The sequence below is a fragment of the Triticum aestivum genome, chromosome 6A (assembly GCF_018294505.1).
Source record: "Triticum aestivum cultivar Chinese Spring chromosome 6A, IWGSC CS RefSeq v2.1, whole genome shotgun sequence".
NCBI lineage: Eukaryota > Viridiplantae > Streptophyta > Magnoliopsida > Poales > Poaceae > Triticum > Triticum aestivum.
The window spans coordinates 41,248,053-41,318,602 of NC_057809.1; the positions used below are offsets into that span (position 1 = coordinate 41,248,053).

At 44.3% G+C, this 70,550-nt stretch overlaps 5 protein-coding genes and 1 pseudogene across 20 annotated transcripts; 4 read left to right on the plus strand and 2 right to left on the minus strand.

The window, feature by feature from the left end:
* Positions 1 to 1,536: 1,536 nt before the first annotated feature.
* LOC123131899 (uncharacterized) lies at positions 1,537 to 4,112 on the plus strand. 16 transcript variants are annotated; one of them, XR_006464367.1, is made up of 4 exons: positions 1,537 to 1,928; positions 2,031 to 2,985; positions 3,071 to 3,212; positions 3,743 to 4,112. XR_006464367.1 is itself a non-coding variant. In XM_044551610.1 (4 exons), exons 1-4 carry the CDS (start codon positions 1,694 to 1,696, stop codon positions 3,116 to 3,118), a joined length of 309 nt encoding a protein of 102 aa, XP_044407545.1. In that variant the 5' UTR covers positions 1,537 to 1,693; the 3' UTR covers positions 3,119 to 4,112. The 16 variants fall into 16 exon arrangements, 3 of the variants coding, with proteins under 3 accessions (XP_044407545.1, XP_044407544.1, XP_044407543.1); XR_006464362.1 differs by having other exon boundaries at positions 2,031 to 2,345; positions 2,884 to 2,985; positions 3,071 to 4,112; XR_006464365.1 differs by lacking the exon at positions 3,071 to 3,212 and having other exon boundaries at positions 2,031 to 2,345; positions 2,884 to 2,985.
* A 5,981-nt stretch (positions 4,113 to 10,093) lies between these two features.
* LOC123131901 (uncharacterized) lies at positions 10,094 to 14,421 on the plus strand. The gene is made up of 3 exons (XM_044551612.1): positions 10,094 to 10,631; positions 11,475 to 11,559; positions 12,290 to 14,421. Exon 3 carries the CDS (start codon positions 12,322 to 12,324, stop codon positions 14,296 to 14,298), a length of 1,977 nt encoding a protein of 658 aa, XP_044407547.1. The 5' UTR covers positions 10,094 to 10,631; positions 11,475 to 11,559; positions 12,290 to 12,321; the 3' UTR covers positions 14,299 to 14,421.
* A 1,728-nt stretch (positions 14,422 to 16,149) lies between these two features.
* On the minus strand, positions 16,150 to 26,258 carry LOC123129399 (F-box/FBD/LRR-repeat protein At5g22660). The gene is made up of 7 exons (XM_044549581.1): positions 26,209 to 26,258; positions 25,580 to 25,705; positions 25,220 to 25,481; positions 17,826 to 18,488; positions 17,534 to 17,695; positions 17,293 to 17,446; positions 16,150 to 16,439 (listed from the first exon to the last, which is right to left on the minus strand). Exons 1-7 carry the CDS (start codon positions 26,256 to 26,258, stop codon positions 16,423 to 16,425), a joined length of 1,434 nt encoding a protein of 477 aa, XP_044405516.1. The 3' UTR covers positions 16,150 to 16,422.
* A 3,910-nt stretch (positions 26,259 to 30,168) lies between these two features.
* On the minus strand, positions 30,169 to 33,660 carry LOC123129400 (MEIOTIC F-BOX protein MOF-like; annotated as a pseudogene).
* Positions 33,661 to 37,728: 4,068 nt separating this feature from the next.
* On the plus strand, positions 37,729 to 41,868 carry LOC123131902 (glutamate--tRNA ligase, chloroplastic/mitochondrial). The gene is made up of 12 exons (XM_044551613.1): positions 37,729 to 38,137; positions 38,372 to 38,493; positions 38,847 to 39,029; positions 39,192 to 39,310; positions 39,390 to 39,438; positions 39,566 to 39,667; positions 39,875 to 39,977; positions 40,073 to 40,136; positions 40,254 to 40,368; positions 40,637 to 40,737; positions 40,876 to 41,032; positions 41,415 to 41,868. The coding sequence occupies exons 1-12, from the start codon at positions 37,807 to 37,809 to the stop codon at positions 41,646 to 41,648; spliced, it is 1,680 nt and encodes a 559-aa protein (XP_044407548.1). The 5' UTR covers positions 37,729 to 37,806; the 3' UTR covers positions 41,649 to 41,868.
* A 1,504-nt stretch (positions 41,869 to 43,372) lies between these two features.
* On the plus strand, positions 43,373 to 46,129 carry LOC123131903 (bifunctional protein FolD 4, chloroplastic). Its single transcript, XM_044551614.1, has 5 exons — positions 43,373 to 43,719; positions 43,990 to 44,315; positions 44,751 to 44,987; positions 45,065 to 45,232; positions 45,702 to 46,129. Exons 1-5 carry the CDS (start codon positions 43,500 to 43,502, stop codon positions 45,870 to 45,872), a joined length of 1,122 nt encoding a protein of 373 aa, XP_044407549.1. The 5' UTR covers positions 43,373 to 43,499; the 3' UTR covers positions 45,873 to 46,129.
* Positions 46,130 to 70,550: the final 24,421 nt, after the last annotated feature.

Consider the following 70,550-nt stretch of genomic DNA (forward strand, 5'->3'; position numbering starts at 1 on the left):
AACTGCTGCGACATTTGATACATCTGTTGTTGCTGCTGCCCCGGTGCTGGAGTCTGTTGGGGAAGGTTCGGCATGACACTTTGAGCGGAGGAAGAAGGGATCACCGGGGGAACACCCCAGGTGCGAAGCCAGGGGCACCACCAGACGAGGAGGCGTCCGAGGGCATCGGCGCGGCGGCTGCAGGTCGGACCTGCCCAGAGCCCGGCGGCGCGGACGCGTCGCGACCCATCCCCGAGCAGACGGCAGCCACGAAGGATCGAGGAAGGTTAGGGTTTCTGCGAGGAGTGTCCCTGTTCCACATATGAAACAACCAACGGTTGAGATTAACCATGCGTAAAGAACGGTTCGGATGTGACGCACCTGAGATCGGGTGAGGGCCCAGGCCTATCGACCGCCCCGACTCGTCCGGCGAAACTCCAGTCGCAGGAAACATCGGAGGCGCCGTCGGCGTGATCACCGCCGTCCTCGCCAAGCCGGCCGAGGGCATGGCATCTCCCAGAGTACGAGAGGGAGAGACTCTGGGGGCAGGGAAAGGTCCGATCCAGGGTCGTACCATAGGCCTAGATATAGCCGGAGACCTCACGTGCCGGCATGCAGCCGGCGGCGACCCCCGCGAATGAATTGCCGGCGAGGTCGGAGAACCGTTTACCTCTTGTGCACCATCCTTCTGAGCAGATCCTCGCCTAGAAGACGGTCTCTCCCATACTCGTGAGGCTGATGTAGGATACCCAATGTCGGCCCAAAACTCGGCGGCCAGCTCCTCGTCAGTCTTACGCCGGCGCGATGCCTCGGAGGTCTCGGCCGTCGAGGAGTCCTCACCTCCGTCATCTGCACGGAGGCAAGAAAATCGCGATCCAGATCCGGCCGGCACCGGAGCGGACCACCCCGGCGCTAAGGTCAGGCGCCGGCGGGTGGAGATCCGCATTGGCCGTGTGATACCCATTGAGTGTTGCATCTCTCACACTCACTCAGACAATCTTTCCCAAACTCCTTCATCTAGTGTTCATCATAGGGGCATGGCAAATCTGGAGGGGGAGTCAGTGGCGGGCCACTTGGGCGACTGCTACTGAATGTGCCACCACATGATGCCCTCTATTTTCAATTGTGGTTCATCGGGTTGGACCATTTTCAGTAACAGGCTGTGAGATGCCCGCTACTGAAGCACTTTTGTGTATTTGCCATTACAAATTGTTTTTGTCGTAGTACCAGGATGTTTTAAAAGACGCTTTAGCATTCTTTTGTCTTTTCCATTGGCCGCATGCCACTGAAGTACAGAAGTTTGTGATTACCATACAGTTATCCTTGTCCTGGCCCGTACAAATTCTGATTTTCCTTTTTTTTCCGAGGAGATGCAGAATCTGAAATTTGTTTCAGTGGAGAGGGACAATGTTGGGGGAACGACTTGTGTAGAATCGGAGCTTGTAGTGAAAAAATAGAAAAAACGGTGTTGGGCCATTGGATGAGAGATCAATGGCACGGGTCTGGATGGAGGGATCTTCGCACAAAATTTGCAAAGAGGTCCAACATACAAGCAAATTTGCACTCGGTGCCCTCCCTAGTCTGTACCAAATCCTTACACACCGACGACACAGGATCGAAAATTTCTCGGCGGCGGCGGCGACGGCGACGACCAAGATCCTGAGCCAAGCTAGGCGGGCTCGAGCAGCAAAGATGCTGATCCATCTCCTCTCCGATGGCTCCTAGGTCCTAGCCGTTTCGTCGCAGGTGGCGCAGTTTGAGGCAGATTAGATCGGATTCCTCACCTCCTCCCCACTCTCAGGCTCCCAGATCAGCTCGCGGCCGTCCTCCTCCACCCCCACCCCCTCTCGCGATTCAGCACTAGCTCAACGCTCGTGGATCCTCGCCTCCTTCCCAGCCGGCCGCTCTCTGGTTCTGCGAACAGGCCGCCACGGTTCTTCGTTCTGCAGGTAAATATAAATGTTAATTTTTTATTAGCTAGTAGATTGATACTACATCTCCATAGTTTTATATTCTTTCTACTTGTTAATGTCAAATCCTTTTCATTTCAGTTGCTGGAGTAGTAACAGCAGAAGAATGAACAGCAGCTTGAGTAGAATAGAAGCAGATCCATTCTGGTGATGCTTATGTTGGTTGGATTCTTATTTTATCCAGAAGCAGCATGTTGATTAGTGCTATGACTTAGTTATGGTATTGTGTATTGCTACCAGAAGCAGCACGTGTACCGACTGTACATAAACGCTAACCGATTTCTAGCATGAAGCAATACACTAGCAAATCTAGCTATTCCGGCGAGATGCACTAGTACAGGAAGTAGGCTGCTCTGGCTTCGTCGATTCTTCAGCGGCAAGCCGACACGCACACACGTGAGACACAATGGCTATTTTTTTCTCTCCATGCAAAGATACATATTCAGATGCATATATACAGTTGATGTTTTTCTTCTTTGATCTGTTCCTTATTTCGACAGTGGCACAAGGCATCACCATGTCCAATCACTCACACTTGTGACAGTTATTGTTCCCACTAGAGCTAATTATTGTTGTTTTTCTTTTGTCAATTGCATGCAATCCTTTTTCCTCCTATTGCGATGAATAGACACAAATATGCCATTGCATGTTCTGCTAGGGGATTCCTTGGGTTGGCAATTCCTTTTTAATGCTTACTGCTGATCTTTCATCCCCAAAATTTTGACATTTGTTATTGGCTGGGTGCTCACTCCAGTATTTCTATGCACATGAATATTTTCTTGTCCTTTTGTTTAGCTTTTTGTACCAGAGTAATTAATTACATTTCCCTATAATAGAATGCTTCCCATAAGCCATGCCTTTGATATGGCCCATGTGGCAGAAGTTTGACATGGAAAAGATGATCCCCAGTCTAAATTTGCAAGTCTCATCTCAGGATCCAGTAATGGAGGGTAGCAGTGCGATGTCTCCGCTAGGAGAGCCCTCAATTCCAATGATCGCAGCATGTGCACCAGCACTATCACGTGTGAGAATAGCGGTACGAGGAAGTCAAGATATCCTGATGTATCTAACATTATGTTAATCCCTTGTGTGATGTTGGTTGATAAAAAAATTGTTTGCAGCCATGGAATCGGTCAACAGTGTTCAAAATCAAGGATGTGTGTATGTGATTTAGTACTAATCCTTCATCCATGGCATGAGCCTATCTGGCATCTTGTTCATTTATATTTTCCCGTGCTGCTGTGGTTTTCTTATTATTACAAGGTATAATATAATGCATGCCATCAAGTTTTGTTTATAGCTATCAAATTTGAATAATAATTTGCATCTGCAGGGCATTCATAAAACTCCCTTTAAATTGTTCAATGCCACTTATTTGTCGTTCTCATTTGTGCTTTTAACTAACCTTGGAATTATAATCCATTTATTGTAGGTCTATAATGAAATAATGAATTATGCTGCAACAAAAAATTTGTACTCTCTCTGTTAGACATATCCAACTATCACATGCCATTTTATTTTATTTGGAAAATCCCCTGTAGAAGCTGGAAAGCCAGCTTGACCTACAAAGTTATCCTGATTGGTTACATATGTATTAATATGTTTGAGGTTCAACCTAAGTTTTGACATAGTATAAGTTATGTTTCCTAGGTTGGAGTGCTGAAAGAAGCTGGACATATATAATGATTATTTCTCTTCTCAAGATATGCTATTTAGTATATGTTTTTGACTGACCCCTATTTACTTGGTATATGGTTCTGACTGACCCCTATTTACTTGGTGTGTTTACCTAGGTAGATCGAACTGATCAAGTGTCCATGGAGGTTGTCATCTCTCTCCCAGCAGGAAGCTCGATTGCCAGGAAGCACTAACACGAGGCAAAATGATAGATATTTTCGTTCTTGTACCAGCAAGATGCTTGTTGGGCGATGATAATTTCAGTCTTTACCACTTGGTCTTGCCGGCCATATACTAAAAATAATCTGTATGCCACATGTACTCAAGTACTCAAATGCTTGCTAAGCACTGATAATTCCAGTCCTTAATTTGCTCTACTTCCAGTTCTACTAGCCTTTTGTGATGTGTTCTCATGTACTCGAGTACTGAAATGCTTGCCGAGCAGCTATCAATCCTTAAATTGCTATATTTCCAGTTTGACATGTACGTGTGGTTCTACTTGACCCGGGATCACTTATTATCTCATGTGCTAAAATATTTGTGATATATATTGTCGTTTCTCAGTGACCAAGATGTTCAACTCTCTTGAAAAATTAGTGGTGTCTGTGTCTGGATTCCACGCAGTAAATATTTGCTCAGATTTTATATGAGACCAGTTGTTTCAGACTAAGACGATATGGGCATTAGCACATTTCATATCTGAAAATAGTTGTATTTCACAAAGACTTGAGGTGCATAATGCAAATGTCCTATGTCATGTCTAACTGCCAGCAGGGGGTTTTCTGCAAAACCTACAGTAAGTGGGCTGAGATCCCTCCACCTAAATCTGCACCATTGATCTCCAATCTAGTGGTCCAGGATGTTTTTTTCTATTTTTGTACAGCAAGCTCAGATTCTACACAAGTCGTCCCCCAATGTTGTTCTATGCTTATGAGCACAGTGGAAAACAAATCCCTTGTCAGCGTGGAACCTATTTTCCGTTTATGATGGAGCCACTAGATTGATAGAACATGGCATATAAAATAACTAAAATGTTGAAAAGCTTATATCCATTGAGTGTTGCGTCTCTCACACTCACTCAGACAATCTTTCCCAAACAACTTTATCTAGTGTTCATCATAGGGGCATGGCAAATGTGGAAGCAAAGGAACAACTTCATTTTTGAAAGAAGTCAACCCAATTTCCAAATGTGGAACTGATGTCTCGACGCTCATCGGGCGTCGTCTTGGCCTGCGGGAGGGGTTTGTCGACGAAATGTGTTCGAGAAGCTAGGATTGATCCATGGTCTCCCGGGAGATCCCGTGCTCAGATAACCACTCCGCCCAAGTATTCTTCGCTATTAGAACAAGGGGTGAATCCTACTTGAGCTATTCAAGTTAGTTTTCTTTGGTTTTTATTTGTTTCTTTTCCTTTTTCTTCTCCATTTTTTGTTTGTTTTCTTTTTTCTTCTCCATTTTTTTTTCTTTTTCAGTTTTCATTTTTTATTTTTCTTTGTTTCTTTTTGTTTTTCATTCTACATTTTATATATATGATCAACATTCTTTTAAATACTTGTTCAAAAAAATTCAAATACTTGTTGAACATTTTATATACTTGTTCAATATTTTTTTAAATAATTGTTCAACATTTTTAAAATACTTATTCAACAGTTCTATATACACGATCAACATTTTTTTTCAAATACTTGTTCAACATTTTTGAAATACTTTTTCAACATTTTTCAAATGTCTTTTGAACAGTGTTTTTGTAATATATATTTAAAATATTTTAAAATATAAACAATAGTACAAAAATAAATTAATAAAGAAAGCATAAATCATAAAAAAAGAAACAGGAAAAAGAGGCTGTGGCCTCCCGCGCTCGTGGGCCGGCCCAGCTCGCTCGCCCCTTCAGCGAGTCCGAAGCCAGACTCGCTGAAGGCGAGATATAGGCGCGTCCGCCCGCATGTGTACACTACTAATGCAAGGTTATCAAGTTGTGTGCACCCTGCCAACAAACACCATTTGTGATTCTCAAAAAAAGAAAACATGGGCTCTTTGTAACTTCACAGACCACCAAACACAGGTGTAAAAAAAAAAGATTCTGTGTGACCTGGGAGGCAGGCAAAGGCTGCTGGGGTTATCTGGTGCTTTGGAAAAGATCAAAAGAGAGACAAAGTAAAGGAGGACCCGCTGGCCACCCACTTGCTACTAAATACTCCCTCCGTTCTGAATTACTTGTCTTGGATTTGTCTAGATACAGAGATATCTAGCACTAAAATGAGTCTAGATACATCCGTATCTAGACAAATCCAAAACAAGTAATTCGGAACGGAGGGAGTAATACTGAAGCAACACGCAAGGAATCGACCCGATCGACGACCGAAAGCTAGTACTATTACTGTATCAGCTCAAGAGCATGGTGCAGAGAATGCCGACACATGCATGCAGGAGTTGGGTGCGCCTGCCTTAGTTTTTTGTGTGCCGATGCGTCTTTAATTGGTGTTCTACGCCGTGTGGATCACAAAATGCGTCCAACGGTATACTACCTTTGAATAATTTTATATACGTACATTTGCATCATCATCAGGCGTGATGTACTTGGATCCGCCGACTGGAGTCTCTCTTCATCTAATCTTTACTAAACACCTCAAATCTAAAAGTGATTATACCTAATCTTTACTAAACACCTCAAATCTAAAAGTGAGCATACATAATGAGTTTTTCAATTGGTATTACCATAATCCATAATCCATAATTCATAAGCTGCAAAAACTAGTTTGTTACTCATTCTCCCTTCCCATCACTTGTAATTATTTCGGATAGGTTGTTTTGTCAAACTATTTTGACATAAGAAAATAGATTCTACAGATAAGGTGCTTTTGAAATTTCCATAATCCCTGTCACACAAACCATATATCTAGCAACTTTTTACCCTACGTTGATGCATATAATCATCATTTGCATAACTACACGGATCATGTACTTGATTATCATGAGTTTCACCTATATATCAAAGAGATTTGGCATCCCATTATTAGTAGAAAACGGGCCTTTAGTTCTGGTTTCACAGGGCCTTTAGTCCGGGACTAAAGGCCCTCCACGTGACCACTGTCTGGAGCTCCACCTTTAGTCCCGGTTCGTAGGGAAATTTTGAAAAAAAATTGAATTTTTTTCTCAATTTTCAATTTTCTGAATTATTTTATAATTTAATCTCTAATCACCCCTCATCATTTCAAATCGTCTAACTTTCCGGCCGGTCACCCATCCTGTCACTACTCCAGCCTGAGCATGCTTAACTTCCGAGTTCTATTCCCCCTAGTTTCCAAGTCTGCACTTGTTGTTTTCCTGACAATAGTAAGATGTCCTATTAAACCTCAGGAGTTTAGTTTGAGCATGAAGTCACACGTTTCACTGTTTTAGTTTGAAACTATTATTCTAAATAATAATTATTATTTAGTAACACTAATATTTCATGAATAAGTAGTTTGATCATAGTTTAACCACATTTGACCAAAATTTAAAAAAACTGAAATAATTATTTAGTAACACTAATATTCTTGAATAATTATTTAGTAACACTAATACTTCTTGAATAAGTAGTTTGACCATAGTTTGACCAGATTTAACCAAAATTCAAAAAAAACTGAAATTTGAGCATAACTTTCTTTCCTTTTAGAATTTGAGGACTCTAAAAAATTTCAAAACGGCCTACGGCAGTCAAAATCGGATGCGGATTTTTGTGCTGAACATTTTGATATATTATACGTTTTTTCGACATCGTATGCAAAAGTTATAGCCGTTTTACTTTTTCATAACACTTTTTTGCAAAACATGTCCAAATTTAAGTTTTTTAATTTTCCTAACTAGTAGATGTAGTAATATAACTACATCTCGAAGGATTTTATTTTTTGAAGTTTTTATCATTTTCTTTTGTTTTTTTAAACTAAAATGGTGATACACGGGAGGGGGAGTAGAGTTCGAGACACGAACCCCTTTAGTCCCGGTTTGAGACACGAACCAGGACTAAAGGGCATCGCACCCTTTAGTCCCGGTTCATGTCTCAAACCGGGACTAAAGGTCTAATCTTTAGTCCCGGATTGAGACACGAACTGGGACTAAAGGGTGCGATGTCCTTCTAGTCCCGGTTCGTGTCTCAAACCGGGACCAAAGGTCCGATTTGATCCGGGACTAATGTCTTCCCGACGCCCTAGCCGCACGAATCGGGACTAATGCTCACATTAGTCCCGGTTCGTAATGCAACCGGGACTATTGTGTACATTGAGCTGTGACCAAAGCTCTGTTTTCTACTAGTGTATCATAACATGCAAGATAACAAGTTTATGTATTTTTCTGCATTTCTAAAGCATCTCAGTCGATGAATCCAGGCGATGACACTCTGCCAGACCCACCGGCAGGAACTGGAGCTTCTCTGACAGTGACCACCAAGCAGGAGGTGACTCTAGCTTCTCCGGCGGCGACTCCAGAAGACACACTGAACTAGCAGGGGACTGAACCACCCAGCAAGAGTTGTCGATAACAAGTGGGTCTAATCAAATGATGGTTGCTTTAGGGTGTGTGTGGAAATGAACTGAAGTGCTACACATACATGCTCGTAGCATCTCGTGCCTGATGGGTTGCGTTTCCTGTGGTAGATATCCGTCACCCTGTAAATTCTGGGAGATCGACCGTATGCTGCCTCCTTACCGTAATCGCTATAGTTTCGACATTCGGCCCCCGTTTGATCTCCTTGGTTTATGGTTGTGTCATGCCGTGGTAGGTTGTTATATCCTGTGGTTGTTGCTCTATATTGGTTGAACTGATGTGTGAACGAATTTAAAAGCCCTGGAGCTCTATTTGGTGCCGACTATCTCAGGTTTGGTGATTTCGTTCAGGATCTACCATCTACTATACAATGCAAACCTAGTTAGACATGAATTTTAGATCCAAATTCAAACTACACATAGAGAATAAAGCCAATCTAACTATTAATAATAGTGTTTGAAATTTCGTCTTTGTGTTTTTATCTTTTGTGACACTGTTCGCCTTTTGATTTGTTTTTACTTTGTCTTTTTCTAGGCTGGACTTAGATTCAAACTTTTACAGGATTGCAGACATAGCCACTTTCGGGGTTATGCACAAAAAAACCTTGCTGAGACATCTAAACTAGCAAATGAGTGGACTAATGAATCGGACAAGAATATACGTTTATAAATTCTAATGCAACATCATGATCTGATCATAAGCTAATTGTTCATCACATAGCAATAGGATTCACCATGGTAATTACATCATACCAATCACAATCACGTGGGGCGGCTCATGTGACCATTACATTGAAGCATATAAGAGAGGAAGAGAGAGAGCATGTGAATTTGAATTGAAAACGGGAACTTGAGGAACATGTTTCGACAAATGTGAGACCTTGCGAGAAAACAGAGACACATGGAAAGGAGAGGCAACCCTAACTACCCCTCATGTCGAGGAAAGAGATCACAACATTGGCATCACCCTGCGTCTTGTCGTTTAAGACTTTGCGAGAAAACAGACTTGTGAAATTTTGGCCCCCCACCACGACATATTTATACCGGGGGGGAGCGCAAGTTAGTGGCGGGCCACTTGCGAGCCTGCTACTGAATGTATCTCAAAGAGATTATACCAGAGGTTCTAATACAATGACTGCATGTATCTCAAAACTGAACTACAACTAATTCTGAACACTAGACAACTAAGCTTGTAACTGAATACTGCTCTTGGACATGTCTCCTCACCACAGTTTGCCCATCAAGTGTAAACATCATAAATTAGCCAACCAACAAGCAACAAGATACTGTGTAGTCTGGACTCTTGATACAAGCAACCCCGTTTCCGTTTGCATGAAGAAAATAAATGGCTATTCATCTACCTGATCTGCCTCTGGAGAAGAATGAAGCACTTCAAGGATATTCCACATCTAAGGAGATACTGAACCCAATGTATTTTAAATTGTCAGCAGATTGCGATTGCACTATAGAACCCGTCTAGGAAATTACTAAACAACACATTTAAAACAAAATACTGAAGGTCCATCTAATCAAACCGATCCATTTGCCATTATTGTATAATCAAACTAAAGAATGAAGTGCATCACAGATCCAAAAGTATTTCAGCAGTGTCACGTAGTTCTTTGAACTATTAAAAGTGTCATCCAGATCCTCGAAGGCCTTTCGAAGTGCAATAAGTATGTACTTACGTGACACCTCTGAAATAGTTCAAGGATATTTTTGAAATAGTTGAAAATATTAATGGCACACATTGCATTTTGAGGACTTATCTGACGATTTTCATAGTTCAAGGACCTATTTGACACATTTGAAATAGTTCCATGAGTTAGGATGTGCTCCACTCCAAGCTCAACAAGCTTCTCCTTTAGTGAGTCTTTAGGCTAAACAAGCCCAAGCTAAACAAGCTTCTCCTTCGGTGAGTCTTTGAGCTAAACAAGCTTCTCCTTCCATTAGTCTTTGAGCAACCTACAATCTGCAGTGTAGATCTAAACATAAACAATGTGCTTACTGTAGTACTCCCTCTGTAAAGAAATATAAGAGGGTTTACATCACTAATTTCTTTAGTGAGGGAGTACTTAATGATCTTGGAGTTTACATTGGGGAGCGCCGGTGGAGGAGCGTGGTGAGGAGCTGCCGGCGGAGGGGCGCGACCGGGGGCTGCCGGTGCCTGGTGGAGCGAGAGAGCGAGGGCAGAAGCAACGAGGAGCGGCGCCCCCTCCTTTCCTCGCGGCGGCCGCCGCTGCTCCCATCGCGAAGAGCCGCGTCGCCCTGTCCTCTTGCGGCGCCCCTCCATCGGCCTCCTGTAGATCCAAGCCGGCGCCCTTGCTTCCTCTAGTTTTTCTGCGCCGGCGCCCACCTTCCAGCCGTTTCCAGTCCTAGCGCCGTCGGTCGCCGTCCCGTGGTCTCCCTGCTGTCCGCGGCGCAGCGCTGCCATTTGGGCCCGGCGGCAGCGGCCTCCCTCTCCCAGCGGCCTCCAAGAAGAGGTAAATCTGTCCTGACCTTGTAGATGAGGTCCTGCCTGGTTAGGGATTTGCTGTTAGTGCCAAGATTCATATATTGTTAGTAGATTGATGGTACTGGTAGATGTAAATTTTCTTGCTATTGGTTCTCAATTTTGGTAGATGGTACTTGTAGATGTTTTAGTCCAATTTAGTGATCTTTTGGTAAATTTGGACTTTTATAAGTATGTACTAACATTATTGTAATATTTCTACTTAACAAACTCAGAAGATATTATATGTTCCAAAAAGAAACTCAGAAGATATTATAATTATTAACTTACCCTCGTTTTCAGAACAAAATGGAGCTATTATCAGACTCAGGGGCATTTAGGTCATTTTAACACTTGAGACAGACAATCGAATGAAAATAATCAGGATTGCCAAACACCCAGCTTATTCAGACAATGGATTCTATAGATAGCAGCTTATTCAGACAACAGATTCTTTAGATAGCGGCTTATCAGAAAAGCCTGCTTGCCAGATAAGCGAGGTCCAGAAAAGCTTATCCAAACAGGGTCATTGTTCCGCCGTTGTTGCCGTCAACGGCGGTGTCCCAGGCGCTTCCCCCAAGGCCCCAACTGGAACCGGTCACAGACATGTGGGTCCGGCCCTTGTACCCTGGGAATATTCTTTTCCATAGTTAAAGTAAATCCTTCTTTGTCCTAAAAATCATTTAGTCTTGCAAAATTCATATGTAGTTATCTGTAGCTCCCATTGACCTCATCCATCATCCACTTGCATTTTTTTCTTCTAAAAACAGTTTAGATCTACCTAATGGCAATATTAATTGTTCTAAATGGAATCTTTTTCTTGTTTTTTGTGTAGGTTTTTGATTGTTGTGTGTAGTTTCCGTCATCGAAATATTCTCTGGAAGCAGATATCTTGAATATTCGTGAAGACCTTGAGCAAGGCAAGTCACCACCTACCATATTATATTGTTTCTACACTTGTGAGTACAACTATTTTGTTATACTGTTATACACACATATAAATCAATAAGAAATCGTAAACATGAAAACCACGTCGGATTCACCAAAAAGCCAACAGAAACCGAGATCGCCTAGGACCCTGCCGGCCTTACCATCGTTCTAAGCGGTTTAACTAGAACCTACTCTGACTAGTACCTTCAACAAACCACTCGAGGCTACTCTTGGTCTAACCATGCCCCTTGTTATTCAGACTGGCGAAGCTGTCGGTCAGACTAGCCTTCAATGGTTGTCCAACTGCTGGTGCGAACGACATAACATAACAAATCAACATTTTTATCAATTACTCTCTGTCCCAAAATATAGTTACATTTAGCTACGAATCTGGATGAGAGGGGTGAGTATTTAGCACAACCTAATTTACACTATAGTTGTGCCTCTATCTTAAATGGTAATGACCATTTACAAAACCATACATAGCCATGCATGTGCCACACTTATAGAACCATGAGTAGTTGTAAGCACCTGTGTTGCAAAATATTGCCTCTAAAGCTATGCTTTCAACCTCAATGGTACCTCAGAACGCTTTTCATCTAGTGCAGAAGATATTCCATATGGATATAATTCCATACTAACATGTTTGGGAAAATATGTGTTTGATTGGTAAGTCATACATATTAAAATTAATTATATGTTCTTCTTTGGTATCTCCAGGTTCAGTGACATAGCAAATATTGAGATTAGCAATGGATAGCTTGTTGGAACTGTATAATCTGTGGCAAATCCAGTTGATTGTGCTTCTTAGCTTCGTTCTACAAGTGTTCCTCTTCTTCACTGGTAGCCTTCGACAGGGTAGCACCAATGGGTTGCTTAGGGGCACCATTTGGCTAGCATATCTGGGAGCAGACATGGTAGCAATTTATGCCCTAGGGTACCTCTCAAGACATCAGGATAATGGCACAATGGAAACCCACCCATTGGTTTTCTTTTGGACTCCTTTCCTCCTCATTCATCTCGGTGGGCAGGATACCATCACTGCTTTCTCCATGGAGGACAACAAATTGTGGTTGAGGCATTTGCTGAACTTGGTCCTAGAGGTTAGCCTGGCCTTGTATGTATTCTGGAAATCGACTAGCTTGCGCAATAATGTGCAGCTTCTTGTTCCTGCTCTTCTCTTGTTCATTGCCGGAATAATCAAGTATGGAGAGCGAACAATGGCTCTCATGTACGCGAGTCAGAATGACAATAGGAAACCTGGTTTTAAACTTAATGATCAAGAGAGGATTTTACAACGGGTCAAGAGTGATAAAGATCATGAGCTTGTTTATTATGCTTTAGTTTCAGACCAGAGCGTCCAGTATGAGTACTTCCAAAGGCGTACGGCGAGTTACAAAATAGGAGAAAAACCCAGTAATCTCGACCCAGCTGGACTTAATGACAGTGGCCTTGTGGCCAAGCTGTTGGATGTACAGCTCAGCCTCTTGTACAATGATATATACACCAAGGCTACTTTACTTCGAACAAGGAGTGGTATTTTAGTACGTTTAATCTCTCAGTTGTCCACTGTTGTTGCCCTTGTGATCTTTGGTGTCATGGGCAAGAAACAAGCAGCAAGCAGGTTGTATGGTAAGGCTGACATTGTCATCACCTACATCCTATTTATCGGAGGAATTCTTTTAGAAATTTGTGCTGTGTTTACTGTGTTGATGGCTTCACCTTGGACATGGTTGTGGCTGGAGGATCGAAGGTACGGTAGGCTGGCTAGGATTTCATGGTCTCTTACTAGATTATCAGTGACAAGGCCGAAATGGTCAGGAAAAATTGGGCAGTATAGCTGTGTAAACTACATGGGCATCAAAGATGAGTCAGCTACATTGTCCCAAAAGGTGATGAGTCTGATGAGGAAGGCGGCGACAGCAATCGGCGTTAAAGATGTAAGGAAGAAGCTGTTTTGGGTGAGCAAGCGGCTAGATTGCAGGTACGAGACTGTGGACAACAAGCTCATGGAGTGTGTCCTGAGGGAGATACGAACCATCATATCTGAGTATGATGAGGATGATGATGACCAACAGCCTCGGCAGTGGCCACATATGATGCCGTTTCTGAAGAAGCTAGGATCGACATTTGTCACGGCGTTTCTCTCTGCCGTATGTCAGCTGCACATTGTCACTGAGGTTATCTTGGCGTCGACTAGTGCAGATGACATGAAATCATACAGCGCCGACGCAATTGCGGCCGCCCAAATGTGCAAGAAGCTGTCCAACTACATGATGTACCTTATTACTGCCCACCCAGATGCTGCTTCTTTGCTGCAGGTCACCTCTATCATCAGTCTCGAGCTTGCTCTAGACATGCATTTAACAGCCACTGCTACTACATCGACTAGGAAGAAGAGCAAGGATGAAATTCTGCGTGCTACTGGAGATGATCTCAAGGCTAATTATGGCAATTATGATTGTTTTCCATGGTCAATGGCGCAGCGAGAGGAGGTGATCAAGGAGCTTGCCGGGATTTGGGTGAGGCTTCTCATCTACGCCGCCGGCAAGTCGAGGACGGAGCTTCACGCAGCGCAGCTGGCCAGAGGAGGGGAGCTACTCACCTTGGTCTGGCTGCTCATGGCGCAGCATGATCTTGGGGATGTCACGTTTAATCGTGTCGAGCTAAATGGCAGGCCTGATGATCCCGTCACAAATTTGCATGTGCTATATGCCTTCCATGTCTAGTCCAGAACTCCAGATCGTCAAGCATTGTTAGTTAGTTCCATGTATGAGCAAATCGGATGATTTATTGAACTACTTGTTGGTAATATATTTTGTGCAATGTTTGCAGTTGCAGCGGTAAGGAAATGGCTGTGAAAACTACACGACCCGAGTTTGTTGTGTGTGTGTGAATGATATGGATATATTTGCACAGGACTACTATATCATCCATTAAAATTATTATTTTGGTTCAATTAAGCTATACCTGTATATGCTGAAAGGAGGCTATTGTAATTTGACTGACACACGCAAAAAAAAAATTTGACTGACACTAAAAAATAAATGATTTTGTAAGAGTTGTCTTTTCCATAATGTTGCCTTAAGACAATTTGCAAATTTCAAACTACTATAGGACTAGTCATCTCCCTCCCGCCTCTTGCGCGCAGCGCAACGCCGTCATGCGCAAAACCAACCGAAGAAACGGGTTAAATTAAAAACCAAACAAACTGAAATTAAGAAAAAGTAAAATGCACGGAGGGCCATTAAAACTTGTTTATGTGTGTCACCGAGGTCTCTAACTTGTTTAAAAGTGACATATTGCAGGCACAAAATGCATTGAGCACCCATTTGGGGACATAACGTAAGGAGGTCGCTCATGTGGTTGTAATTTTTCTCTTTTATTCACCGATTGCTTGATCAACCCTTTCTTATCCTCTGCCTGCTAAGGGCAACTCTAACTGATCCCCTATAGCTATAACGGGTAGAGAAGTAAAACCCGGAACCTAGCCGATCCTCAATAACCGTTAGTGGAGGAAACATTATTCTCGCGCATGCCGTCCCTATTTCAACTTTCGACCCTTCTATGATCTCCTTGGTTTCTGGTTGTGGCATGGCATAGTGTGGTTGTTATATCCTGTGCTTGTTGCCTTTATATCCTGTGGTTTGGTGATTTCGGTACAGGGGTTGTTCTTGATCTACCATCTACTACCATGCAAACCTAGCTAGGCACGAATTTTTAGATCCAAATTCAAACTACACATAGAACATAAAGCCAATCCAATTATGAATAGTGTTTGAAATTTTGTCTTTGTATTTTTATCTTTTTGTGACACTATTCGCCTTTTGATTTGTTTTTACTTTTGTCTTTTTTGTAGATCAAATTTAGATTCAAACTTTTACAGGATGGCAGACATAGCCACTTCGGAGTTATGCAAAAAAATTAACCTTGGTGAGACATCTAAACTAGCAAATGGATGGACTGATGAATTGAACAGGAATATACATCTATAGACATTCTAATCAAACATCATGATCTGATCATAAAGTAATTGTTCATCACATAGCAATATGATTCACCATATGGATCACAATCACGTAGGGCAGCTCATGTGACCATTATACTGAAGCATATAAGAGAGGAAGAGAGAGAGCATGTGAATTTGTATTGAAAACGGCAACTTTGAGCAAGATGTTTCTACAAACGTGACAGACCTTGCGAAAGAACAGACACGTGGGAAGGAGAGGCGACCCTAACTACACCTCATGTCAGGGAAAGAGACCCAAGCATGGGCACCCTACGACTTGAGCAGCAGATGTCACTACCATAGGTCAGCGTTTTGTCGTCTAAGATGACGCCTTTCCCGTGCTCCCATAGGTGCCAGCAGCAGAGATGAATGAGAAAACGGGTGGCAGAGATCACTCAGAGTAGCAACTGCTGTGTATCCCTCCCATTGCTGGTAACATAAGTTCAGAGCTGTAGCTCATTTTTAGTTTTCTCTGCCTAGATATATAGCAACATCAGAAAAATGAATCAACAGCAGCTAGTCAAAGTGCAACATATGTGCGCAACTCTACACTCTACACCTCCTGTTTCACTTTTCCAAACATCCATGTCTTAGCTCAGGAGACAAAATATACAGATCCATCATAACAGAACATGCATGGGCACAAGCCAACAAAGAAACGCTTAGGTGCAACAGGATACCATAAAACCAAGTCCAGCAAGATGGTCTAAGGTCATAAGTTATATAGTGGGGATTCTACATCGTTCGTCTAAGTAGAGTTGGCATAAGATGCTTATATATGCTTAAGCCTTGAATTTCCTAATGGCCGAGACATGGAAGACCGACAACAACCAAGATCTTACCCTTACTCGAAACTGAATCCTGCACAGAAATGAAAAAACAATGTAAGAGTCTGGTGTTCTGCATTAGTGTTAAAAAAGCTCAGTTACTCGACAACAGAAATATGAATGTATGATGGAGATTCATTTAGCAGGTGTAGCTTATTTTAACATTAATTTGGGCACAAACTCTTTAGCTGATAATCTAACATGAGAACATCTAGTTAAACTGCTCCCAAATGAGAATGTAGAAAATGTTAAAATCAATTTCATCGAAAAGGAAATGTGAATAAGCAAATCATGGCATACACTGCTAGACATGTTATGTATAGACTTATTTTTGAAGAAAATATTTTCAAACTGTAAAGACTCCCCAGGAAAGTCTAATAAAACAGGGAATAATATAAGTGCCAGAATCACAAGCAATCCAAGTGCCAACTTTAGACCATAAAGTTTGCCATTGATTAGAACCAATCATCCAACAACACAATGAGTCAAAATATTGTATTACTATGCATTTGAGTTACTGTTCACTGCAAATCAACAAGTGAAACAAGTGAAGATATTGTACAACCACCCTGAACTAATAGAATCAGACATTTGTGCTAGTACCCACAAAACCACAACTAATCAACAAGTCCACAACTAACAGTTTTTACAACACAAATAGATTAAACATTATTTACAACAAAATGGATTATATTAGTTTTCATTTCTGCCCATCACCAGACGTGGTCCAGATTTTTCATGCCTCAAACAATAAGGAATCCCTACAAATTGTTCTTCATTCATAATTCAGAAGTTTCGTATTGACTGCATGCTTTCTACATTTTTCGCTTATATTAAAGCTAATTTCAGGATATAGAGAGCATGCCAAGTGTCATTAGTTAACTTACGTATGTTAAATGCACACAAGAACTTCAAAACTTTAAGAATTATCTCATCGATCACATCACACTTGACTTCAACTATGTCGAGGTGCTCTGATATTGCAGACGGTCTCTCCATGCAACAGTAGCTTCCTTTTATCTCCAGTTTAGGATTTTGCGCCTATGGTACACACAAACATTTAACAAAGATGGATAATCGATAATAACTTTAATAGTGCAGCAATTGCCCATTTTAGAAGATTTATACCTCGGGAGAAAGTTCAAGAGTGAGCTTCTCAAGAACTGGTGAGTTTGTCAGAATGCAAGATAGTGGATCCAAATCAGGAGCCTCGCACCAGTAATTGTTGAGTAATAAAGTCTTTAACTTGCTAAATGTAGGGCAATGTTTCAAATCTCTTGTGAAAATGAACTGGAAAGAAAATACAAAAGTAAACAATCAAGATGCATATGTGATCAGTTTATTGCCTATATCCAGCAATGATGTAGATAGTGCAACACAGAAAGGGATTGCATAAAGAAGTTAAAGACAAGTGGCATACCTTTCCAGTATCAGATATCAACTTGAGGTGTTTAGCACTTGAGATACCACCCAGAAGCACACAATCGCTGCTGCAATCGTCGCTAACAGGAACACAATTCTTACATGTATTATCATTAGCTCCGCAGAAAACACCAGAGTCATAATTCAAACAGACATCTTTGCATTCAACGCTAAGATTCACACATGCAGCTTCTAGTAATGCCATGTCTTCAAGCAAAGGGGTTATACCAATAAAGTCTTCTAGTTCCAGAGAGACAAGGCCGGGAGCAGAAACACGGACCGGGCAATCCAAATCAGATTGACAGCTAGTGATGCTCAAATGCTTCAGGGAACAGGACGATATCTCATTGAAATTGATGAAGCAATCATCTATTTTCAGATTTGCCAATGCTGTACAACTAGCAAAATCAACAAACGTCTTTCGTAGGGCTACACCATGAAGGTTCAGTGTTCTCAGATGCCGAGAGACAAGAGGCAGGTCCTCTAGGTCGAGGTACTCAAGCTCGTCATGGATATGAAGGGTGAGCACCTGAACTTTGCAAATCACAGCAAAACGGGTCCATAGGTTCACATAGGGCTCGTCGTCATGATTGAACAGATCGAATTTGATCTCAACGGTATCCAGGTCGGTGCGCTCACGCAGGACCAGGAGATGATTGTGGTGTCCCGATCTGGAGATCTAGGGATCAGAGGATAGCTTGGAGAAGGGGATGAGATATCAGACGAAAGGGGATGAGATTATCAGCTGAAAAGATGAGAAGGTTCACAGGATTCAATTACAACACACCCCGAGCACCATTGCTCATCTCCTAGTTATACCACTCTACACTTACAGGTGGGACACACCCACGCGACAGCTCACAGTAACTATTCATCGTCCACGTCATCGTCGTTCGCCGGTCCACTTGTCAGGGAGTCTGGAGCCGGCGACTCGCTGTCCGCCGAATTGGAGGAAGGCGTGACATTGCCCCCCGCTTGAGCTTGCTCATCGTCCCACAGAAGAGCTTCAGGAAATCTGCTTTTGACGACATAGTAATCCTACCAGGTAGCACACTCTGGAGGAACATGTGCCCATTGAATGAGAACTTGAGGTGCTGCTGCATTGCCCTTGCGTACCATCCGACGATCAAGGATTGCAACAGGTACCGGTGCTACTGTTGTCAAATCCGGCACGGCAGGAATATCCGTATACACAGGAGTGTAGTTTGGAGTAAATGGCTTCAATTGGGACACATGAAAGACTGGGTGTACCTGAGCTGAAACTGGTAATTGTAGTCTGTATGCGACAGCACCAATGTGCTCCAGAACAGTATAGGGACCGAAATACTTGTAGGATAATTTGGGATATGGACGATTGACCACTGTTTGTTGGGCATAAGGTTGGAGTTTCAGCAAAACTTGATCACCCGGTTGAAACTGATGTTCAGTCCTGTTCTTGTCAGCATAGCTCTTCATGCGTTGTTGGGCTCGTATCAGCTGAGCACGCAAAAGTTCAGTCTGTGCCTTATAGTCGATAACAACACTAGCAGCTGGCGAGTCATTGGACACGGTAAGGTTAGGCATTCCTCCAAAATTTGGGGCAATGTGATACAAAGCTTGGAATGGTGAGCATTGAAGAGCAGTATGAAAACTGGAATTGTACCAGAACTCTGCCATGGATAGCCAACGACGCCAATGACGAGGATTGTCTTGTACAGCACAACGAAGATACTGCTCCAAACATTGATTTACTCGTTGGCTCTGACCATCGGTTTGCAGATGGTAAGCGATGCTGTAGTGGAGCTCAATACCCATGGATTGCAGCAGGTTTCTCCAAAACTTACTAGTGAAGATCTTATCACGATCAGAGACCAGGGACCCCTCCCAGCCCCCGCGTCGCTCCCAGGGGCGACTCGGGAGGCGAAACCCTAGCCGCCGCCCAGGCTCCCCTCCTTCCCCTCCCTCTCCTCGCCGTCGCCGGAGGATGCCGGCGGGCAAAGCCCTCACCGGTGGACGGCGGCGGCGGGGCCCTCGTTCGTGTGCTCGCGCGCTGCTGCTGGGCGCGCTGGAGCGGCGGGAGCGCGCGGTGGCGCGGCGGGCGGCCGTTTGCTCGCGGGGAGGTCGAGATGGGGTGGACTGCGTGCGCGGTGGCGCTGCCATGGCGGCCGCCGGCCGCTGATGCGTGCGGCAGAGTTGAGGGCGCCCAGATCTGGGCCGCACGAGCCCGCCCAGGCTCTGCCCCCACTAACCCTTCTCCCTCCTCCCACCCCTCCCGGCCGCCGCCGGCGGTTGCCGCTGGGTTAGTAAGCACGCGTACGGCCACCCTGACGGTTGCTGCTCCGCTGTGCCCCGGCGGATCCTGGCGGCGGAGGCTGCGGGCCAGCGTGGCGGCGGCGCGGTGCAGGTGGCTGCTGCCGCCTGCTGGACGCGCTCCCGATGGTGGCCGGCCTGCTGGAGCTGCGCTGGTCGGTGCCCACTCCTGAGACGACAACGTTTCTAGGCTTCCCCCATGTGTGTTGGTCTTTTCCGACGATTCTGCGCCATGCCCGGTCTGCCACTGCATCTGAGGTCTTCGTTCTTGGGTCGGGGCGAAATCCCCGCGCGGCGACGACCTGCGCTGTCTACGGCGACGCCCGAGGGTGCTGTCACCTCCTTGGAGGCGTTGGCATGACCCTGACCGGACCTCCTCCTCGAGCACCGGGAGAAATCCTAGGTCCGGCCCCCCGGACCGGGCAGCGGCGGCGTCTCAACGCCGTTCCCCTCTTGATGGCGCTGCTTTGGCTGCAAGTGGAGTTCTTGATGCGACAGATGGTGGTTGGCGATGCATCGCTCTGGCGTAGACTGCTACACAAGGAGCAGGTCGCAACGTTTGCCTGCGCTGGCGCTCCCCAATGAATGCTACACCAGTTCCAATCAGGCCCTGCCTTCACCCGCCGACTCTCTAGGCACATGGGTGCGAGGTACGTCGGCCTGGGCAGTCCTGAAGCTGCATTCGTCCCTGGAAGTGTCTTGCAATGGCAGCGATGCTGCCCTGTTGCTCCGAGTCTCGGTGCTTCGCCATTTTGGCTGGAGGCAAGGCTGGGCGAGGCCTAATGTCGTTGAGTGTCTGTAGTTGAGGGCACCTCCTCACCTAGCTGTAGTCACTTGGTGAGGACGGTCGTGTGTGTGTGTGTGTGTGTGTCCCTCCTTTCTGGAGGTTGTACCCCCGATGTCTTCCTGTTCAATGCAATGAAACGCAACTCTTTTGTGTTTTCTCGAAAAAGAGATAATGGTTTTGGGAATACCATGTAGTTTCACCACATTATCCAGGAAAACTTTGGCCACTGAAGTTGCTGTGAAAGGATGATGCAAGGGCAGAAAGTGAGCATACTTTGTTAAGCGGTCAACGACCACCAATATTGAATTTGCACCCTCTGAATTGGGAAGACCCTCGATGAAATCCATTGTCAATTCAGTCCAAGGACTGTCGGGGGGTGGCAAGGGTTGCAGAAGGCCAGCTGGTTTTGTATTAGTGTGTTTTGCTTGTTGACACACTATACATTGATGGATATAATTTTCCATGGCAACCTTAAGACCTGGCCAATAATACAGCTGCTTCAATCTGTGGTATGTGGCTTGAATACCTGAATGGCCTCCCACTGCAGTATCATGGTGAGCTGCTATCAGCTTAGTTTGTAGGGCAAGATTTGCACCAATATACATTCTGCCTTTGTAAGTAATTAGGCCTTTCTTCAATGCATAACCTTTTGCATTAGGAGATTGAATTGCCAATTCTTGTAATAACTGAGTGGCCACTGTGTCAGTGACATAGGAATTGGAAACCTCCTGGACCCAATCAGGTTGCAAGGTGGAAATGGCATGTGCTTCCAATAAATGGCCCGCTCGAGACAAGGAATCGGCAGCACCGTTATAACTGCCCTTTCTGTACTTAATCTGAAACTGTAAACCCACGAGCTTGGCCATTGCCTTGCGTTGCAAATCAGTAGTCAAAATTTGATCCTCTAGGTTGCAGAGGCTCTTATGATCGATGACTATCTGAAATGGGCCGCGCTGTAAATAAGGACGCCACTTATCCACAGCCATAATCACAGCAAGGAATTCTTTTTCATAGATGGACATTTTACAGTTAAGTATCCCAAGAGCCTTGCTCATGTATGCAATTGGATGCCCTTTCTGCATTAACACTGCCCCCACTCCAGTGTCACAAGCGTCAGTTTCCACGGTGAAGGGCTCGGAAAAGTTGGGCAATGCCAGGACAGGTGCCTGTGCCATAGCTTGTTTCAGAGCAAGAAATGCTTGTGTTGCTTGTTCATTCCAGTAGAAACCCTTTTTGGTCAGAAGTTGAGACAGTGGTTTAGCAATCAGACTATAATGTTTAACAAATTTATGGTAATAACCTGTTAGGCCAAGGAATCCTCGTAGTTCAGTTGCTGTCTTAGGAATTGGCCACTGTTCCATCACCACTGTTTTCTCGGGATCGGTTGCAACACCGGAATCAGAGATAATATGGCCAAGATACTGAATACTGTTCTGCCCAAAAGAACACTTGGATAACTTAGCAAAGAATTGAGCCTGGCGAAGTGTTTCGAACACCAGACGCAGATGCTCTAAATGCTCTGCCCAAGATGAACTGTAGACCAAGATATCGTCTAGGAAGACTATCACAAACTTGCGGAGGTATTTAGCAAAAATGAGATTCATAATGCACTGAAATGTGGCTGGCGCATTCGTTAATCCAAATGGCATCACTCGGAATTGAAAGTGGTCGTGATGTGTTTTAAAGGCTGTCTTTTCTTCATCCTCTGGCCTCATGCGAATTTGATGGTATCCTGCGCGTAAATCTAACTTGGAGAAAAATTTAGTGCCAGCCAATTCGTCCAGCAACTCATCAACGACCGGTAGGGGAAACTTGTTCTTCAAAGTTATGGAATTCAAGTGACGATAATCAACACAAAATCGCCAAGTGTCGTCCTTCTTTTTAACTAACAGCACCGGAGACGCGAATGGACTCATGCTTGTCTGAATCACCCCTCTGTCAAGCATTTCCGAGACCTGACGTTCGATCTCGTCCTTTTGCAATGGAGAGTACTGGTAGGGGCGACTGTTTGTTGGATGAGCTCCTGGTTCTAACGAGATCGAATGATCCAAGGCACGATGTGGTGGCAAAGTAGTGGGCTGATCAAAAACATCATGGTATTCCTCGAGTAAAGACTGCATATCTGATTGCACTATGTTGGGTACAGATTCTGTTGTTTGATGTATAGGATCAATCATAGCCATGGCCCAGACCTCATTCCCCGAAATCCACTTATTTAACTGTTCCACAGACATTTCCCGGAGTGACTCTTGTGGTTTAGAAAGGACACCCTGCAGTGTAATAGATTTTCCCAAATAATCGAATGTTAATGTTTTCTGACGCCAATGGCAGATCATAGGACTGAACTGCTCTAGCCAGTCCATGCCTAATATGGCATCATAGGCCCCAAGCTCCAGGACCCTCATATCAGTTACAAATGTAGATCCTTGTGTCCACCACTGTAACCCTTGTACTTGAGCATCAGATGACAAAATTTGTCCATTTGCTACCTTAACTGAAACTGTTGGGACTGACTGAATAGTGCAACCAGCACGCTCTGCAAAGCTCTTATTTACAAACGTGTGTGTGCTGCCAGACTCAATAAGCAAGAGCATCACCTGATTTCCCACCAAAGCACGAATGCGAACTGTTTCCAAAGCTTCTGTTCCCGCGAGAGCATGCACAGAAAGATGATAGCAAGTAGCGGGTATTGTTGTTTCTTCCAAGAGATCCAGGGCAATCACTGCATCATCTGATAATACTTCACCAAATTCTCCAACTTCAATAGTGAGTAGCTGACCTGATCTTTTACACTGATGCTCTTTGGAATACTTATCCCCACATTTAAAACAAAGACCATTGGCGCGCCTAAAATCATGGATCTGTCGTTCCCTGTTAAAGTCATCATTGCCCTGACGGCGAGGCAATTCTGTTCGTCCCAGAGCTGGTGTATGCACCACACCTGCTACAGGTTGTGGTGGATGTTTTGTTGGAGCTGCGGGACGATTTCTGGGTCGTATGTGTTCCACTTCTTCTTCCTGAATTTTTGCCAAAGCTGCAGCGCGAGTAACACTAGTAGGAGCCTGCAATCTCACAGGTCCACGAAGCTCATCTCGTAATCCAAAGACAAACTGAGAGACAAACCAGCGAGTGCTCATGGTTTGCCGTAACTGCTGCAACTTAGTCATCTGAACATCATACTCGTCATGCCCAAATTCAGTCACCACAGCACCCGTGAATTCATCCCAAGTGAGACGTCTATGCAAACACTTATATGCCTGAAACCACATCGCAGCCAATCCATCCAAGTACAGAGTAGCAGTACTGACCCAGTGATGAACAGGCACTCGGTACATCTCGAAATAAGTCAAGCACTGGTCTATCCAAAGCAGGGGCATCTCACCATGGAAACGTGGAAAATCATGGCGTGGTTGACGCGGCCGGTACTCCTCCTGATCTGGTTGGGCGTGGAGGGTGGGCCGCACATCCTGCTCATGTGGTGATGACAGCGCGGTGTGAAATCCGGACGGCTGCTGTTGAGGAGTTTCAAGCAGCGGCGGATGATTATTGACGAGCAGCGGCACTCCATGGCCCTTGTCGGCAGGTGGCGGAGCGGTCTCCTGATGCAGCGCGGACGAGGACGATGGGGTTGACTTGCCGGTGTCGTGGACGCGGCGCTTGATGTGGTACATCTCGTCGCCAAACTCCTCTACCTGTTTGCGCAGGCTGGTGACCTCCTCGGAGACGGTCTTGACGTGGTATCCATGGCGGTGAAGCGGGTCAGGATCTCATCCAACGTCGCCTGCATCTTCTCCATTGTGCCCAACAAAATTTCCGTCTGCGCCGAGGGCTTCGTGATCTTGGACAGCGTCGTCGCGGCTCTCCTGAATCGAATCCAACCCCGCTAAGGATTTCGAGCCGATGAGCCGAAGCAAATCAAGGCACCTTTCGTAGTGGAATTTTACGGATTGATCTCGGATTGTGAGCGCGAGGGGAGCAATCACAGGCTCTGATTACCAATTGTGGTGTCCCGATCTGGAGATCTAGGGATCAGAGGATAGCTTGGAGAAGGGGATGAGATATCAGACGAAAGGGGATGAGATTATCAGCTGAAAAGATGAGAAGGTTCACAGGATTCAATTACAACACACCCCGAGCACCACTGCTCATCTCCTAGTTATACCACTCTACACTTACAGGTGGGACACACCCACGCGACAGCTCACAGTAACTATTCATCGTCCACGTCATCGTCGTTCGCCGGTCCATTTGTCAGGGAGTCTGGAGCCGGCGACTCGCTGTCCGCCGAATTGGAGGAAGGCGTGACAATGATCCATGAACTTCCGGAGGTCTTGAACTTGGACAGTCTCCTCATCGTCAAGGCCGACGATGCGCAGGCCTGTAGTGGACTTCCAAAGGTGGCGCCAGCGCCAGGCAAGCACGCACGTCCGCGCGGCTGCCTGCGCTGGGAGGTAAGAGAGCAGGTGGTGGAGAATATGGTCGGGGAGTGCACCGATGCGGTCGGTGGCGCTCAGGGGCGCACTCTCGTCCTCGCTACCAGGAGGCATTCCGTCGAACAGACGGTGGGCGTCGTCGGCGCTGCGTAGCAGAGAAACGATCAAACGACGAGAGGGTGGAGAGAGTGGGCATGCATGAGACGGAATAAAGTTTTGCGGCGCCGCCGCCGCCTCACGTACCTTGCCTGCCCGCCGGCAAATCCAGATTTCCACTCGCCGCCACAAGAATCGGAGGTCGGACTCCGGCTTTTCCTTTTCAAATTCGTCGGAGGTTTTTTTTTTGAGACAATCGTTGGAGGTGAGTGGCTGTCAAAGCCGTAGTACTAGTAAGATCATCTAGCCTCAAATGGGCCGGGCCATCCCGCGAGCACGCCGGCACGGCCCGCCATGGGCCAAGCACATCACCGGCTAAACGGGCCAACGTGCCGGCCCGTCTAAACTAGGCTGTGCCTGGGCCTGGAGGTGCAACACGTGGGCCGGCACCGCATGACCCGCTTACTAAACATGCCCCCGTGGACCGTGTCGTGCCTGCCACAATTAGCATGTGTCGGACTGAGCTTTGCCCAACACAACACTACCCCCTCCCTACGCCCGACGGATGGATTGTTCACTAATCGATAAAAAAAATCTCATATTGGTCCCATATGCCTGGATTGACCGACACTCTTCGTATCCAGCCCAAAATCTAAGGCGACATGAAGAGGTTCGAACGCGCATGGGTGTGTCCGGCAAGTCGGGTCCGATCCACGGTAGCCTACCTAAACCCCACATATATTTGTCCTCATCCGCATCCCAAACCAAACTCTAACCGTCCAACTCCACTCCGGCCCCCAAACTCTCTTCCGGCCATCTCCGGCATGGCGGACAGTGGACCCGATCCAGACACTCCCGATCCGTCGACTGGGACATCGTCCCATGCGGGGGCGAGGAGGATTTGGTCGACCGCAAGGCTCTCGCTGCTCGTGTGAGAAGTGCGCCCGACTAAGGTCAGATTTGATCTAGCGGAATCCATTGTGTCAGCCAATGGGCTCTCGGATTCGGTCTGATGAGAATCCATTATGTCAGCCAATGGATGCTTGGATCCGTCGGAGTTGGAGGCTTGAGGTTAAACTGCTGCCCCGTCATCGGTGTGGGAGGAGTATGTGTGTTGTGCACTGCCTTGGACGAGGAAGCAGCCCGCGCCAGCATCCTCCAGAAGTTTTAATAGCTTTTTAGTGGTCCTGAAAATAGTACGTACATGTTATGTTGAATAAAATACTTTGGTCTTTTTATAGCTCTTGATTGACATAATACTTTGGTCTTTTTATAGCTCTTGACTGATAGTCTTATTTTGCCAAGAATCTCTATCTAAGATGATTCCAACATGGGAGGAGATTCGATTGATGGCGAGGTGGAATCACTCGCGAGGAGGATCTGATATATGCCTAGAATTCCTTTCTTTCCCTCATTTTGGATCTCTCTAAAGATGTTAAGGCAGTTCCGATGCTTCACCATGTATCCTCAGTTCTAAAATATAAGATGCGTTAGTTTTTTGGTTGTGCTAATTCTCGATCCAATGAGAATTAGCTATGTCTCAGTCGACCAGATTTATTGTACAATTTGATTTATCTGTGTTTTGTTGAAAATCACTAATTAAGAATTACTCTTTCTAAATACCACTTCTATGTGCGTCACTTGTCCTAATCTGAGAGTTTTTTCTTTTTCTGTAGATTTGCTTATTTAAAATGTTTTATTTCTTAAACCATGAGTTCAAATCTTAAACCGTTTTCACCGTTGGATTTCTCACATCAAGATCTTCAAAATAGATCTCATGTTGATAGATGTTGACGAACTTTTTTTAACGAAAAAGCAGGACGAAAAAAACAAACTGGGAGCAAGTTTTTTCTTTCCTTTTCAAAAGAGGCATGAATGTGCCTCTCACCGAAGCAAATCCGTGTCTCCATGAGAAGTAAACCCGTGCCTCTCGCGGAAGGAGAAAAAGAAAACGTGTTTTTTTTGTGACTCTCATGAAAGCAAAATCGTGCCTCTTGCGAAAGAAAAAAAACACGTCCTTTCGCACATTTTTTTGGCAAAAAGCCGAAAACCCAAAAAGCACACGGAAAAAATAATCTAAAACAGCGAAAACGCGTGCGAAAAAATTAAAAAAAAATCCGGAGGAAACGCCCAGAGCGCGCCAAATGGCGCTCTCTCAGCCTACCACAAGTGACCGTTGGGGAGGCTCATGAAGGAGCGCTCCTTCATAGTTTTGCTTCCATGAGAGGCGCGGTTTCACTTCCGCGAGAGGCACGGATTTATTTTCGCGAGAGGCACGAAAACAAAAAACAACGTGTTTCCTTTTTTCCTTCTGTCAGAGGCACGGTTTTGCTTCTGCGAGAGGCACGGGCATGACTCTCGAAAACAGAAACAAACATGTCTTTTCTCTTCCGCGAAAGGGACGGTCATGCCTCATTTCTTATATGGGAAAAAAGCATGCTCCCGGTTTGATTATTTCATAAAAAAAAGGTTAATCAAAATCTATCAGCATGGAATTTGGTTTTGAAGATCTCGACGCGAGGAATTGAACGGTGAAATGGTTCGAGATTTGAATGCACAGTGTAAGAGATAAAATGTGTTTGAATAAAATGGATCTACGAAAAAAGATAAACTCCACTTCTCACAATCTGAGAAGATGGGAGTGATTTTTGGAAAGAGTACTCCTCAATAGCGATTTCGTAGGTCTTTCATGTAGACATTTTGTATTTTCTTAGTTTTTTGTTGGGCTTGTGTGTACAATAGGAAGCTCACTCGTGCACCTCACTCTGTGTATACGCGTACATTTTCATTTTTTATTTTAGATTGTTTTTTGCAGGGTAAATTTTTTTTGCGGGGTTTTTATTTTAGATTATTCTTTTCTCATTTTATCGTTATTAAGTTGTTGTCACTTGTATTTTTATTTTTACATTTTTACTTTCTTATAAGAAAATAGGAAGATCTATTTTTTTTGTAAGAATAGACATTTTGACACGCAATTTGCAAAAAAAAAAATAATTCGGTACTGTTAAATCTCAGTCCTGAGACACGCGTCTACTGTCTGCGTTACTTGCTTTAAGATTCACGCTAGAGAGTGGGTTTTCTTGTTTTGGCCTGTTAAGGCACGTGACCAGCTCGTTCGTTTTTTTCTTTTGTTTCTTTCAGGTTGGGCTCTTTCCTTTTATTCTGTTAGGGTTTTTTTTTTTTTTTTGCTGTCGGGCCTGTTGTTGGTTGGAGCATGTTGGACGGGCCTGAGGTTTTTCTTCTTTTCTTTTTGTTTCTTTTGTTGTTCACCCTTTGTTTCATTTTGTTGTTTACTGCCTTTTATATTAAAATGGGGATGTTTGACCGCAAGGCGTTAGGGGGCTGGGGGTAGAAAGTATGGATTTACAAAAAATCTCCAATGTCTTTAACATATATAGACTTTTTAAATGGACATTTTTTGTGCATAAATTTTTTTAAACTCATGATGACCATGTTTATTTCACACATATATGTGTATATATGAAATATATATTTTCCATTTTTTATATGTTTCCTTTATACACTTTTTTAGTTTGTTTGGTTCGTATCGTTTGACATCGTATTTCTCAAAATATAAGTTTTTTAGATTTTAAACTTTTTTCGTCTGTGTTACTTGCGATGTTTTTGTTTCATTTGTCTTATCACCTTTTCTTTTTTTATTGATATTTTTAGACCTTTTCCTTGCTAACAGTAAGATACTTGCTATCCATTTTGTTTTAAATATTTATTAAATAACAACTTTTATTTTGACATTTGAAAATATTTGTCATTTGATTGCACAATTTCCCTTGACTATAACTGCATATCTTCAACACAGTTGTAACTCAGTGATGTTTTGTCGGGGGAGGGTTGCATATCTGCAACCAACACGCAACTGCAAGTGTAGCCCGACTGCAATTGCATGTCTTGAACGCGACTGCAACTTGGTGTTATTTGTTGAGGGAGGGGCAATTGCATGTCTGCACTAACACCACTATTTATCAACATATTTACATACAAACTATTGGAAATGCTCTAAAAAGCCAACAAAATTATAGTTGTTGTCATGACGATTGAAGACAAGGAAATACCTTGTAATCCCTCTAATTGATTGATGAAGTTGTGATTCGCAAAAAGAAAAGTACATCTCGAATAACTGCTCCAATCGAGCCTGAACGTGAATGAGCGAAGGGACGCCAACTGAGGCCTAGAAACGCACGGAAAGGCGCCCAAACATGAGATGGTCCGCGGCTTTCAAGTGTGGCAGAGCAGAGGGGGAACCGGACCCTGACGCGCCGACGCCGAGGATGTGCTTGCGGGGGAGAACGCCGCGGGTCTACCGCTCCCCGGGACGAAAGGGTGCCATCTCCCCTTCGAAGCAGAAAAGCTTGTAGAGTCAGCCACGCACATGTTTGACAAGGAGGAGCAACGACGCACAGAACAGCATACTGTCCAGGCCGCGTCGAGGACAACAATTGCTCCATAGACTTGAGAAGAATAGGCGGCTGAGATCACCTCTCGGAGTAGCCCTTCCACCGCTGCTAACATTCCATAATGTTCAGAACTGCAGCTCATTTTCAGTTTCCCCTGCCCTATGTATGCAAAACATCCGACAAACAATCGACGGCGGCGAGTCGACGAGTCCAACATATGCAACTTAACACCTCTTGCTTCACTTTTCCAAATATCCAGATCATGACAAAGGAGACGGAATAAACTGATCACGTCATAGCAGAACAAGTTATGAGCGAAAACCAAAGAAAATGACCAGTCTGAGAGCTGGAAAGATTCAGCATGAACCACAAGTCCACAAGTGCATATAGAAACTACAAGATACGATAAACCAAGTCCAGCTAGACGGTATAGAGTTCATAGGTTATAAACTGCAGATTCTACACCGTTCCTCTGAGTAGCGTTGGCATATGACGAAGTCACAAAAGGAGATGGAAATACTGTAGACGTATATGCTTAAGCCTTGCATTTCTGAATAGTCCATAGATGACCAACGACCCAGATCTTCTCGCCCTTACTAGAAGCTGAATCCTGTACAGAAATGGAAACAGTAGTGTAAGAGTCCGCTGCATCCGCAGAAGTAAAAAATGCTTAGTTACTCGCAAAAAAATGTTTAGTTACTTGCCAGCTAAAATAAAGAAAACTGAAATGATGTTCTTTAAGTATAAAGGAGAATGCAACTTAGCTTAACATCAATATGGGGACAAACTTCGTTTATATTTGGTACGGCCATTTCTAGGCGATAATCTAACACGAAAACATCTAAGCTAAACTGCTCCCAGATTAGAATGCAGAAGAAGCCACAAGAAATTTTGCAGAAACAAGGAATCATGAAAGATATACTACTAGGCATGTTATGAACAGGCTTTTACAATAAGGAAAATGTTATGTAAACTGTAGAGACAGACATCGCAAAACAAAGTGAGGAACCACAAGCAAATCGACCGTTGAATAATTTAGCCCATGGTGTCAATAAAAGTTACTACTCATCAGCACCAACTATTCAAAAACACAATTGAGTCAAAATATTGTATTACTGCACACATTTGAGTTGCTGTCCAGAGCTAAGCAAGATGTGCAAATGTTGTATCACTACTCCTAACCAATCAATTCTAACATTTGTGCCAGTACCCACAAGATCAGAACCAACAACAAGTCCACATGGTGTGGTACGTGTTTCTGCACACAGTTAAATTAAACATCCTTTAACAACAAAATGAATTATGCTGGATTTACTTTTAGCCTCACTAGATGTGGTCAAGTTTTTTCATGCCTCGAACAATTTTGTATCCCTACAAACAGTTCCTACATAATTCAGGATTTACTTCACTGCTTGCTCTATTAGTTTCTTTCCCGCACATGAAAGCTAATTTGAGAATACAGGGAGCATGCAAAGTGTCATTAGTTAGCTTACGTATGTCAAATGCACACAGGAACTTCAAAACTTTGAGAATCCTCTCGTCCACCACAGTACACTTGACTTCAACTATGTTAAGGTGTTCTGGTATTGCAGACGATCTTTCCATTGAACTGAAGCTTCCTTTCATTTCCACTTTATGATTTGGTCCCTATGGTAAGTAGAAAATTAAGCAAGATTAATAGTCGATAATAACTTTAGCAGTGCGGCAATTGTCCATTAAGATGATTTATACCTTGGAAAAAAGTTGAAGAGTGAGCTTCTCTAGAACTGGTGAGTTTTTCAGAATGCAAACTAGTGGATCCAAGCCAGGAGCCTCGCACCAATACTCATTGAGTAATAATGTCTTTAACTTACTAAACGTAGGGCGGTATTTCAAATCTCTTGAGAAAATGAACTGGAAAGAAAATACAATAAGTAAACAAATCAAGTAACCATGACTGAGAAGCGAGATCATGATTTAAGAACCCAAATCGGTGGTGATGCATATGTAATCCATTTATTGCCTATGTTTGACAACTGTATAGATAGTGCAACATTCGAAAAGGGATGACCTAAAGGTGTTAAAGACAAGTGCCATACCTTTCCAAATTCAGATATCAACTTCAGATGTTTAGCACTAGAGATACCACCTAGAAGCACAAGAACGCTTCCACAATTTTCATTAAAAAGATCACACTTCTCACATGTAATATTACTAGGTCCACAGTAAACACCAGAGTCATAATTCAAAAAATCTTCACAGGAATCGCCAAGATAAACATATGCTGTCTCTAACAACGCCATGTTTTCAAGAAAAGGAGTTGTGCCGGTAAGGTCATCTAATTTCAGAGAGACAAGGCCTGGAGTAGAAACATGGAGCTGGCAATCGAAGCAGCACTTAGTAATGCTCAAATGCTTCAGGGAACGAGACAATATCTTCTCAACAGAAATGTCACAAAGGTTCATCTTCAGATCCTCCAGTGCTGGGCAGCCAGCAAAATCAAGAAAGCTCAGTTGTACGCATAGACCTTCCAGATCTAATGTTCTCAGATGCCGAGAGACAAGAGGCAGGACGTCGAACCACAGATATGGAGGGGCTTGGATATGAAGGGTGAGCGCACGGACTTTGGACATGACAGCAAAACGGGTCCATAGTTTCACATAGACCTCGTCATCGTCCGAGCATTCATCGAATATCATCTCAACAGTGTCTAGGTCGGTGCGCTCACGCAGGATCAGCACATGGTCCACGAACACCCGGAGGTCTTCGACAGACTCGGCACCGTTCAAGGCCGACGATTCGTAGGCCCGTGGTGGACCGCCAGAGGTGGCGCCAGCGCCGGGCAAGCACGCACGTCTGCACGGCTGCCTGCACTGGGAGGAAGGAGAGCAGATGGTGGAGAATATGGTCAGGAAGGGTTCCTATGATGTCGGATCCGCTCGCCGGCGGCGCATTGTCGACCTTCTCACCGGGAGGCATTCCGTCGAACAGGTGGCTGGCTTACTGTGCTGCGAGGTGCGAGGCAAAGGAAATCATCAAAAGGCGCAAGGAGTAGAAAGAGTGGGATGGGATGGGATAGGGCCGATGGATGCATTCGGAGGTCGTCGGCTCACCTCACCTCGCCGCCGGCAGTCCGCTCCTGACGAGGAGCCGCCGCCGGTGGTAGCGGAAAAACAGGGGAGGATGGACTACGTTTTCGCCTTTGAAATGAAACTTGTTGACGGTCAAAAGGGTCGTCTCGCATAAAGGAGGGGATCACCCCGCTCGCCACTCGTCAGGGTCAGAGACCGGTCGACCCATGAGTCCATGGCCCATTTACCTTTTTTTCAATGAAATTCCAAATTATAGGGAGAAAAACATTAAGTATTGCTACATGCACGATATGTGTATCGCATCATCCATGGGCAAATCTGAAACAACAGCTAACGGCTGGATTAGCCACCCCGCAAAAAAAAATGACTGGATTAGCCATCGTGCCAGTGCCGTTCAACCATGTATCATATGTGAAGTACTCCCTCCGTCCCATAATGTATTTACAACGTGTTTGATTTGTAGAGAAGAGGGCAACTTTCGATTCCAGCCGTTTCTAAAACCATAGCAAGCGTTTGTTTCAGCCGCGATGGTTTTCATAAGCGCGCTTTTCAATACTCCGTTTCACAAAATCGAAACTGCTCGAATCGGTCGGGGTTAGAAATCAAGACTTCGACGGACAAATCAAACAATTCGCGTACTTCGAAGGAAACGCTTCTTGATACGATGCAACGAATACATTACCTGCGCCAAACCAAACGCCTCGTTAGAATATGTGATCTCCTTCTCCACAAGCTGATCCTGCATGTATGATCTCCTTCCCGACTGACTTGGAGCATATCCAACAACACCTGTAATTTATTGATGTCAAGGCAAACTATATCATCTCCTGCAGGAATCTCATACCGGCCCCTACAGTAGGAAGCACCAAAAAGATCATACATGACTCATTTTGTCCTACGGGTGAAAAAAGGGCCACTTACCACCATTTTTGAAACGCTTGAGAAAACTTCACCGTAAGTGGTTACACCATCTCTGTCCTCTCACGCGACGGCGATGACACATGCATCCACCTCTGTCTTCCTCCCATCGCTCCTTGTAGGTTTGCCGCTCCAGTCTGAACTCCTGCGTTGTCATTCCCAAGCTTCATTGTCCTTTCCAGGCCTTGACGCCATTCTTGAGCTCCTCCCTGGTCATCCTTCTTTGTCTGAACCGCCTCTCGACGTGCTCCACTGTCGACGTACTCCTCTTCTTGACCTCCTCCACCACCGTTTAGAGCAGCCTCTCCTGACCTCCTCCACCACCGTGTAGAGCAACCTCCTATGCAACCACATGTTTTCCAGGGCACCCACCTTGATCCATTGACGCCCTCCATGCCAGGTTTCGGTGGTTCTCCATTCTCCCAAGCCTCCACTACCGACCTCCTCCGTTGTCATTCACTTTGAGCTCATCGGCGAATGCTCCATGGCATGGTTCATGTATGGCATCGACAAGAAGTTGAGAATGTTGCGCTCGGCATGATGGAGCAAACTAACATTGGGAAACCAGCAATGTGGGAGGAACGGGAGCGTCGCCGTGGCAGAAGGGCGAGGGGCGGCACTGAAGTTCAGTCATGCCCTTAGTTATTTTTTTATATCGATGACAATGTACTTATAGAGTACTAATATATTTCTAGGATGATCTACAAATGTTATTCCCATGGATACTTCATGTATGGAACATGGACACCCCCCCCCCCCCGCCCTTGGGAGAAGGGCGAGGGGTGGCACTGAAGTTCAATCATGCCCTTAATTATTTTTTGATATCGATGATAATATACTTATAGAGAACTAATATATTTCTAAGATGATCTACAAATGTTATTCCCATGGATACTTCAGGTATGGAACATGGACACCCCCTCCCCCCAGCTAATGACTCAAGACATGTGTGACAACGGAAACAAGCATAGATTGTTCCTTTCGTTCTTAGAGTTATAAAAATCCCACACTGTTAAAACTAGATCAATAGGGTTTGCGAAAGATTTTCTCAAGTCAAAATCATCACCAGATGCTAATCCTACTAAAAGTCTAATGCCAAAAGCATAGACAAATCCTACACATAATAGGTAAAAGTGACAAGTTATCACATGGCCCGACTGTCCGCTAGAATGGAAAACATACTCAAGAACCATAAAACGTAGACGGACGCTAGCTGGACCATCTGGACAGCTCAAAGGGAATTTATGCCCTTAATTGTTTTTGGTTTAAGGGCAACATAATTTGTGGTCAAACCTCATGCTTGAAGTGTGTAAATAATGTCGTCGCGTCATAAAGAGAAGCATGGATGGTTGGTTCCCCCACCCCATTTTGAAAAGGGAAAATATGCTTTTGTCGATGAATTTTATGTTTCATTTCAGTCAGTAGGGAAACTGCACTATTAAGATGGCGTACACCTCAGAGATATTGCGGGAATCATCTGAGAGAGAATGCCCTAGTCTGAAGTTCCATTGTTCTACTTAGCCTGGACTTCCGGAGCCGGGCTATTCTAGGGCATGGTTTGGCCACCTTCCGAGGAGTTCAAAGAGTTTGTGATCTTTCGCAAACCTTCTATAAATCACATAGCATTCCCAAAAACATGGCCCAAAAATTTCGTGGCTCGGTACATTTAGTTAGGTCCAGACAACTTCCGGAGCATCCACAAGGTGTGCAACCCTGTTGCAAACCACTTGCAAGCCCAAGACTTGTTCAGAACTTGGCCTGGAACTTCTAGGGTTTCTTGAAACTTTTGGGCCATGCAAAAAACGCGTTGTAATTGTTGGATTTAGGGGGAGGGGGTCTATTAATAGGCTCCTTCTTCCCCACGAAGGAGGCGACGCCTCCATTCTCACTCTCCATTGTTCTAGCTCTAATTTCTTAGAGAACTCCCTCCGCTTCCAGTCAAACTTGTTGATCTTTTGTGGAGTTAAAGAGAAGTGCCCAATCTATGTTTCCACTAAAGGAAAAGATGATTCCCATTGTTTCCTTGGTGGATCTTGGTACTCTTAGAGATTGGAGACTCCTATGCAGTAGAAGTCCCCGTTGAGAAAATTGATTTGTGAGTTTCCTAGTGTTTTGGCGAAGGTTTGGAGACTGCCTTAAGGTCTACCACTAGTTGTTGAGAATCGCCTTGGTGGTGATATCTTAAGGAGAATATGATGAGTCTTTATTGTGTTTGTGTGCCTACTGTAAATATGCCCTACAGACAATAATAAAATTGATATTATTCTATTTTCATATTTATAATTAAGTTTATATTTCTATGCTAAAATTGCATTGGTTTTTGAACGAGAGATTTGGATGAAAACATAATTGCATGTGTAGAATGATAAACACCAAAACGGATCCCTAGTCAGATCGCTGGACTAGCTCGTGTATTGTTGATAATGACGCTGACAATAAGAAGAGGACATTTTTAGGGTAATAATGATGTTCATATAATTTGTTAACGTTTACTTATGTTCTTAGACCACGAGAATATCGTAAACCCAAATATTAGATGGTTACTTTTAGGTTATCAAATGTTACTCCACAACTGGGTGGTTATAAAAACGACTCTTGGATTCACAAAAAAGTAGGCAGTGGCGCTAGGTGTCAAGATTGGATACACTACGGGTCCACTCGGTATTAAGGCGTCCAACATTGCCTGGCCAGGATTGTGACTAAGGAGTCACGGGGATACGAAAAAGAGAAAAGAGTACAAATCGGAAGCGAGGATAAATAGGTATAGTGATCAAGGAGTTGATCACAAGGATATCGTCAAAGTCTTGCATCGGGTTGTATAATGTATCGCGCAAGAGATGATGAGGAGTCGCGACTAACATTGAATGTTCCACTCGTTGTTGTTGGCTCTATCACCGCGTGCGACAACCCGAAAGAGCCTCGTAGCATCGCGAGGAAGCTCACCATCTTGTACCTCGTTGGCGTCCTGGATGCGTCCACACCTAGCTCCATGTGGAATGTAGCTCAACCACCACGCTCCCTCTCCGTTGTTGCACGACACGGCATCATCCCGATCGACAATCGTCTCAAGATCCCCATCAGCTATAAGACTGTGTGGTGGTCGACACGTCTGGTGTGGTGTAGGTAGGGCACACGACGATGGCACGAGGTGGTGGAGAACATGGTCAAGGCAGCTGTCGTGCGCGTGCCCAGGAAGTGGAGGAATGTGCGAGCGCTGCACTTGGCACCCGAATCGATCGCCCTACCTCTCTATCCGCCATCGGGTTGTGCACATGTGTTCGAGCTCCGATGCACAGGAGGAAGTGATTCATGAAACCGAACAAACAACAAAATTTTTGGTGACTAGTGCGTTGGAGATGTCCTAAGTTTTTGTTTTTGGATAAAGGAGATGCCCTAAGTAGGGCCCACACGTCAACCGGACACCAACCATGCCTCGCTTTAGGTCTTCGTTTCTTTTTTTGAGCGGTGCTTCATGTCTTCGTGGGCTATAGCAAATACGGTGGCTAGGGCTTGGGCCCCCAAACCCAGCCTAAACCATAGTAAGTTTTTTTTGAGAAGAACTACTACTTCCTTATTCCATAATGTAGTGCGCCCATATTTTTCGAGATTTAACTTTGATTATAAATTAGACCAATAATACATAAATCATTTTATTAAAAAAAAACTTTTAAAAACTTCTTTTGACGAATTCAAAGGTAGCTGTCATGCTTCCGCCGCAGTCGCCTATGTTGATTAAATTTATGGTAAAAAATAAATCTTCAAAAGCGTGGACGCATTACATTGTGGAATGGAGGGAGTAGGTCCCACACGTCAGCAGACACCAACCAGGCCTCGCTTCAGGTGGTGATCAGGGCTTCATGGGCTATAGCAGCACGGTGGCTAGGGCTTGGGCCCCCAAACCCAATCTATCCTCGTCAAATCTTCTTCTCCTCGTCGCAATCCAATCCACCGCCCGGCGAAGAAAGGCGACGAGATGGCGGCGAGCAACTTCATGGGGTCGTCGTCGCGGCTCCGCATCGGGCTCCTCCCGTCCGTGACCCCGCGCCTCGGCCGCCGCGCGCTCGCCGCGCGCGCCTCCGCGGACAGCGGCGGCGGCCCGGTCCGCGTCCGCTTCGCGCCGTCGCCCACCGGCAACCTCCACGTCGGGGGCGCCCGCACCGCGCTCTTCAACTACCTCTTCGCGCGCTCCAGGGGCGGCAAGTTCGTCCTCCGCGTCGAGGACACCGACCTCGAGCGCTCCACCAAGAAGTCCGAGGAGGCCGTCCTCAGCGACCTGTCCTGGCTCGGCCTCGACTGGGACGAAGGTATTTGCCGTCACCCACATGTCAGCCTGTCAGGGTTCTTCTGAGCTGACCGAGAGATATCTGATGACTAGAGTTCAAGAACGAATTCCTACTCTGGATTGTCTTTGCGATGGCTGTTTTTGTATAAGAAATGTGCAACGGTGTAGTTGCTTATTAAGCTGTATTGTGGTAGTTAATCACTAGAGTAGAATCTGTTACCTGCAAATTGCTGTGCTCATCTGTGTGCCTGTTTAGGCCCGGACATTGGTGGCGATTTCGGCCCTTACCGCCAGTCGGAGCGCAATGCTCTGTACAAAGAGCATGCCCAGAAGCTAATGGAGTCTGGTGCTGTTTATCGATGCTTTTGCTCTAATGAGGTATCTTTCTCCCCCTCTCCTGACCTGCATGTTTGCCTGCTTAGTGAAACATGAGTTTTGTGGTTCCAAGTTCCACATATATGTAACATATTGTTGGCTCTTATCAATATGGGAGTTGAGTAAAGTTCTCCAAATGAATTATTTTGGTTGCTTTGAGTAAAATACTTGGGATTTTGTGCTTCTCATGAAAAATTAAATGTGACATATCCTACCATGACAGCTATGTATGAGTCATTTAAAACCTGGTGAACAATTTGAGGGCGTTATTTCGAGTAAACTCATGGGGCCTGGCCTGGCTGTAATATTCACTAATCAAATAGTAGCTCATCTAACAAGTGATATTGATGCTTCAGGAACTCGAGAAAATGAAGGAAACTGCTAATCGGATGAAGATTCCTCCTGTATACATGGGGAAGTGGGCTACTGCTTCAGATGCAGAAGTGCAACAAGAGTTAGAGAAAGGCACACCTTATACTTACCGCTTCCGAGTGCCAAAGGATGGTTCACTGAAAATCAACGACCTTATTCGTGGTGAGGTAATGACATAAAGTGTTTGAGCCTATGTTTTCATTTTCACATTACTGTAGGTCCACAACGTGAACTGCTCTTATGCTTTCTACGTTAGTGATCCAAAATTTCTGAATTGTGCGAGTAGCACAGTGATATACATATACTGACCATCGGATAGTTTTATAAAGGTCAGTTGGAATCTAAACACACTTGGTGATTTCGTGATCATGAGAAGCAACGGCCAGCCAGTGTATAACTTTTGTGTCACTGTTGATGATGCTACCATGCGCATTTCTCATGTTATCAGGTAACGGAAATTTATTACTCTTGGTCCTTACTTCTGATCGTCTGGCGCAGAATTCATGCATTTTCTTGTTTTTTTCCAGAGCTGAGGAGCACCTACCAAACACATTACGGCAAGCTCTCATTTATAAAGTAATTTCCTGCACCTGCTTTTATTGTGTCGTGATTATAATATAGTCTTGACCTTCGGAATGTGTGATTATAGTTCTGACCTTCAAAATGTCTGTCTCATCAAATGCAATGTTATGACCCTCTGCAGGCTCTTGGATTTGCAATGCCTTTATTTGCTCATGTCTCACTCATTCTGGCTCCTGATAAAAGTAAACTGTCTAAACGTCATGGGGCTACTTCTGTGGGGCAGGTAACTAGCTGATTGTTGGAAATACATGGTGTTTACCTGCATCAAAATATGTGACTGTCAAACTGTATTCTTGATATGCTTCTCTCTAATTGTCTGTATTTGTTCCAACTTAATTACTGATAATTTCACATCTTCTCTGGACATATTTTACTTTTGAATGAAAGGCGTGAAAGTGAAACACTCATTTGTTTTTCTTTCTCTGAACAGTATAAAGAGATGGGCTATCTGCCTCAGGCAATGGTCAATTATTTAGCACTCTTGGGCTGGGGTGATGGTACTGAAAATGAGTTCTTCACCATTGATGATTTAGGTTAGTTTGTGAACTCTTACTTCACTGGGCGGTTTTGAAAAACATAAGGACCTTTTGTTTCATCAATTCTCACTTTGGCGTTCCATCACTTGCAGTTGAGAAGTTCACTATCAATCGCGTCAATAAAAGTGGAGCAGTCTTTGACGCAACAAAATTGAAGTACATCAAAATTCTAACAATTTTCATATTGCCAGGACCTTTCTCACTCACTTGAACATGGGAAGTTGCATACATGCTTTTCTGATATATTTTCACAATAATCTGGTTTGTTTATAGATGGATGAATGGACAGCATCTACGGTCACTTCCTTCTGATTTACTCATCAAGGACTTCGAAGATCGATGGAGGAGCACAGGCATTCTTCTGGAGTCTGAAAGTGATTTTGCTAAAGTAAGACTGGAATTCAATTTTCTGTACACACTAGGGGTTCTTTACTTTGGAACTAGTACATGCTAAAGGGATACGTGGACTTATTTGACACAGTATTTGGTGCTAAGAGTTTCTGTTTCTTTCTCACAACCACCAAAAGAAAGCGATGTACAAAACGCTTCTTAATCATCAACAAATCATTTTTCTTTCAAATGTTGCAACATCAGGAGGTTTAGGACTAGTTGCTATCCTGGGAAGCTTTAATAATAATATGCACTATTTTGCGCAGGAAGCTGCTGAGCTTTTGAAGGAGGGCATTGATTTGATAACAGATGCGGATGCTGCCCTTTGCAAATTATTGTCGTATCCCCTTCATGACACTTTAAGCAGGTCTGCAAAACACTTTAATGTCTCATTAATTATTTATTTACTTGCCAAATGTGTAATCTTGTAAATTGCTTTGACTGAGTGTGGTAGGCTTGTTCCTATCAATTACTGTTTTTATATTTGTGTGTTTTTAATCTCCAGTGATGAAGCTAAATCTGTGGTGGAAGACAAACTTTCTGAGGTTGCGTCTGGTCTCATTTCTGCTTATGATAGTGGTGAGCTTGGTCAAGCACTAGCTGAAGGGCATGATGGTTGGAAGAAGTGGGTGAAATCTTTTGGCAAGACTCACAAAAGGAAGGTCAGTATTGATGAGGGCGATTGTGTTTTGATTTTGTTGCCAACGGAATCAAGGGTTGTTCCTGGGCTGTTTCAACTGTTTGGCCAAACCGTTAGAGCATCTAATTAATTTTAATTTTGAACTGCCTCAAGACATACATGCAAGATTTATTACCGTGTTTTCCAGCTATAACTTCTGGAAGTAATCTATCTCTCACTGAACCATGATAACTAGAGATGTTGAAAACACAGCTAACAAATAATTAGTTCAATACAAACCTTGACAATCCTGGCTGATATCAAGTTCCTCATCCAGCTCCGTGAATACTAATGCTTTTCCTGGCCATATACAACTGAAAGAAACAACTAATACGCATTGTATTGCTGTATTAACCTGTGAGCAGGGAAAGTCGCTATTTATGCCACTCCGGGTGCTGTTGACCGGGAAGCTTCACGGACCTGCCATGGACAGTACCGTAATCCTCGTGCACAAAGCAGGCACCTCTGGTGCGGTGGCCCCTCAGTCTGGTTTCGTGAGTCTCGACGAAAGGTTCAAGATCCTGAAAGAGGTGGACTGGGAGTCACTGCAGAAGCAGCAAGAGTCCCCGGTTGAATCTGCGGTTCCCGCAGCTTCGTAAATTTTGTAGGGAATCCAAAACAAATATAATGTGAGTGAGCGATGGTTTTTTACTCTTTTCTTTATTTATGCGTGTAATGAATTTTGAGGATATGTGCTCCATCTTGCTGTACTTTTTGTAGGTTGTGTTGCCTATTTCTTCCGTTGCTGGGAACACATAGGACACGTCTAGTAAGATGTACGAATAGTTTGGCGCTTAATAAAGTGTTTTTTCTGTATCATAGTACACTTTGATGCTTCAACTGCCAATATTTGATGATGTACTACAGAGATGTTTTCTACGCCATGTGTTTTTATTCCTAAAACCAATGGGAAAATCCATCTCTGCACCTAGCTCATCTGCACCCCCATTGACGAAGAAAATCAAAACAAATACTAAAATAATTCAAAAATTCAAAAAAAAATTGTGCGGTAGAAAATTTGATGCGTGAGGTTCGCTCAAATTTTCAAATCATTTGGACATGTGACAAGCTCTCAGCAAAAAAGATAAATTAGGGGTATGTAAAAATGTTTACTGTTTTGGCCCGATTTATCTTTTTTGCTGAGAGCTGCTCAGATGTCCAAATGACTTGAAATTTGGAGCGAGCCTCACGCATCAAATTGTCTACCGCACAAATTTTGTTTTGGATTTTTTTGATATTTTTGATATTTTTATGATTTGTTTTCTAAAAGGGTGTTGATGAGCCTGGGCACCAAAACACCCTACTCAAACCAATGATTCTATTTTATTGTCTACCAAAAGAAAAAATAATTCTTTCACCTTTGAAAAATAAAATAAAAAGCCTCTTGAGTTCTCGATATACCTAAAAACTGTTCATCTTCGAACTGAAATACTCCCTCCGTTACAAATTTATTACTTCATTTGAACTAAGGCCACACACTTATTTTAGAATGAAGGGAGTACCATAATAACATTTAGACATGAATGTAATCTTCAAGATGCAACTTTTATTTTTGCTTCATGTATGAATACGTTAGTGTAAGCATTTGAAAATAAAATTATAATTTTTTTATAACTAATTTATTGATACTACTTTCGCTTGGCCAATCAAGATCCTATTATTGTAGCTTTAGCCATAACAAGAGAATTACTGTTATTGCACGAAAAACGCCGTTTGTTTTAGGCAGCATTTTTCCTTTTTGCGATGAACTGTTTTTGGCAACGTGGGGAGCATGGTTGGGAGGATTCATATAAACCAGAGCTAGATTCAATCGTGAACCGAGCGCGTCTCGGCTGGTTAGGTTTCTTGTTGGTGGAACCTGCCCACCAGGTTCAAGTTCTAGACCGATAGGAGCAGGGTGTGCATTTATACGAGTGTTTGCGTATGTATTCTTTAAAAAAAAAACTAGATTCATATGGAAAAACCCCGATAGGACTCACATTTGGAAAGAACCCTAAAAGGTCATTTAGATTCTACAAAGGAACAAGATTCCGGGAATTAATGCTCTTTGCATTCTTTCAAAAAGTAGACAAGTACTATCACACGCTCCCCTACTCTTTCGTGCGGTTTGTGAATTTCCATCAGTCCAAATTTTATTTCATACCCAAGAATAATATATAAATTTTAGCATTTTAAACATACACTTTTAGTTCTTATTAAAATACATTCGCCAAAAAATAATCTACAATTAATTACCATTCGCAAAAATAACTACATTTAATTACCCCAAAAGTTTCACTTGCAAAACCTGGGCCAAGTTGGGGTTTAGGTCGCTGCTCCAAAGACCCGTGCCCACGACTTTCTCACCCGACCGCTCCTTTTGCGCCGCCACCGCCGCATCCGCGAAAACCTCGCCCCCACTCCCGCCGCCGCCTCCGCCGCAGCTCCGGGGTCCTAGAGTCCCAGCGGCGATGGCGTCCTCCATACTCTCCGACTGCTCCTCCTGCGCGACCTCCCGCCTCCTCCCCCTCCGCCGCGCCCTCCACCCGCCGACGCCCCGCTTCCGCCCCTCCCCCGGCCCGGCCCCGTTGCCGAGGAGGCCTCTCCTCGCCGCCGCCACCCCGCTCCCGCTCCTCCCCCGCGCGCGCCGCATGGCCGCGCTCGCCGCCGCCGCCTCTTCCGCCGACCCAGGTGTGCGCACCCATTTCGTCTTCTCCTCGCCTCACTAGTATAGTAGTTTTAAGTATTCTATTGTGTACTGCTGTCCCCTTCAGTGAGCTCCCTGAGCAAAAGCACAACCTTAGATAGTCCCCTTTTTTTTTGTTATAGTGTTATATTGTAGCAACGGATGAATTACCTGGAGAGGCTTGTTAGTTGTTACATCCGCATAGCTGTAATCCTGTGCTGCATCATGTTGTTCCGGTGTTATAATTGTGTCGATGAATGGGTTTGCTTGTGCAGCAACAGTTTTGGCCGATGCGTCTGCAAAGATCATCGACGGGAAGTTGGTGGCGAAGCAAATAAGAGAGGAGGTCGGCGTTGAGATCGCCCGGATGAAGGACGCGATCGGGGTGGTGCCTGGGCTGGCGGTCATCCTAGTCGGCTCGAGGAAGGATTCCCAGACCTACGTGCGGAACAAGAAGAGGGCCTGTGATGCGGTCGGTATCAAGTCGTATGAGGTCAATCTGCCAGAGGACGCTTCCGAGTACGAGGTCATCAAGCACATAGCAACCTTCAACGATGATCCGTCGGTGCATGGCATCTTGGTTCAGCTGCCCTTACCTCGCGTGAGTTCTCAATAGAGACTGTCATATAATTGTTGAACCCATTGCCTGAAGGGACTGTCATATTTGATCTTATTTAGTTTTTTGTTGTCTAGTGATTACTGACCTAGATATTATGTAGCGTGCCACTGAAATATGTATCAGGCATAATAAATCTGTTAAGGCATTGATAATGGCAGATTCCCTCAACCCTACACCAAACATTCCCATTTATTGATTCAAGTAACTGCATAGATGCTGTATAATTGTTACAGAAGCCATCTGGTTACATTCCTTAGAACTCATGGATAATACAGATGAACACATTTTATTTTATTTTGGCTAATGGTCATATGCCAATTGTGGTTTTGTGTTTCTTGTCAGCGTTCTATTAAAAATGACTATCTATACTGATTCTTGAGCTTCTTTTTTCACCTATGTGTTCTAATTAATTTGCAGCATATGAACGACGAGAACATATTGAATGCTGTTAGTATTGAGAAGGACGTTGATGGCTTTCATCCAGTGAACATTGGACGGCTTGCGATGCAAGGTCGGGATCCATTCTTTGTTCCATGCACCCCTAAAGGATGCATGGAGCTGCTACACAGATCTGGAGTTGAAATAAAAGGGAAGAGAGCTGTTGTAATTGGAAGGAGCAATATTGTGGGGACACCTGCTGCTTTACTCTTACAAGTATGAACTAGTTTTTCATTTAACATAGTTTGATCAACTTTATTTCAGTATTTAATATGTTTGCAAATGATTATTAGAAAGCAAATGCAACTGTGAGTATTGTACATTCAAAAACCAAGAACCCCGAGGAAATAACAAGACAAGCAGACATTATAATCGCGGCTGTTGGAGTTGCTAACCTGGTCAGAGGGAGTTGGATAAAGCCTGGAGCTGCTATTATTGATGTTGGCATCAATCCGGTTGATGTAAGGCACCTACTCTCTTTTAGCTAGAACCTTTCCATCTTTTCCCGTTCTTTTCTTTTTAGTGCTAAGGTGATCTGTTTACTTTTAACATACGCCTGTTTCTCAATGGAAAAGCTTGGTAATGTTTGTATAATGTTTTGGTTCAGAATGCAAAATTTTGACAATCCCAGAATATGGGGAGTTCTGCATGGTTTTTTTTGGGGAGTATGTGTTTGTCTTCGGGTTCCTCCCCGGGATCAAACTCTATGAAGCCCCATGCTTGGAACATTGTGGTGAATTTGTAGACTTATTATTTTAAGTTTGGGCAGCACAGTGATCAGTTAATTTAGAACTCTACTAGTACCTGGAAGGTTCTACTTGGCTGATGTCTTCCAGTGTATATTTTCTCTTTTGCTACCGGCGTGCCCCTTGCAGCATGTGTATTACTTTTCCTGCGTGGTATACTCACTGCTGATTTGGAATGCATCAGGATCCAGCAAGTCCTCGAGGTTACCGGCTAGTTGGAGATGTCTGCTTTGAGGAGGCCTCCAAGGTTGCAGGAGCCATCACACCAGTTCCCGGCGGTGTCGGGCCAATGACAATTGCGATGCTTCTGTCGAACACACTGGATTCAGCAAAAAGAATCCACAAATTCAAGTAACCGGACAACCCTGTAGTCAGAACTTCGGAGAGTGCTTAACGTTTGGTTTAGTCTACCAGGCAAGGTATTGCCAACTGTTCTATGCGCCTTTTGTTGGACCAGAAAAAGGTCAACAAGAGCCGTGAAATAAATTTTGACAGGGGTGAGAAATTTATCCCGGCTTCAAACTGTACCGTATTCGCTAATGTTCCATGAAATCCCAGTTCAATCTGTGGCACAACTTAGGTCAATTGAGATCTCAGTTAAGCTTGGATGAACCGTATGTTATGCTTGTTTCCACAAACTGATTGGGCATACATGAGTGGTGGTGGCCTCCCCTGCTGATTTGGCAGGACAGGAGAGGGAAGGAAACAAGCGCTCCAATGTCCAATCTAATCTATCCAGTTGGATCCTGGATTTTATTAGCTGTCCCAACTAGTTTTATGTATGGTACACACACTGCACTCACAGGGATATATATGATGGTTGTTCCTAACTGCTCCCACTCACAGCTGGATGGGAAGTTAGCTGATGAACCATTTCTGTTCAGGCAAGTAATCAGTGCAGTTTCTAGACCACATACATATATGTATCATATTGCTTTGCTTCTAAGTGTAGGGAGCGGATGCTTGATATCCTATATAATCAGTGGAGCTGCCAAATAAATGAGGGCCGCGTCGACGTGCTGGAATTTCCCCTCATTTCTGCAGGAATTGGAGTGTTTTCTTAATGAAATGTTGCTGCAAATGATAATAATCTATAACCATGACCTGGAACTGAATCAGAGATGTGCAAAAGGTTTCTGAAATAATAACATGTACTCCCTCTGTCCCATAATATAAGAGTGTTTTTGACACTTGTGTAGTGTAAAAAACGCTCTTATATTACGGGACGGAGGGAGTATATACATGCACAACTGAAAGGATATGGTCCAATTATATGAGATGCCTGTGCACTTCTGAATCTTGGTGTCTTGCCTTTCAACCAACATATCCCACTTTTCCCTTTCTGGCAAGAGTGGCTAGTGCCTACATGTCACCCTAGAAAGGAAGTGACACTGAATACAGTTGGTATGGTGGTGTGGGCAGATGGCGGTCATAAATAAATAGATACAGTAGTGTAATAATAATACAAAGTTGAGAAATTAGAAAATTTCTTATCAGGAAAAAGCAAGGACAGGAGCGGTTGTGCAACCACCACGGTAGTGCACCATTCCTTCAGAATTAAGATACTACCCCATTTGGAACGCCTAAGAACCTGCTGGATTATCCGAAACATATTTGTATCCTATGAAATTCCTGCAAAAACTCGTTAAATTTACGCGGTGGAAACAAGTTGTCAAAATTATCATACGGACATATCTTAATCTCATCGTCCTGGTGGAAGCTACATGTAAGATGTACTACTTTTGTAAGGTTATGATTGTATCTTATACGAGATTAGCTGTTGACAACTTTTGCTGCTCCCTTTGGTCTAGGTCGTTAAACAACTCACGCCGTCGGGCGCAGCGAAATGCCGTTGAACAATCAAGGGACACATGACGCAACAATGTGGTAGCAAGAGAAAACGATGGCATGGAGATGCAGAGGTCCTGCAATTATTTTAATAATTGCCATTAATGTGAGATCCTTATTGTGTTTATACATTGGAGAAGAGAAGAATCTTCACTGAATCGAGTAGCATTGCACCGTCCCTACATTCATGGTGATATCTCTTTCAAGGATATGGTGGTTTCTTTCGGTTAGACTTGGATTACAAGCTTAAAACACCTTTTTCGGATCCTCCCGCTCCTTGCAAACATGCACTCCATCTGTTCCAAAATAAGTGTCGTGGTTTTAGTTTGAACTATTCCAAACCCTTCGAACTTTTTAGAAAAGTTGAACCATTTCGTATGAAATTTACGCATTACAGACACAGTGATAAATACATTGCACCTAGCAAAAATAGCTAATTACCTACTCTCTTTGTTATATAATGCTAAAATAAATAACAAAAAATAATAATCAGAATCACCTTTTGCAACGGAAACATGTAACTAAATTATTTTTTGGGACGTGCATAATGATACAATGCTCTTTGAAAGATAGACGTGGATATAATATTGGAGGACAACAAATTTTCTTAGAAGTGAAATTGTTGTAATTTGCAAAGCTCTCTTTGTCCCACGTTGCTGAACAACCCATACATAGCTGCAAGCATAGACCGAAATCTGTGTAACAACCATGAAGGGGGAATAAAAAAGAAGAAGCATGCATTTACACAAAGGATGAAAATAATGTTCCTCTTATTTACTAATTCACATTATATCTTTTCGATGAAGTGTGAGACCTTTATCAAAATCAAGTAGGACTTACCTACCACATAGCACAACATGGCGATACAACTAGCACTACCAATGATACAGTGGTTTCTTAAGGTTCACCTTGAATGACAAGCTCGTCGTCCGGAGGCACCGGTTTCATCGTCAGTTTCATGCGTGGACTACATGTACTGCTCCTTTGTCTTAGCTTAATATGGTTGAAGCACCCAAGTCCCCGCGCAGAAATAAAGAGATTGGCGTCATGCCGTCCTTCCTCCTCCTGATTTCTCCTCTTAATTCTTCTTCTTCTTCCTTTTCTGATCCCCAACTGCTTCTCTAATCTTTCATATCCTTTTCTCTTGTTCCTTCCAGATCTCAACAATTCCCTTCTCTAATCTTCCTTATCCTTTTATCTTGTTCCTTCCAGATCTCATCAATTCCCCTGCTCCAACTAGTGAGGCTAGATCCTTTCTATCCAACCCATCAACCGATCTCTCTCCGTCTTATCTATATCAGCGGATTTCTTGATCGATTCTCGCTCACCAGCCTCTCTGCCCGCGCCCTTCCACCGCTGTGGCATCGCGCCTCCGCCACCACCGTCCGAGACTCCTACTGCATCAACAGGATTTCCTTGTGGTGCCGCCGGATTCCCGCGTCGAATAGGAAATCCTCCCCATCCCTCAGATCCGTCAGACTATCGGCCAAGTGCTGCTGGAGCGCCTTGGCCTCGTCCTTCTCGCTTGGCTAGGACAGCTAAAGGAACCGGTTTCTGAATTGGACAGAGAGCACGGCTGCTTCGAATAGGAGCAACACTTTCTGAAATTTATGTCTGTGGAGAAGCCGAACTGGAGTTGTGATTGCCATGAAGCTCATTGGCTGGAACTGCCGTGGCATGGGCAAGGACCTCAGCAGCTCTACTAAGATGGAGTACCTCGCAAAATTGATGAATTCCACGTGCTCAGGTAACTTTCGTATCTGAAATTAGAACATCAAGGTACAGTTCTTCTCATCTTAACTCTCGATTTAATAATAACGATAGCTTCGTAGTTCCATCTGTTGGTCGTTCTGGTGGTCTTTGGATACTTTGGTCTGATGAAGTTTGTGTCTCTGTCAAGTTCTCTAATCACTATATGATTTTAGCCCTTGTTGTCAATAAAATTACCAATGTGGAATTTGTTCTGGCTTGTGTTTATGGAGATCCCCATCATCGCCACACTAACCTAATTTGGGATCATCTTCTAAATTTTGTTAATGATAACATAGGGAAGCCAATTGTTTGTTTCGGTGATCTGAATGATATCATGTGTGATACGGAAACTACTTCTCTCAATGTGAATAAGAACCGTATGCGTGCTGTCAATAACTATGTCAAGCAATGTGGTCTGTTTGATCCGGGGTTTAGTGGACCGGCTTATACTTGGACAAATATGCGGTTCTCCTCAAGACCTATCTTTGAAAGGCTGGATCGTTGTCTTGCCAATGCAGATTGGTGTGTTATGTTTCCTAATACTAATATTTTTAATTTACCAATCATTCATTCGCTGAGTGATCATGCACCTATTCTGATATCCACTGATTCTCAGTTTCGTAGGCCTAAACTACACTTTAAATTTGAAAATTGATGGACTTTTGAGGAAGATTTCCAGGGCATTGCTAAAAATGCTTGGGACTCCTCGGTTAATAGACCATTCCATGTCAGAACCAATAACCTTGCAGGGACTTTGAAAAGGTGGTGCAAAAAGAAAAAACCTTTACAGCATCAACTTGATTGTATTTAGGATCAGATCAATGAGATTCAAATGAAGCCGGTGCATCTCCAAGACTATTCCCTTCAGGCAAGCCTAGTTGCCCAATATGAAGGTAAGTTGACCAAGCTCATTGAATTTTATAGGCAACGTGCAAAAAAACACTGGGCGACCAAAGGTGACAGGAACACATCCTTCTTTCACAATGCTGTTCAAAAGCGTAAGCGTCGAAATCACATAGTTTCTATTAAGGACACTCATGGTAATAATTTGTTTGATCCAGATGATATTGCCAAGGAGTTTGTTAATTATTTTAGAACTATTTTTCGCTCATCTTCTACTAATAATGACAGGCCCAGTTTGGATACTACTTTGCCGCAAGATACAAACGACTTCACCTACTCGATCCCTGATAAACATGAGATATGGGAAATTCTCAAAGGCATGAAGAAGAATGCCTCTCCTGGACCTGATGGATTCAATGTGGGTTTCTACCTTTCGGCTTGGAGTTGGATAGGAGATGATGTGAACAATTTGGTAAGAAATTTCTACACCACGGGTATTGTTCCGCCTCATCTCAATGATACTCAAATTGCGCTCATTCCGAAGAAACTTGCTTCGCATCTGCCTTCTGACTTTCGGCCCATAAGTTTGTGTAATGTTGTTTACAAAATCATTGCTAAATCTTTAGCCAATAGGTTGAAAGGACATTTGCCTAATTACATTCACCCCTCTCAGCAAGCTTTCATTGAAGGTAGGCGCATAAGCAATAATATTATTGTCGCCCAAGAAATTGCCCACTCATTCTCTCTTGCTTCTTGCAAGAGCCTTGATTTTATACTGAAAATTGACCTTGCCAAAGCTTTTGATAGAATTGAGTGGCACTTCATTGTCTTGGCTCTTGCTCGTAAAGGTCTCCATGGCCATTTCATAAAACTTGTTCATGCATGCATTTCATCCCCAACGTTTTCAGTGATCATTAATGGTCAATCTTTTGCAAAATTCAATAGTTCCAGAGGCATTAGACAGGGATGTCCTTTGTCACCGTATCTTTTTGTCCTTGCAGTAAATGAGTTATCTCTTATGTTACAGGATGCCTTGCAAGCTAATCACCTGACAGGTATTTCGCTTGGACAAAATTGCCCTCCTATTCACTCTTTGATGTTTGCAAATGACCTGATTGTTTGTGGCAAAGCTAATGTGCAGGAAGCTAATACTATTTTACAGCTTTTAGACCATTTTTGTTGTGATTCAGGGCAAACTCCAAACTGGAGTAAATCTGGTATCTTATTCAGCAATAATGTTACGATGCAGGTTAAACAAGATATTAAGAGAATCTTTCCAGCTCCAGACATCGACAATTCTTTCGTCCATTTAGGCCATCCACTTGTTTTACCTTCTAAAGATAGATCAGCTGCTTATAACTTTGTTTACGATAAATTCAAGTCCAAACTTAGCACATATAAAGCCAACAGACTCTCTCATGCGGCAAGATTAACTCTCATAAAATCCGTTTTCTCTTCCATTCCTGTATATTACATGTCCAACATACTTTTTTCAAAAAAGTTCCTTGCTAAACTAACAACAATCATTAGGAACTTTTGGTGGACAGGTATTCAAGATGATCAGACTACTAGAAGCTTGTGCCTTAGGGCATGGGCTGATGTATGTATTGAGAAGAAAATTGGTGGTCTTGGTGTTAGAAATTTGCAGGCAATCAACCAAGGACTTGTTCTCTCGACGGCATGGAGATTGGCAAAAGAGCCGCAAAGTCAGCTAGCATTGATTCTCAAGGCAAAGTATCATCATGATACATCCATTTGGAGAGCCCGGCCGAACAAACCTAAATCTGCCTTTTGGTCTGCAATTCTAAAGGTAAAGCCTCTTCTAATCTCGGCCACAATTTGCCAAATTGTTGATGGTGCTAGTTCTATTTGGAGCTCGCCTTGGTTTTCCGGATGGGAAACTATTTATGATCATTTTATCATTCAGCAACAATCTTTTTCTTACCCTGCACAAGTTAAAGATCTTTGGATACCGGGTCAAAAGAACTGGAATGCAAACTTGATTAATTCTCTTTTCACTCCTGAATTGGCTAATACCATTCTACAAACTCCTATTATTAAGGAAAATGGTAAGGATATGTTGCTTTGGAAACTAACTCCTGCAGGTGAATTCTCTTCCAAAAGTGCTTACAAGCACTGCTTCAACAATCTTCAGCTTCCACCAAGGCAAAGGCCCAAAATTGTCCCTATGCAGGTCATTTCCCTTCTTAATCAGGTGTGGGAGGATAAGCAAATGGCACCAAGAGTTCAGACATTTGCTTGGAGGCTTCTTAGAAAAGCACTTCCTACAGGTAAGAGGGCAGGTAGGTACTCCAAACATATCAATGAAAACTGCTCTAGATGTGGACTATTAGAAGATGAAATGCATATGTTGTTTCTCTGTCCTTTTTCTAAAGCAGCATGGTTTTGCTATCCCTGGTTTATTAAAACGGAATCTCTGGCTGAAAATTATCATTCTATTCCTGATATGATTCGTGCTTTGATTACATCTCAACATCCAAAAATAAGCTTGACTACTCTCTATACTTTTCTATGGTGTCTTTGGAAAGCTCGGAACGACTGTCTATTTTGTAGCAAATTATGCAAGCCTTCCCAGGTGTATGCTTCAGCAAATGCAATAATTGAAGCAACCAATTTAGAAGATAAGAACTTTGCTCAGCAACAAGAAAGCGATAAAGCTCAGGAGCAGTTGCAGGCTTCTTCAACAACCACGCATACACATGACTGTAATAACCTTACAGGGAATGTCATCTTTTGCGACGCAGCCTGGGAGAGACGCACAGATTCAGAGCTGGGCCATGCTGGCTTAGGAGTAATCATCACCATGCAAGACAATCGGCACCTCCAACGACTACACGTCTCTGCGCTTTCGCCTCCAGTTTCATCACCCCTCCAGGCTGAGACTTATGGGCTGCTACTAGCTACTAAGTTAGCAGATCTTCTGCAGGTTCAGAACCCTCACTTTTGCACCGACTGCTCGGTGTTAATTTCGGCGGCAAGGTCATCAACGGTATTTGCTGCTCCAGGATGTTGGGAGAACAGACCTCTCCTTGCAGAGATCCAAGCCTCTCCCTCTATTAGTCGTAACAAGATCACTCACATCAACAGAAGCAACAATGTAAAAGCTGATCATCAAGCTCGATTAGCTTTGCGGATTCAGTCAAGGTCCTTAGCTCTTTGTTGCTTATGTACACAAGCAGATCAAGGTCAATGTCCCGGAAAGGACATAGTTTCTGGTTCTAGCATGAGTCCCTTCATGCTTCTTTCTGTAAAATGCACCTGATCATCAATAAAGTTTTCTTGTGTTCAAAAAAAAAAGAATGACAAGCTCGTCCTTCTAGGCCGAGTCCCTAACAAAAAGTTTGCAGATTCAATTTTTTTCATAGGATAGTAAAATCATATGAAATAGTTCAATTTCTACACACAAAAAGGGTTCGGGTCCAGAAAGGATAAACTGACTCCTTACGATTCGCCTTGGATTATAAACTTAAATTACCTTGAAGGGTCTTTCTAAACCGAGTCCCTCATAAGGTAGAACTTTACCCAAATCAAATCGGACTCTACACACAACCAAAAAGTCACACCTAGCCCCCAAAGACAATCGAAATGCTAGCATGCAATTAATTACTCTCTTTGTTCCAAATTATATAAATAAATAATCACAAAATTAATTAAAATGGGCTTATCAATGGAAACGAGCCTTTGAGTTTTTGTGGGTCACACATCTTGATAGAATCCCATTCGAAGATACATCTAGATATAAATTTGGATGATGTTGTCGATTCTTAGAAGCGACACTGTTCCAATTTGCAATATTCTCTTTGACCCACCTTGCTGAAGAACCCATAGTGTCAAGGTAGCCTAAACGTTTTTTAACAACAGTTAAGTGTGAACAATTGGAAGGAAGTAGACATATAAAATATGTTATATTCTTTCGACAACGTGAAATCATCATTGAACCAAGGATGTCTTAAGTTACGACCAATGTAGCAGAACCGCTGCATTTATGACAGTAGCTAGGTGTACTTAGGATACATTGAATTTTTGCCGTTCGCCTCAAAACAAGCAATATGTGTTTTAAACGAAATGGGAGATCTTTATCGAATCAAGAAGGCCTTGCTTCCACATGCCCTACATTTATGACGATGCAACTACCCCTAGCAAGGGTACAACGTGTTCCACCTTGGAGTCGGGCTAGAAATCTATACTCAATTTTTTGGTAGCAACTTGCATAAGTAGGGTTTGTGTTTTTAGGGCTTAGGTTGGGGAGGATGGGGGCCGGGGGGGGGGGGAATACATCTTGTTATAATCCTCTTTGAAGATCATATTTTATATGTTGGAGAATAACATTGTATCTTATAAGTGAGACAATGATGGTTTGTAGGTGAACAAGGTTTAGTTGTAGCCTTTCCGAAGTAAAAGTATCGATCACACGGGGTTTAATTGCAGATTAATGGAATTGTGCCTGCAAGTTAGTTGTAGATGAAAAGGAATATGGAGGCGGAAATTTCTTAATGTTTTGAGTGAAGTTTGATCAAAAGTAACTACGCAAAAAGAAGTAAAAGAACAACACAGAGTAAATAAAAGCAATGAAACCGACAATATGATTAAGGCGTTCTCAAGGAGTCTAGATTCCCCGCTAGTATATGTGTTTAACGTAACATATGGATTGCATAGTTCTAGGTTGGATAATTAAGCCACTCTTCATGTTTGTAATTGGGCGAAACCGGGTACAACATACAAGCTACTTGTGTAGTCTTCGTACCACGCACGCCACCACCGTAGTTTCTCCATTCCGCTTCTCACTACGGTGATTAAGGGTTTTCCCATGGACACGCGGCACTAAGGGTTATTCGTTTAGCTTGTCGTAACACACATGGAATCCTCTGTGGTTCGGTATTACAATGGGATGGAGATGGGGCGGCCGTGAAGATGATGAGGGAGATGGTTGATACATCTCCGTCGTATCTACTTTTCCAAACACTTTTACTCTTGCTTTGGACCTAATTTGCATGATTTGAATGAAACTAACCCAGACTAACGTTGTTTTCAGAAGAACTACCATGGTGTTGTTTTTGTGCAGAAATAAAAGTTCTCAGAATTGGACGAAACTTTTTGAAGATTTTTTATGAAGCAAATAAAAAATACTGGAGCAAAGATCCATAGGAGGGGACCCAACAATGGCCCACAAGCCACATGGGCGCGGCCACCCCTTTGGCGCGCCCATGTAGCTTGTGGGTGCCACGTGGCTCCGCTGACCCTAATTCCAACGCTATACATTCAGATTTCCCGAGAAAAAAATAAGAGAAGAAGTTTCGTCGCATTTTACGATATGGAGCCTCCGCCACCTCCTGTTCTTCATCGTGAGGGCAGATCTGAGTCCGTTTGGGGCTCTGGAGAGGGGGATTCGCTGCCATCATCATCACCAACCCTTCTTCATCGCCAATTCCATGATAAACACCACCGGGAGTGAGTAATTTCTCCATAGGCTTGCTGGACGGTGATGGGATTGGATGAGATTTATCATGTAATTGAGTCAATTTGTAGGGATTGATCCCTAGTATCCACTATGTTCTGAGATTGATGTTGCAATGACTTTGCTATGCTTAATGCTTGTCACTAGGGCCCGCGTGCCATGATTTCAGATCTGAACCCTTTATGTTTTCATGAATATATTTGAGTTCTTGATCCTATCTTGCAAGTTATACGCACCTATTACGTGTTATGATCCGCATACCCCAAAGGGACAGAAATTGGGATTCTTTCCGGTGATTACCGTAGTTTGAGGACTTCATGTATTTACTATGTGCTAATGGTTTGTTTTGGTTCTCTATTAAAAGGAGGCCTTAATATCCCTTAGTTTCCTTATGGACCCCGCTTCCACGGGAGGGTAGGACAAAAGATGTCATGCAAGTTCTTATTATAAGCGCGCATGACTATATACAACATACATGCCTACATTACATTGATGAATTGGAGCTAGTTCTGTGTCGCTCTAGGTTGTGACTGTTACACGATGAATGTCATCCAACATAATTATCTATCACTAATTCAGTGCCTATGATTCTCGCATATTGGTCTTTGCTAAGTTACTACTGTTGCTGTTACTGTTATCGTTACTATTGCTACTTTGCCACTGCTATCAAACTATCATACTACTGTGCTACTAATCACTCTGCTGTAGGTATTTAGTTCTCCATGTGTGGTTGAATTGACAACTCAACTGCTAATACTTGCAGATATTCTTTAGCTCCCCTTGTGTCGAATCAATAAATTTTGGTTGAATACTCTACCCTCCAAAACTGTTGCGATCCCCTATACTTGTGGGTTATCAATGGTCGATGTCGGCATCTCCTTGTACAAGGTGTTGACGATTTCCTCCTTGTCGATTTTCCCTCCAGATCCCGTCCATAGGCCAGGGTTCTTTGTTCTAGAGAGGTTTTTGGTGATTATGTGCATCTGATCCTCGATCCAATCGCACATGTTAGAAATACTGAACCAAGGGATTGCGGCAGCGGCTAGTATGGTCGACGTAACAAGCACATGTGGTTGTACTGAACGCCCATCCTTCACTCTGGATCCCTTGTGATGACTAATTTATTTTGCATTTTATGGTCGCCTTATTCATGACATTTAACATGATTTTTACACCATAATCTTGGTATGTCCTCCTTATACCTCAAATTACATCCACAGGTGAAATCTTGACGAAAATAGACAAAAAAGTTGCGTAGACGCGGTAAAATCCGACAAATCCTACAACTAAGGTGTAGGACAGAATGTAGAAATGATGCCAAATTTTGACACCAAACAACTGCTGCAAATTTGCGACGTCCTCCTCGATGCACAATGTCGAAGAACCATAACATCAAGCGGAGCCCGAAGGCCATTTAACGATCATCAAGTGAGGACAATCCAAAAGAAGCAGTGGATCGATAAACACGTGTGAAACAGAGGCTTGCGGCGGCGGAACTTCTCATCTAGGGTTCTTTCTGGAGGTTTGGGTATTTATAGGAATTTTTGGCGTCAGTCTCATGTCAAGGGGTGCATGAGGGGCCCACAAGCTCGGGAGGCATGCCCTAGGAGGGTGCGGGTGCCCCCCAGGCTTGTGACCTCCTTAGTCAGCTCCTGGTCCAGCTCCGGTGCTTTGGGGGTCTCTTTTGGTCCATAAAAAATCACCATAAATTTTCAGCCCATTCCGAGAACTTCTATTTATGCATAAAAACGACACCACGATAGTCTTGCTGAAGACAACGTCAGTCCGGGTTAGTTATAATCAAGTTATACTAAAACCATATAAAATTGTTGTAAACATGGCACGAATACTTATAAATTATAGATACATTGTAGACGTATCGTGCCACCATTACTTTTTTCAAATAGTGGTGGCATTGGCATATTTAGTACACCAGGTTTATGTCATTAGTGGTGGTGTTGGAAATTGCTGCCATGCTATTTGTGTATCTATGCTTTTTTGGGCTGAACTTAGTTATGGCATGGCCTGTTAGGCCCACACTAGCACTGGGCCATCTCCTTTTACCTCCCTGTCGGTGTCAAAACCGGCGGATCTCGGGTAGGGGGTCCTGAACTGTGCGTCTAGGCCGGATGGTAACAGGAGGTAAGGAACACGATGTTTTACCCAGGTTCGGGCCCTCTTGATGGAGGTAAAACCCTATGTCCTGCTTGATTAATATTGATGATATGGGTAGTACAAGAGTAGATCTACCATGAGATCAAGGAGGCTAAACCCTAGAAGCTAGCCTATGGTATGATTGTTGATGTGTATGTTGTATGTTCTATCGACTAGCCTGGCCTCGGTTTATATAATGCACCGGAGGCCTAGGATAACAAGAGTCCTAGCCGAATACGCCGGTGGGGAGAATTCCTTGTCTTGATCGCCAAGTCTTGTGGAATCTTCCTTGTATGCGGCAGCCGTCCGAACTGGCCCATGAGTATACGACCACGGGGGTCCTCGGCCCAATCTAATAGATCGGGAGACGACGTGGTGAGTACCCCCTAGTCCAGGACACCGTCAATAGCCCCCTGAACCGGTCTTCAAGTTATGGACGCTCCTCGATTCTTCCAAACTGTTCTTCATCTTCGGTTGCCGGTCTTGAAAACTGGTTCAACAAATCTTCTTTATCTTCGATCTTGAGGATCACCGAAATGCATTCGACGAGTTTACACGTCGGGTATCCGAGGAGCCCCTTTAAGTTTCCGGCCTTTATCAATGCCTTGTTTATTTTTATGCCACACCTCGGGTTTGAAGCTGTTCCCGGGAGGCAGGGTCCTCTTGCGTCCGAGCTCCAACGCCGGACTGCATTCGAGGTATCTTTTGCAGCCGAGCACCAACGCCGGACCGCTTCCCAGCTCTAGCGCCGGAATGTATCTGAGCTCCAACGCCGGACTGTGTCCAGGCTCCAATGCCGGACTATATCCGAGGTGTCATATCACCTTGGTTCAAAAAAGTTGAAGGAGTTTAGCTGAGCTTAATGCCGGAAATGCCCTCTATGGAGCCAGCCACTAGCGCCCGAGCTTTATGCCGGACTGCTTCCGAGGTGGTGCACCACCCCGACTATGGGCCGATTTTTTGTCAATATTTTTTATTGGTGCAATTTATTCTCTGCCGAGATATATAGCCAGTAGCCCTCAAGGTGTGTATCGGTCTAAAACCCAAGATGCACATGAAGGATGACATAAGACCGCCGATCCCAGTAGCCGCTGAGACTCAGGTTGATTTGCAAAATCGGCCTGAGGATGAAGTCCTAGCTCGACAGAATATTTCGGGACACAAAAGCGGCATGCTCAGTCCTCAAGACTCAGGTTGGGTGCGACCGACCAACCTGAGGATCAAAATCTCCTCGGAAACTATATTGCACATAAAATTTTCTGCATTGGACAAGCAATGCAGTAGCCCCCGAGACACTGGTCGGGTGGCAACACCAGATCAGGGGATCGATGTGCCCCTTTAATATTTGTAAATAATAAGCCCGAAGCCCAGTAGCTCCCGAGCCTTAATGCGGGCACGGGTGGCCAAATTAAGGATCAATATCCATAGTAAAATCACAAATTATGTGTAATGACTCTATGTATCCAAGTACTTTACGTCATTAATGCTCGGATCCGCATTGTACAAAACTTTGTTGACCGACCATCGACTTCCACCTCCTTGGCCAGTAGCCGAGGAGTGTTTGTCCTACTTTATAAAGCCTTTATGAGGGCAAAGATTTACGACAAACAAGGCAATCTGGCCACACGGTTTTATAAACAAAGGTACGCAGAGAGATATGTTATATTACTGTTTAACAGAAGAAATGTATTCCAAAGAAAATAGTCCCGCTATCGGTTCCTTTCTTTGGGTTGTCATGCTAAGCATGATCATGAAACCTCAACTCGAATGTAAGAGCAAAATATCGAGGATTTAGTTTGGGAGGCCAGTTAATAGCCCCCGGTAGTGTTCGGCGACAGTTGAGGTCAAGCTGTAAACACTTCGGCCAATGTTATGAATGGCCCGTCATAGTCATCGGATCGCTAACCAGTTTACGCTTATTGTGACAGTCAGTTTTCGGCTTTCTCCACTAAGGTGCTTAACCATGTGAGCTGGAAGCACAATCGCAGTGGTTCTCCCTTTGCACGCCTAGCCGAACAAAACGGAACGTAGGAAGCAAGTGCAGGAGCCGGGCAACCCAACTATTGACCGAAGACACAATTCGAAACCGATGCATATATAGCAATATCTGAGAATGTTTTTGCCGAATCCCTAAAGGTGTCCGGCGTTGCACTGCGAGACTAATGATGGAAAAGCACAAATAGTTTAAAAGTGCCAAAAAGCTTGGAAAACCAAGAAACGTCAGTAAAAACATGACGTCCGAACAAGATCAAGTGTTCGGTGCCAATCCGAAAATTGGTCTTAGAAAAAAGAAGTGCTTCTGTCGTCCTTTAACATGACACATCCTATCTCAAGACTTCGAGCGGGTCAGCCTACGGCTTTAACCTCCTATCCCGAGGGTGGAGTACTTCTCATTAGGCCAGTTTAGCGAACTAAACTCTAGCGGCTTTGAGAAAGAAATTAGGCTCCCCGGCTAGTGACCGCACACTCGCGTCGAAAAAAAGGAGTGATAAATAATAATAATAGAACTTTGCAACGACTAAGAAGAAGAACACTTATTATAAAACAGCTAAAATAAACTTAAGAGCCCCCAAGTGACTTGGGTAGAAGAATGATTGCATGTACCGAAGTACTTATATCATATCTATGTTCAACCGAACTTTAAACGCGTCTTAACCGACCATCAGCTTCTCCCTCTTCGGTCAAGGACCGAAAAGTGTTATGTACTCCATCGGTCGAGAATATCGACGGTGTTTCCAATAATCAGGCAATCAGGCCATAAGGCTGTAACAGACAAAGCGCGCTCAGGGAACTTATGCTATATTACCGTGAAGTGTAAGAAGCATCTTCGAAGAAAATAGTACCCCAACCGATACCTTTCTTCGGTGCTCATTGTTATTATGAGACTTGTGCAATAGATTTTTTGTACTCATGAGTTCCATTGTGTGCCGACCATCATTGAAAACTGTAAGAGCGCTAGCTTTCGGCTTCACCCAGTCTGAGGTCCGGCTCGGTTGACCCGATTGTGACAATCGCAGAGGTGCTCCCTTTACTCCCTAGCCGAACAATCGGGAACGTAGGGGTAAACACAAGAGCGAGGCAACCCAGCTTGCAAATCGCTTAAGTCAATATGGTGCATATTGTGGCATAATACACGAACAAGGAACGAAGCTGTACAAGTATAATCATATGCAAGAGGAAAAGCTTCATAAATGAAGCCCCCAAGTGAATTGGGTCCTTGAATTTGTGTGTCACAAACAAAGTTTGGACAAGGAAATTTTTTACAAGCAACTTTTTTCCAAAGAAGTATAATGCTTGGTTGAACCGAACGCAAGTTAGAAATTAAAACTTTGAGCATGAAAGCGACTTAGCTGGTTAATGTGTTCGGTATTGATGATGCGGTCCGAGCTTGATGCGGGGCAAGGTTCCATCCCTCAAGCTGGTCCCGAGGTGGCGGAGCGGAGAGCTTGACACGCCGAAGTGGTGACATAGCACGATCAATGTAGACCGGCAGAGTGACACCGAAGTCTCCGGATCATTTTCCTGTGCACAAAAAATAGTGCAAACCGGAGATAATAGTAATAATGATAATTAAAAAAAATCGTTGCATAATAAATAATTTATGCAAAGTGAGTAATAAAAGAAATATGGCCTGGCGCCAAAGTCAATGTCGATGCAGGCGTCGGCGTGACGCGGTAAAGGCGTGGCAAAGCCTGAATTCACAGGTCGGTCCGAGCTCCGGATGCGGTGTTCGCCGGACTATGTACGGAAACTGACCAAACCACCATGCGACTGTCGTTAATACGGCCACTATTTAATAGACCTATGTACATATGATGGACAAACCAGAGTAATAATTCCTTGGGAAAAATGAACCCAAACAAGCAAAAAATATTGGGATTTAATAGCACCTGGTTTATTTGTTGTAGCAATCCGAAGGAAGGTGATTCCTAAAATTGAGACCCGCTCCGCACACCCATTGCCTGATGGGCGATAAAACGACGGCATGGCAATACTGGTAAAGGTTGACTCGCCGAGGCAAAGCCCTCGGCCCAGCTAACGTGACGGAGCTGGTCGGCTAGTGACGCCGAAGTGTCTGGAGTAGGTTGATGAAGAGATGGCGAAGCCCCCGGTCCAGCCAAAATGTCGAAGCCTCGATGTCAGCCGATGAGTCGAAGTAGGTCGGCGTGATGGACACCAGCTTGAAGAAGCAATAGTGCGGCCCTGTCGATACAGGTCGTGACGTGGTCGATGCCGGCTTGATGAAGCGACCGTGCGGCGATGCCGGTATGCCCGCTCCGTGTAATCCATGGGGCGGCGATGTTGGTGATGATTTATCCTTCGCGATGCCGGGCTCTTGTTCGGCTTGCCGAGATGATGATCCGAAGAAGTTGAGCTCGGCTCAACAAAGTGACGCCGTGTCTAGCGCAGGTCGGCAGCCGTGGAGTAATATTGCCGGACTGGTTTGACACCAGCATGATGTTGAAGATCATGTTCAAAAGATCTTACAGTTAGTGGGATGTGTTCGGGAACAAAACACAATACCCCATATAAAACTTCCTTCAAAAGGGATGTCCGAAATCCTGTTCATAAAAAAGATGAACTCGGGTCGGATTCGTTTTCGCGCAGAAAACAGATCCGAAAAGTGATGCACTATTCGGAAGGTTCCCGGAGTTTGGACGGTCGGATCGAGCCAAAATTTTGAGAGGTTGTAGATATAGGAATTCCGCAGCCGATCAACGGTTGGATCTTCCAAAGGATGTCCGAGTTAGAAGCTGGACACCACGCCCTAAACTCATCCAAATTCCCGTCCAGATTTGACAGGGCTCCGGTATATCGTGGATTGCCAGAGATTCCTCCATCGGAACTCAACGAAATTTTCCAGGGTTGTTGTAGACTCAATTCCGCACAATTCCACCAAAGCGATCATCAAAGCGATACTCGAGGAGGTGGTGGTGGCAGATACGAGTTCGCTGTCCAAAAAAACAGCATGGTCGCTTGAGGGCAATGTTGACGTTGAGCCCCCGAGCTCCATAGATGATTCCTCCGTGATCTTGATAGAGATCGGAGTTGATGTTTGATGAAGGCCCTCATCCGGACATGGTGATCTGAACACGGGGCGCAATTCTTGGTCGAACCAAGGTGACTAGTCGAGCTGGTGACGAAGATGCCAAAGTCGCAGTTGATCTACAGGCGAGCCATCGATCCTTTTGTCGATCACACAGCGGAACTCTCAATGAAAGCACCAATGTCGGTGTCAAAACCGGCGGATCTCGGGTAGGGGGTCCCGAACTGTGCGTCTAGGCCGGATGGTAACAGGAGGTAAGGAACACGATGTTTTACCCAGGTTCGGGCCCTCTTGATGGAGGTAAAACCCTACGTCCTGCTTGATTAATATTGATGATATGGATAGTACAAGAGTAGATCTACCACGACATCAAGGAGGCTAAACCCTAGAAGCTAGCCTATGGTATGATTGTTGATGTGTATGTTGTATGTTCTATCGACTAGCCTGGCCTCGGTTTATATAATGCACCGGAGGCCTAGGATAACAAGAGTCCTAGCCGAATACGCCGGTGGGGAGAAGTCCTTGTCTTGATCGCCAAGTCTTGTGGAATCTTCCTTGTATGCGGCAGCCGTCCGAACTGGCCCATGAGTATACGGCCACGGGGGTCCTCGGCCCAATCTAATAGATCGGGAGACGACGTGGTGAGTACCCTCTAGTCTAGGACACCGTCACTCCCGCACACTCAGTCAAAAAACCTATCGACCCAACCTTGTGTGGCGCCCCTTCTCCCCTAGGGATGGCACAAGGTGAGGGGATTCCTTCCCATTGTGTGGCGCCCTTCCTCCCCTTTCAAACTATATATACTAGAGGCTTTTTTCACCTTTTGGACACACAAGTTTTGGAGCCTCCTCTAGTTCTCTAGTTCTAGTTGGTCCTAGTTGATCAATTAGAGCTTGACCTAGATCCTCTAATCCTCATAATTAGAAACCCAGTGTGGTTCTAATCTCCCCCCTCTAATTCTACAATGATGATTAGCTCTGGACGGCGAAGTGCTGCCAGATCATGAAGACTGTATGCATGCAACCAAGTAGAGAGGCCATGCTTTAGGTCTTCCATTTGAGGGATGGTTCGTGGGCGGTTCACGGGATCGTTCATCTGAAGGAAATATGCCCTAGAGGCAATAATAAAGTTGTTATTTATATTTCCTTATATCATGATAAATGTTTATTATTCATGCTAGAATTGTATTAACCGTAAACTTAGTACATGTCTGAATACATAGACAAAATGAGTGTCACTAGTATGCCTCTACTTGACTAGCTCGTTAATCAAAGATGATTAAGTTTCCTAGCCATGGACAAGAGTTGTCATTTGATGAACGGGATCACATCACTAGAGAATGATGTGATTGACTTGACCCATCCGTTAGCTTAGCACTATGATCGTTTAGTTTATTGCTATTTCTTTCTCCATAACTTATACATGTTCCTATGACTATGAGATTATGCAACTCCTGAATATTGTAGGAACACTTAGTATGCTATCAAATGTTACAATGTAACTGGGTGACTATAAAGATGCTCTACAGGTGTCTCCGATAGTGTTTGTTGAGTTGGCATAGATTGAGATTATGATTTGTCACTCCGTGTATCAGAGAGATATCTCTAGGCCCTCTCGATAATGCACATCACTATAAGCCTTGCAAGCAATGTGACTAATAAGTTAGTTGCGGGATGATGCATTATGGAACAAGTAAAGAAACTTGCCAGTAACGAGATTGAACTAGGTATTGAGATACCGACGATCGAATCTCGGGGAAGTAACATACCGATGATAAAGGGACCAATGTATGTTGTTATGCAGTTTGACCGATAAAGATATTTGTAGAATACGTAGGAACCAATATGAGCATCCAGGTTCCACTATTGGTTATTGACTGGAAGTGAGTCTCGGTCATGTCTACATAGTTCTCGAACCCGTAGGGTCCGCACACTTAACGTTCGATGACGATCGGTATTATGATTTTATGTGTTTTGATGTACCGAAGGTAGTTCGGAGTCCCGGATGTGATCACGGACATGACGAGGAGTCTCGAAATGGTCGAGATATAAAGATCGATATATTGGAAGGCTATGTTTGGACACCAGAATGGTTCCGGATGAGTTCGGGCATTTTTCGGAGTACCGGGAGGCTACCGGAACCCCTCGGGGAGTCAATGGGCCTTATTGGGCCTTAGTGGGAGAGAGGAGGAGGCGGCCAAGGTGGGGGTGCGCCCCCCAAGCCCAATCCTAATTGGGGTGGGGGGCCGCCCCCCTTTCCTTCTCTCCCTCTCCCTCTTCCTTCTTCTCCTACTCCAACTAGGAAGGGGGGAAACCTACTCCTACTGGGAGTAGGACTCCCCCCTTAGGCGCGCCCCATGAGGGATGACCCTCTCCTCCTCCCCCATTTTATGTACGGGGGAAGGGGGCACCCCATAGACACACAAGTTGATTGTTTAGCCGTGTGCGGTGCCCCCCTCCATAGAATTCCACCTCGGTCATATCGTTGTAGTGGTTAGGTGAAGCCCTGCATCGGTAACTTCATCATCACCGTCATCATGCCGTCATGCTGAGGAAACTCTCCCTCAGCCTCAACTAGATCAAGAGTACGAGGGACGTCACCGAGCTGAACGTGTGCAGATCACGGAGGTGCCGTGCGTTCGGTACTTGATCGGTTGGATCGCGAAGACGTTCGACTACATCAAACGCGTTTCATAATGCTTCCAGTTTCGGTCTACAAGGGTACGTAGACATACTCTTCCCTTCTCGTTTATATGCATCTCCTAGATAGATCTTGCGTGATCGTAGGAATTTTTTTGAAATACTGCGTTCCCCAACAGTGGCATCAGGGCCAGGTCTATGTGTAGATGTTATATGCACGAGTAGAACACAAAGGAGTTGTGGGCGTGGGTATTATACATATTGCTTGTCGTCACTAGTTGATTCTTGATTCAATGGTATTGTTGGATGAAGCGGCTTAGACCGACATTATGCGTACACTTACGCAAGACTGGTTCTATCGAAACAGGTGGCTAGTGGGTGTCTGTTTCTCCAACTTTAGTTGAATCAGATTCAATGAACAGGGTTCTTTCTGAAGATCAAAAAGCAATCACTATACCACATTGTGGTTTTTGATGCGTGGGTAAGAACGGTTCTTGCTAAGCCTGTAGCAGCCACGTAAAACTTGCAACAACAAAGTAGAGGACGTCTAACTTGTTTTTGCAGGGCATGTTGTGATGTGATATGGTCAAGACGTGATTATATAAATTGTTGTATGAGATGATCATGTTTTGTAACACAGTTATCGGCAACTGGCAGGAGCCATATGGTTGTCGCTTTATTGTATGAAATTCAATCGCCATGTAATTGCTTTACTTTATCACTAAGCGGTAGCGATAGTCGTAGAAGCAATAATTGGTGAGGCGACAACGATGCTACGATGGAGATCAAGGTGTCAAGCCGGTGACGATGGTGATCATGACGGTGATTTGGAGATTGAGGTCAAAGGCACAAGATGATGATGGCCTTATCATATCACTTATATTGATTGCATGTGATGTTTATCCTTTATACATCTTATTTTGCTTAGTACGGCGGTAGCACTATAAGATGATCTCTCACTAAATTTCAAGGTATAAGTGTTCTCCCTGAGTATGCACCGTTGCTACAGTTCGTTGTGCCGAGACACCACGTGATGATCGGGTGTGATAAGCTCTACGTTCACATACAACGGGTGCAAGCCAGTTTTGCACAAGCAGAATACTTGGGTTAAACTTGACGAGCCTAGCATATGCAGATATGGCTTCGGAATACTGAGACTGAAAGGTCGAGCGTGAATCATATAGTAGATATGATCAACATAGTATTGTTCACCATTGAAAACTACTCCATCTCACGTGATGATCGGACATGGTTTAGTTGATATGGATCACGTGATCACTTAGATGATTAGAGGGATGTTTATCTAAGTGGGAGTTCTTAAGTAATATGATTAATTGAACTTTAATTTATCATGAACTTAGTACATGAGTATTTTGCATGTCTATGTTGTTGTAGATATATGGCCCGTGCTGTTGTTCCGTTGAATTTTAATGCGTTCCTAGAGAAAGCTAAGTTGAAAGATGATGGTAGCAATTACACGGGTTGGGTCCGTAACTTGAGCATTATCCTCATTGCTGCACAGAAGAATTACGTCCTGGAAGCACCGCTGGGTGACAAACCTATTGCAGATGCTGCTGACAACGTTAAGAATGTCTGGCGGAGCAAAGCTGATGACTACTTGATAGTTCAGTGTGCCATGCTTTACGACTTAGAACTGGGACATCAACGACGTTTTGAACGTCATGGAGCATATGAGATGTTCTAGGAATTGAAGATAACATTTCAAGCAAATGTCCGGATTGAGAGATATGAAGTCTCCAATAAGTTCTACACAGCTGCAAAATGGAGGGGAATAGTTCTGTCAGTGAACATATACTCAGAATGTCTGGGTACCACAACCACTTGACTCAGCTGTGAGATAATCTTCTTGATTATAGTGTCATTGACAGAGTTCTTCGATCACTGCCACCAAGCTACAAGAGCTTCATAATGAACTATAATATGCAAGGGATGGATAAGACAATCCCCGAGCTCTTCGCAATGCTAAAGGGTGTGGAGGTAGAAATCAAGAAGGAGCATGAAGTGTTGATGGTCAACAAGACCACCAGTTTCAAGAAGAAGGGCAAAGGGAAGAAGGGGAACTTCAAGAAGAACAGCGAGCAAGTTACTGCTCAAGTGAAGAAACCCAAGTCTGGACCTAAGCCTGAGACTGAGTGCTTCTAATGCAAAGGGATTGCTCACTGGAAGCGGAACTGCCCCAAGTATTTGGCGGATAAGAAGGATGGCAAAGTGAAAGGTATATTTGATATACATGTTATTGATGTGTACCTTACTAATACTCGCAGTAGCGCCTGGGTATTTGATACTAGTTCTGTTGCTAATATTTGCAACTCAAAACAAGGGCTATGGATTAAGTGAAGATTGGCTAAGGACGAGGTGACGATGCACGTGGGAAATGGTTCCAAAGTCGATGTGATCGCCGTTGGCACGCTACCTCTACATCTACCTTCGGGATTAGTTTTAGACCTGAATAATTGTTATTTGGTGCCAACGTTAAGCATGAACATTATATCTGGATCTTGTTTGATGCGAGACGTTTATTCATTTAAATCAGAGAATAATGGTTGTTCAATTTATATGAGTAATATCTTTTATGGCCATGCACCCTTGATGAGTGGTCTATTTTTACTAAATCTTGATAGTAGTGATACACATATTCATAGTAATGAAAGCACCAATGTCGGTGTCAAAACCGGCGGATCTCGGGTAGGGGGTCCCGAACTGTGCATCTAGGCCGGATGGTAACAGGAGGCAAGGAACACGATGTTTTACCCAGGTTCGGGCCCTCTTGATGGAGGTAAAACCCTACGTCCTGCTTGATTAATATTGATGATATGGGTAGTACAAGAGTAGATCTACCACGAGATCAAGGAGGCTAAACCCTAGAAGCTAGCCTATGGTATGATTGTTGTATGATGAAGTTGTCCTACGGACTAAAACCCTCCGGTTTATATAGACACCGGAGAGGGTTAGGGTTACACCAAGTCAGTTACAATGGTAGGAGATCTTGAATATCCGCATCGCCAAGCTTGCCTTCCACGCCAAGGAAAGTCCCATCCGGACACGGGACGAAGTCTTCAATCTTGTATCTTCATAGTCCTGGAGTCCGGCTGAAGGTATAGTCCGGCTACCCGAACACCCCCTAGTCCAGGATTCCCTCAGTCACTACAATAAAAATACACTTCCGTGATGATACGTGTTTGTCACAGTAGGTCATGTTGTTTGTCATGCATGTACATCCATGACGATTTTATGACAGAATCAAGATAGTCATACCCGTGCTGTCGTAGAAGTGTTCCATGACATTACCAAAATTATCATCACGGAAGTGTCCACTTCCATGACGATAAATCGCGCGTCACAGAAGTGCTTTCGTCAAGGGTGACTGACACGTGGCATCCACCGTAACGGAATGCCGTTAAGCCATCGGGTCCAGTTTTGGATTCGATAACCCGTTAACAGCCCCGACCAATGCGGATTTTCCACGTGTAAAATCACCATTGGCTGGAGGAAACACGTGTCGGCTCACCGTTGGGACAGATGTCATCCACTCATTGGACACAAGGCGCCTATGATACGTCGACACGTGGCACGGCCCAAGAGAGGCCCATTCCTGTGAAAAAGCCGACCCGTTTGACTTGGTCAAAAGGTGGCGGCCCGGCCCATGGAAAGCCTGTTAATGGTCTGTTCGCTTATAGCCCATTTATAGCCCGCTAACCCAGGGCCTGTTACGACCTCTCCGAATTAGGCCCAGTACTGTCATCTGGGCCGTCCAATATGATTCCAGCCCCTTTTAACTTTCGGCCCATGTATGGACCATGACGTCTTTCAGCCCATATGAGGCCCTTTGTAACTCTTGGCCCATTAGCGGCCCGTGGTGAAACTGGCCCGTAATGAACAGTGTATCACTTCATACCCATTAATGGCCCATTATTCCATTGGGCCATTTCCAGCCCGGGTTATCTTTCGGCCTTCTCAGGGCCCATTTATTCTTGGGCTCATTTCCAGCATTCGGTTACTTACGGCCCGTTACTGTCATTTTCTGCTTGTGGGCCAAATTTAGCCCGTGGTTACAGTTGACCCGTTTGTGGCCCATTAATACGTTGGGCCTTTTTCATGTAAAAAAACCCATTGGGCTGTTTTCATAGAGTTATCAAATACGGCCTATTAACGGCCCGTTATGGTCCACGAATAGTACGACCCGTGATTGGAGAAATGATGATACGCCCCGTAGAAGGCCCATGGATCGTATGGCCCGTAAAAGGCCCATGGATCGTACGGCCCGTAGAAGGCCCATGGATCGATTGCACCTCCTGAACCTGGCGCAACTTTTCACTGCCGGCCGATTCTAGAAGGATATGCTAGGGTGATGGTGGATGAAATAACAGACGGATTTGAGGACCTCGAGCTTGACCACCCTACGGGTGAAAGGGAGACTCGGTTGGTTCTTGTCTGTTGACTCCATGCCTATGGCGGAAGGAGCTCATCAATCTTCCGAACTGGACGCCTCCGCCTCCTCCTCCTCCTCCTCCGGCGAGTTAGGGCACTCCGCCTCCTCCCCCGCCTCCTCCTCTGGCGAGTGATCAGGGCACTCAGCCTCCTTCTCCAGTGCGTGGCGGCACTCTGCCTCGCCAGCAAGGGCGGAAGAGACCCGCCGCCGCTCCGGCTGCTCCAGCGCGTCATAGTCCTTCTCCTCTGCCTTGTAAGTAAGGAAAGAAGATAGCCGTAGCTGCTCCGGCATCTAGCAGTATAGGCAGAGGCGGGAGGCAATACAAATTCGGTCCTTCTCTGAAGACTCCAGAGAAGTTACCATATGAGAGGACCCTGGAGGAAAACGCAAAGATCGTGCGAGCCGAAGTGACGAGCTTCTTTGAAGGGGTGAAAGCAAAGAAACATCCACCTCCGAAGGAGAAGATAGATCCAGTGAAAGCGAAGCGCACTGTAGCTGCCCTGAAGAAACCACCAAAGTCTACGCCAAAAGGCAAGTATGAGTGCATTATTGAAAGGTCATTTATCGAAGCGGAGCGGTCGGGAAGTATTGTCAGTGATCAAAGGTTAGCGAAACGACGAGCTGGGAAAAAATTGCCCAGCTCGGCGAACAGGCGAACCAATCGTGCCCCCCGCTCAAGGTGTCTAGCGATATCGTCGCTAATGATCCGAGGATGGTGCCCGGTTATACCAATCTTGGAGATTACCTGCCCGACGATGTACATTATGATTTCTTGGAGGTGGACGAACACAGATACGAGTACGGGAAGCCTCTCGTCAAAGATG

Coding starts and splice junctions, on each gene's coding strand:
- LOC123129399 (XM_044549581.1), bottom strand. CDS start 26,258: ATGCCGGAGATGGCCGGAAGAGAGTTTGGGGGCCGGAGTGGAGTTGGA. Junction 18,489..25,219: donor TTCAAGACCTCCGGAAGTTC/ATGGATCATTGT, acceptor AGATCGGGACAC/CACAATCATCTCCTGGTCCT. Junction 17,447..17,533: donor CTCTTGAACTTTCTCCCGAG/GTATAAATCTTC, acceptor TGTGTACCATAG/GCGCAAAATCCTAAACTGGA.
- LOC123131901 (XM_044551612.1), top strand. CDS start 12,322: ATGGATAGCTTGTTGGAACTGTATAATCTGTGGCAAATCCAGTTGATT.
- LOC123131899 (XM_044551608.1), top strand. Junction 1,929..2,883: donor CACGGTTCTTCGTTCTGCAG/GTAAATATAAAT, acceptor GTCTCATCTCAG/GATCCAGTAATGGAGGGTAG. Junction 2,986..3,746: donor TATCACGTGTGAGAATAGCG/GTACGAGGAAGT, acceptor TTACCTAGGTAG/ATCGAACTGATCAAGTGTCC.
- LOC123131902 (XM_044551613.1), top strand. CDS start 37,807: ATGGCGGCGAGCAACTTCATGGGGTCGTCGTCGCGGCTCCGCATCGGG. Junction 39,439..39,565: donor GGCAAGCTCTCATTTATAAA/GTAATTTCCTGC, acceptor GACCCTCTGCAG/GCTCTTGGATTTGCAATGCC. Junction 41,033..41,414: donor GCAAGACTCACAAAAGGAAG/GTCAGTATTGAT, acceptor ACCTGTGAGCAG/GGAAAGTCGCTATTTATGCC.
- LOC123131903 (XM_044551614.1), top strand. CDS start 43,500: ATGGCGTCCTCCATACTCTCCGACTGCTCCTCCTGCGCGACCTCCCGC. Junction 43,720..43,989: donor CGCCTCTTCCGCCGACCCAG/GTGTGCGCACCC, acceptor TTGCTTGTGCAG/CAACAGTTTTGGCCGATGCG. Junction 44,988..45,064: donor CTGCTGCTTTACTCTTACAA/GTATGAACTAGT, acceptor AATGATTATTAG/AAAGCAAATGCAACTGTGAG.